This window comes from Microcebus murinus, chromosome 11 (assembly GCF_040939455.1).
Source record: "Microcebus murinus isolate Inina chromosome 11, M.murinus_Inina_mat1.0, whole genome shotgun sequence".
Taxonomy (NCBI): Eukaryota; Metazoa; Chordata; class Mammalia; order Primates; family Cheirogaleidae; genus Microcebus; species Microcebus murinus.
The window spans coordinates 53,258,692-53,330,780 of NC_134114.1; positions in this window are offsets into that span (position 1 = coordinate 53,258,692).

The window sequence follows — 72,089 nt, forward strand, 5'->3', positions numbered from 1 at the left end:
ACAATTTAATTCTAAAAATGTGGATTGTGTTCCATATAACTTGTGCATAGAAAACAATTTAAAAAAATAACAAATTAGGCCGGGCGCTGTGGCTCACGCCTGTAATCCTAGCTCTTGGGAGGCCGAGGCGGGCGGATTGCTCAAGGTCAGGAGTTCAAAACCAGCCTGAGCAAGAGCGAGACCCCGTCTCTACTATAAATAGAAAGAAATTAATTGGCCAATTGATATATATATATAAAATTAGCCGGGCATGGTGGCGCATGCCTGTAGTCCCAGCTACTCGGGAGGCTGAGGCAGAAGGATCGCTCGAGCCCAGGAGTTTGAGGTTGCTGTGAGCTAGGCTGACGCCACGGCACTCACTCTAGCCTGGACAACAAAGGGAGACTCTGTCTCAAAAAAAAAAAATAAATAAAAATAACAAATTAGAAAGGACAATTTTGTTTCAATAAAACCCCATGGCTCCAGAGGAAAAAAATTTTTTTCTAGTGTGGCACTCAATGTGTTAAACATAGACTTGTCATATGACTTGTCTATGCGTTGCAGCAGCAGGGACCCAGAGTCTTTGCACCTTTCCATTCTGCTGTTCTCGGAGGGCTGGCCAGCCTCCCCTTGTGGCTGTTAGATGGCTGTGGCACAAGGCCTCCCTGTCAGTATCAAAATAAAGACAGGAGGAAGAGAGGAGTTTCTGCTCATGAGACCCTCTTTTCATCAGGAAGCAACCGTTTCACAGAAGCTCTCGGCAGTGTCTCCTCAGATCACTTGGGTCTGAAGCCACTTTCCTGCCCACGCCTTGCTGCACAGGAGGCTGGGAAGGTGAGTGGCCAACATTATCCACCATGGAAGGTGGCTCTGCCAGCATGGAACCCAGGGGACACACTATGTCCTTGCATAGATGCCTACTCACGTTATGGAGAGAAATCTGTCCATCAATGCAAATGTAAATCTCATCCAAAAACACCTTCACAGAAACATCCAGAAAAATATCTGGCCAAAAATCTAGACATCATGGCCCAGCCAAGTTGACATGTAAAACTAACCATCACAGGTGGCTTTTAATCCTAGTTTATAGAAGAGGAAACTGAGGCTCAGAGAAATTAAGTAACTTGCCAAAGGAGGTAGAACAGCTGAGGTGGGAATGAAACTAAGGGCTGTCTGAAGTCACAGTCATGTGTTTTCATGATCTGTTGTTCTGGGGCTACAGAGAAATTCATTTGCGTGGGACATTTTGAAATAAAAGGAGGACTTGGAATAGCATGTGCTTGTGTGTCTTCCATGGTTATCACAGTGCCTTGCCATAGAAATGCTAAATGTCCACTGCAGAGATGAGTGGATAGGTAGATGGGTGGATCAAATAAAATATCATCCCCTTGGGTAACTATCAGTGCAAAAAAGGAACCAATTCCTGTTATTTCTTCACATCTGACTTGGCTTTATAGTTAAGCTGTTCAAAACAGTAGCTAATAGCCACATATGCCTATTAAAATTTTTAACTAATTAATATTAAATAAAAATTCAGTTCCTCCATTGCACTAGCCATATTTCAAATGCCATATATGGTTAGTGGCTCCATATTGGACAGCACAGATATAGAACAGTCTATCAACACAGAAAGTTCTATTGCACAGCGCTACTCCAGAGAGACTGTGCTGGTCCCTCCACTGTAGAATCTCTCATGCATGTCTCAGTGAGCATATTCCTTGTGCCTTGGGGATGAATTATGAGAAAACATGTAACTATACTCCCAACCAATCTCCCACTAGCCAAGGCCTTTCTTACTCAGTGCAAATCAGTGGGGACTTGGCCCTCTGGTGCCTGCTCCTCACTCATAGAGGCAGAGTAACTGTTCGTTCCACTGGGTCTCTCCACAGACTAAAGGTGCCATTGACATTTGGCTTTGTTCAAACTATACACACCTAACAAGCTCCAGATGCACAAGTAGTAGATTTAAAGTCCTGTCAATGTGGACACTAGGGCCTGAAATGAAACACTTGGCATTCGATTTGACTAAAATGCTAAACTCACAATTTATTGGTTCAATAAAATGCGAATGCTAAGAGCCAATTTTTTTAAGGATGGAGCCTCCACACATGTGTATGTGTGTGAATGTGTAAATGCAAGTTTTCAAGGCCAACCTAACAGCAGTGTTAACACCCAGCCTTCAAAACACAGCGTTGGTGATAATAATCATTTTTAACGGGCTTAAAATGTTATTCGTGATAAACATGTTGCCAAGCAAAATTCTTTCCTGTGTTGAGTGATAAAACGACATTGCCGATAAAGCAAACTGTCTAGGAAGAGTGAAGACACACCCAGGAGAAGAAATTGGAGCTCTCAGAAAATACAAGCCTTCCCATAGGCTGCGACATTATCTTCCAGTGTTTTCCTCTGGAAGGGCTAACTGAAATGTATGAAGCTATAAATGACAAACTTTGGTGAAAAATGAAACATGGCAAGCTTTGTAGTTGTGGAGGGAGTTTAGGAGGCAGTAACAGTTATATTGAATGTTTGACTCATGAATGACAGTTAAAACAAAACTTATCTTTCCCAATCAATAGGAATCAAAAAATACATTTTTCCCTGACATTTATTTCATCTCTCCCCTTATGTTTAAAATGTAAACATGGGACAGTGGAATAGATGTCCTTTTCTCTATTCCTCCCAATAAGTACAATTTAAAAAAAGGCTGAACATCATGTATAAAACAAACACAGAAGACTTGGAAGGTTGGAAAGAAGGCAGAAGTGTGAGGAACTGTCAGGAGATTCAAAGAACAAAAAGGTAGCAAGTTTCCTGGGTTGCCTTTTGATTCATATATCCAAGACTTGGAGCTGAAGGAGCAGGCAACCCATAAATGCCATTTGTCATCAGAAATAAAAGCTTGCTTTCTTTAGCCAAACAACCAGGAATCATGCAGCCTAGTAAAAAAGAATACTTGTAGATAGAAAATGCCCTAATCCAACCAAACACCACAGAAAAATTATGGCCCTACCACTACCCAGGCCAACACAGACTGAGTGATAAACCTAGACCTTTTCCCTCTGGAGGTTATTATGAGGTCCTGCTGTAGTTTGAATGTGTCCCCCAAAAGCATGCATTGGAAATTTAATCTCCAGTGCAGTAGTGTTGGAAGTGGACCCAATGGGTATTTAGGTCATGAGGACTCCACCCTCACAAATAGATTGATACCAGTTATAAAAGTGCTCGAGGCTGTGAGTTTGATCTCTTGCTCTCCTTCACCCTCTCTTTGCCCTTCTGCCATGGGATGACTCAGCAAGAAGGCCCTCACCAGATGCTGGCCCCTCAAGGACCCCTGGAGTTCCCCTCTGAGTACTTGCCCCCCTACAGAACTGTGAGAAATAAATTTCTTTTCTTTATAAACTACCCAGTCTGTGGTATTCTGTTACAGCAACACAAAACAGACTAAGACGGGCACCAAATAGGGAGCCAGGACTTTCATCCCTGCTGACTGTTAACAAGTCCCACCCCCTCTCTTACATATAGAGACCACGTGGGAAGCCTGAGCCACCACCCACGCTCAGTAGTAATAAGGCATCCTCCTTCCCCTGCTAGACTAGTGTCATAGGAGACCTGGTGGAGAGTCAGCATGCTCATCACCACCATTGTCACTAGTGGTAACAAAGCCACCTCCCCTCTTGTGCTGTCCATGGAAGCCACATAGGAAGCAAAAACAAGGCATTCCCACTACCCCTCCCAGCCAGGGGGGTTATCAGTGAAGCCAGGTGGGTGCCAGAGCTCCGGGGCCTTCCCAGCAGTTATGAGGAGACCCCTCAAATACCAACAAAAGCCTAGTGAGGAATGTGGACTTCTGTCTTAGTCCCTTTAGTGTTGCTATAAAGGAACCCCTGGGGCTGGGTAATTTATTTAAAAAAAAAAAAAAAGAGGTTTATTTGGTATAGACTGCAATGGTTCTGCAATCTGTGCAAGAATCATGGCACCAGCATCTGCTTCTGGTGAAAGCTTCAGGCTCCTTCCACTGATTTCAGAAGCCAGCATATGTAGAGATCACACGAGGAGAGAGAAAGCATGAGAAATGGGGGAGAGGTGCCAGGCTTTTTTTAACAACCAGCTTTCACAGAAACTAATAGAGGAAAAACTCACTCACCTGGCCTCAGAGCATTAATCTATTCATGAGGGATCCACCCCTCAGGATCCAAACACCTCCCACTCTGCCCCACCTCCAATGCTAGGAAATTTCAACATGAGGTTTGGGGGACAAACATCCAAACTACAGCAACTTCTATTCCCACCTGCTAGTAATGAGGAGCTGCTTCTCCTCTCCCTGCTGGAGCTGGGCAGAGGAAGCCAGTCAAAACAGAAGGTTTAAATACGATTCACTGTCTCATAATCCTAAGGCACAAAATGTCCAGGTTTCCATCAAAAATCACTCATCATACCAAGAATCAGGAAGTTCTCAAATTAAATGGGAAAAGACAAAGAAAAGATGACAGAAATGTTAGAATTACCTGACAAATTACAGGAAGTGGATAATTGGGAAAGAAAAAAATAATAATAATAATAATAAAAAAAAAAAAGAATTACCTGACAAAGATTTTAAGGCAGCCATAATAAAATGCTTTAACAAGAAATGACAAATGTACTTGAAACAAAAAAAAAAATAGAAAGTCTTGGCAAGGAACTAGAAAGACACAGTAAAGACATAGATGATATTAAGATGAACCCAATGGTTATTTAGAACTGAAAAATATAATAATTGAAATTTAAAACTCAATGAATGGGCTGAACAGCAGAATGAAAGAGACAGAGGAACAAATCAGTGAACTGGGAGATAGGACAATGGAAATTACCCAAATACGAACAACAAAGAATAAATAAACTGAAAAGAAAATAATAAAGAGAGCCCCAGGAAACTGGGGAACTATAACAAAAGATCTAACACCAAAGAGGGAAATCAAAGAATGTCTAAGTAAATAGAGAGATATATCATGATCATAGATTGAAGACTCAACACGGCAAAGATGTGAATTTTCCTCAAACTGATATACAGATTTAATGGAATTCTTACTGCAAGCTGAAAAAGATTTTTTGAGATATAGATAATATTATTCTAAAATTTATGTAGAAAGGCAAAGGAACTAGAAGAGCAAAAGCAATTTTGAAAAAGAGGAATAAAGTAGAAGAAATCAGCCTACCTGATTTCACAAACTTTTATATAGCTATAGGAATCAAGACTGTGTGTTACTAGTGGAAAGATAAATATATAGATCAATAAAACAGAATAGAGAACCCAAAATAGACTAACACAACTATGTCCAACTGATTTTTGACCCAGGTGCAAAAGCAATTCAATGGAGGAAGAATAGCCTTGCAACAAATGTTGCTGGAGCAATTGGACATCCACAGGCAAATCAAATGAACCCTGCCCTGAGTCTCACATCTTCTACAAAAATTAGCTCAAAATGAATCATGTACAGGTACTTAAATGTAAAATATAAAACTTTTACCAAAACTGTAGAACAAAACCTTTAAGATCTAAAGCTAAGCAGATGGTTCTTAGACTTGAGCCTGCAAGGGCTGTGGGGCTCTCTGTAGCTAGGATTGCAGGTGTCCATCGTGGGGATGTGGGTGGCTCTGGGTCCCTCACTTACCTTTTCCCCACAGGGGGAAGTCCCTCTTGGCTCTGAGCCGATCCCAGCAGGGTGCTTCACTTCCGTCCCAAGCCTCCATGACTCAGAAGGTGTTTGTTGCTCCTTTGCTGAATTTCAGTGTTCTCCGCTAGACACTCTATTCAATGTGTGGTTATCTATTTGTTGTTTGATCTTTCTTTTTGGAGGAGATAAGTGCTAGGTGCCTCTGGTCAGCCATCTTGATAACTTCCTTTCTTTCTGTATCATTTCTTGCAACTGCATGTAAATCTATAATTATTTCAAAATAAAAAGTTCAATTAAAAATGCAAACAGTGCACCTTCTAACATAAATAACTTCATAAATTATGACAAAATACCTAGAGATTTTGGATCTCTTCTTCACCCTCCAATCTAATGTCCAATAGTTGCTGTTTAAAATTGTAGTAACTGACAATGGAGAACAAAATTCATTCTCAATTCAAAGAAACACAGCAGGAGAGAAAAATGTAAGAATAAACAACTGAACTCTTTTTCTGGATATTCAATTTAATTTAATACTTGTAATTTTTTTGACATAAAAAGCTTTATCTTTAATTTTAATCAATTCAAAAGAATTTATTACATAGCTGCCATGGGCCCAGGTTTATATTTGTATCATCTACTATTTCAAACCCTTTGGTAACAAGAGAGTTTGACTGAACAATCACTAAATCTCCTCCCCTCCCACCCCCAGCTCTCACATTTTTAACTCCAGGTCCCATTCCAGCTGTCATCTCAGAACAAGCTGTTAGGAATAGATAGTACCTTGTGAGCATAAAAGTAACACCATTATTTTGTCATTAACAAAATAATGCCTTTTATTAAAATCAATATTGCTGGTGCAGTACCAAGCCTAAGACAGACAGGTTACTGGGCAAAGGGAAGGTAAGAATTACTTGGAATTACCTTTCCTTGCTCATCTCCTACTTCCCAGAATCAACCTGTGTGCTGTACTTGGAAAAAAATGATGGCCCACAGAAATTGTTTTTCCATGGCTCTGGCAACTGTATGCAAGTTCTAGAGATGGATAATGTTTTCTGAAAAAGCATGTGCTTTCTCAGAAATCCGTTTGAGGGGTTTACCAAAATGACTGACTCAAAGTGAATTGCAATTAACACAGTGAGAACTCACTTTGCGTTGTTCAAACCCTGCCATGAGCATCACAGCTTTGGAATTGGGATTCCATCCTAACCATCCCCAAACCCAAATTCCTTTGTGGGGAGAGAAGGGGTAAAATTGGCGTGACATCTTATACAGGGAAATTCTTATAATCTTCAAAGACTTCTTATAAGATATAACAGTCCTTACTCAACACAGCTTTTGGATGAATTAAGTGTAAATAAATATAAAAATGGCTATTAAATTTCTATTCAAATTCATACACATGGGTTTAATACTAATAATTAAGGAAGGAAAGCTGGCAAAAGGCATGTGAAATGCAGCCAAACCCAAAATGCCTGAAAAATAAGTCAAGACTTTCTGAAAACATAGAGCACTACTGGGTTTGCCTATCCCTAGTGACAAGAAACTGAGAAATTGAAACTAACTCCATTGAAATATTCTCTCTGCCCCAACACATGCTACAGTTCCTTCCTGCCAAGGAGCCCAGTACACTGGCTCTTTCATGCCAAGAAGAAAGCATGGGTCTCCACATGTCCCCAACTCTGTCAGGGCTCCACACTCAGATGCCACAAGGGCGGAATTTTCTCTCTTCCCCCTCCAACCTGACAACATGTTCAAGCAGAAGCCTTACTTGCTTTTGATTTTAACTTTCTCACCTCTGGTTCTCAGAGTGTGTTATCCCACACTTTGGAGTCACAATAATTATCACACAATCCTCTAGAACTCTAAATTTGCACCTATCCTGCCTTGGAGTCCCTTGTATGGTAAGATCGATGCCCCATAACTGCCATCAAATCAACATCCCAGGGCAGAAAAGGAGGGGTGGGACAGACATGCCACCCATCCTTGGGTAAGAATGTAGAGGATAGGAATATAAATAGTCAACTCCAATCAATTCTAATCAATTCTTTGCCACACCTGCTTGCAACAGGGCTAACACAACTATAATGCATGATATTGGATAGAATTCCACAATTTATAAAATATTTTTGTCCACATTATGTTATTTAATCTCAACACTAACCCTTTGAGTAAAGTATAGCCATTCTCCAGATGAGGAGACCACAACTCAGAGACTCACACTCCCAAGTCAGAGACTCACACTCCCAAGTCAGTGGCTAGTAATGGGCCGTCAGGACTTGACCCCAAGGATTCCACCTTCAGTGCTCTGTGCACTATCCCACTGCTGAGGGAGGGCAGAGCCATTCAGAAGACACAGGAGCTGGTAGGACACCCTGAGGCACACTCAAGGCTCTAAAAACATGACTTAAGTAAGCTGTAAAGACCACATGTTCTCCTGAAACTCCGCTGCTCAGATTCAAATTGTTAAGCCAGGAACTCAGCATTACCATAAAGTTGTTGGTATTTTAGCTCTTAGACAGTATGAACCACAGTGTCTCTATGTGAACAACTTAGAATCTCCTTGATGTTTTACTCTATTTTCCACCACAGAAGATCCTAAATACTCCATAGATATCAAAGCCATCTATGAAAAAAATGTAGGTCCAAAAGTTTTAAGAACTAATGGGACCTGATTAACTAAGACTTTTTTGCATTTTTGTAGACAGAACAAAAGAAATAACTATCTGAAGTTTTAAAGAATTTGTATTGTATTCTCTCTCATTAGTCAAAAGATATCTAATCCTCTAATTCATATTTGTGCAAATAAATTGAGATGCCACTATTCAGCTGCTATACTTTGTGTTTTATAATGATTAGAATATTATACCATAACTCATTAAAGAAAAGTGTTTAGTTTATATTAACATAATAAAACAATTACCTAGAAGTCATTTGAATGACTGAACAAATCATTCTGATTTTATGGGTATCAAAGACAGGTTTATTTCCATAACTTATAAAAATATTTTTAGTTGCCCTTCATTTTTGCATACTTTGGAAATATTTTATTGAAACTGGAAAGCCAAATGTTGAAAAACAACCAAACCTACAGTTGCTATAAATTCTGGCCCAAGCAAAAGCAATCAGATTGGCAAAACTCACGAGAAAATAAGCTCTGTGACATTTTCAGCTCATTAGTCTATTTCTATGACAGAGTAATAGGCCCAGTAGATAGAAGAGAAGCAAATAACATAATATATCTTGATTTAAGAAAGATTTTTTAATTTAGTCACATGCAACAGAAAAGCAACTAATTACAAAGATATTCAGAACACAAAACTACTTGGTAGGTGCCTAACTAGTTGGAGGATTATATCCAAGCAGTAGCTATGAATAGGTTAATGTCAGCAAAACGAAGATATTTTACATCTTAATCTATTGCATGAGTATTTCCTACCAAGGCACACTCACTAAGTTAAAGAATACCACCCAGTAGATAGCGGAACCAGCCCAGAGTGATGAGACACAGCCTTTCTGCCCTTGGGCGACTTCCTCGGAACCACTAGAGAATAGGAAAAGAGTAAGAACAAGTGGGACCAGGTGGGAGAGGTGGGAAGGCAGGAAGGGGGGGAGGGGCATAAGTTACATACAAGCCAAGCCAATGCTGTATCTGGAAGAGACTTTAAAAGTTCATTTAACTCAGTAGTTGTCAAATGCCAGTTTTTGATCAATCTTTTGTGAAACGAAAAATAATAAGAACACCATATTAAGTTTTTCATAGTTTTTTTAATTGAATGTAGGGGCTGTCCTTTATTGTTAAACTCTCTCATATACGAGTGGTGGTCATAGTAGATGGTACTTTGGTACTTTTTGAATGGTCTTACTTGGCAAATAAAAAAATGTTAATAACCTATGTTGGTCTCTAAAATAATTTTAGAAATTTTTTTGGTTATTGAAATCCAAACATCCAGAAATCACTGGCCATGTCCATTCTTTGGGCATTTTCATCTAAGTAAATCAGCATGTTAAGTATCCAAGTCCACTCAATTTGAAAGTTCGGGCAACTTAGACAAAAAATGTAGTCAGTCTCCAAATGTCTAGCTAGTCCAAGGTTTACTCAGTGCCAAGTGAGCCTCTTGCCTAATTGTTTTCTGAATTGAGAAGGGAGGCAGTGTGATGTGGACACATTCTAGTTGTATCAGAGAACCAGGGTCTCACACAAGATTGTGAAGGGAAGACATGAGCTCACATCCCTCTATCAGAAACTAACAAATTAAAACAAGGAGAGTCCTGGCCCAAAGAGGAAACAGCAGGAAATGATTATTTAGAGTTAAGGTTCTTGTTTCTAGACATGTGTGGTAAAATTTTGTCTGGATCAATTTTACTTGCCTCCTTTGATGAAGCCAAATTAACTTAAACCAACTGTAGAAGAACTGCTGGTTATGGACACTCATATCACATATTCTAAAATATTCACCCTGGAGGCTTCCTGGTGAAAACATTTTAAAACCCCTTTGATAATTAAAAATCCTTTCAATAATTAAATTCCTTAGGAATTACACCTTTGCAGGTCCTAAACTAATTATTATAGAAACTTCAAACAGAAAGTCCTACGAAATTCTCTCCCTCCGGTTTCCCCAAAAAATCTGCCTCCACTTCCAGACCCATTGTTCAAATCAGACAGTAAAGAAAAGTGCTAATCAGGGGTGGGGGACTCACCCAGGTGTGCCTGTCCAGGAGCACACATCACCTGTATTTCCCCAGCACTACAGGAGAAAGGGGAGAGAGGGTCTTATAATGGTGAATTTTATGTGTCAATTGGACTAGGCTAAAGGATGCCCAGATAGCTAGTAAAACACTATTTCTGGATGTGTCTGTGAGGGTGTTTCCAGAAGAGATTGACATTTGAATCTGTAGACTGAATAAAGAGGATTGTTCTCACCCAGGTGGGCTGGCATCATCCAATCTGCTGAGGGCTTGAATGGAACAAAAAGGCAGAGGAAAAGCAAATTTGCGCTCTCTCTCTTGAGCTGGGTCATCCATCTTCTCCTGAGCTCAGACATGCACACTCCTGGTTCTTGGGCCTTTGGACTTGGACTACAAGTTACACCATTGGCGCCCTTCATTCTCAGGCCTTTGGGTTTGTACTGGAACAACACCACGGGCTTTCTGGAGCTTCCAACCTGCAGACAGCAGGTCTTCTCAGCCCCCATGACTGCATGAGCCAATCCTGCATAATAAATCCAACTAACGTACTTTCTTTCTTTCTTTCTTTCTTTCTTTCTTTCTTTCTTTCTTTCTTTCTTTCTTTCTTTCTTTCTTTCTTTCTTTTTCTTTCTTTCTTTCTTTCTTTCTCTCTCTCTCTCTCTCTCTCTCTCTCTCTCTCTCTTTCTCTCTCTCTCTCTCTCCCCCCTCTATGTATGTGTCTGTGTATATATATCCTATATATATATATAATATCCTATATATATAAAATATAACTCTTGCTGACTTAGGTCACATTCAGGCAGAATCAGAATATAGCAGGCTTAGAACCCTGCTAAACCCCTTAATATGTACATGTGTGTAGACACACACACAAGTGCTTTTAATTATATTCTTTTTGTATTCTCATTTCCCTTATAAAAGCCCCTAGACTGAAAAACACATTGGACTACATGTACACATATATAGCTGTCAGTCACCCACACCAACTCCGGTGGTCGGCAGGTGTGTACAATATGTCGCTACACTATACTATCTAGTAACAAGGTCCCATTAGGAAGTAAAGAGCCTCGCCTGGACAGAAGGGACTCTTTACTGTTCAGCTCTGCCACTTGGTAGCTGTGTGACCTCAGCCAGTTATTTACCTCCCCAGGCCTCTGTTTTCTTGTCTATAAAAAGACAGAAGTAGAATACTGGCACTGTTAAATTCCCTTACGTCCTCAACATTCGAGGTTCTGTACAACTACAAATGACTTTAATAACCACCACCAGCAAAACTGAGCATGCATATCCCAGCCTGAGGGTTAGCAGAATCTGTGGCTGACCATAGCCAAACTTAGACCTTAATGTGGGGTTCTTTTTACAGTTAGTTTTGGAATACACTCAAAAACCAAAAGGAAGTTGGATTCCAATCCCTAAGTCAGTCCAGCTATTATTTTCCAAGGGCGTAAGGCAGACCCACAAGCCCTAAGGAGAGAAGGGGAGGTATGGCTGCCATGTACCCGCAGTCAGACGGCGCGAGAGCCATAAGGACGGGAGCCTTCATGCCAGGCTCCCCACTGACGCTGGCCAGTTACCCAGCTCAGTCTCTGAAAAAAGACAGGACCGGGCACTGCTTCCTTCTGGGCACCAGGGGCTCCCACGTTCCCTGCCATTCAGCATGAAGGCACACAAGCCTGTGCCATCCATCCTCACTTATATGCTATGAAAACCCAGTCGCCCCGCAGACCAAGTGAAAAACATCAGCATTTATCAGAATGCTGATGGGTTTTCAGAAACAGAGAGACTTGCTCCCTGAATGGAAGAAAGCAGGTCTTTGAATAATACGGCACAGCTTGAGGGCCTGCCTGGGGTGAGTGGGAATTAAAATAATCAAAATCAATGGTAATAATGTGCTCAAGAAGCAGTTCTGAAATGCAGATTACCCACTCAGTAGTCGACTCACTAATGACATTAGATAATACGAAATACAAACAGCAGAAAAAACAATCTAAGCCAATTACACTGATTATGCTTCTGACATCAAAGGTATGGCAGATGAAGCTAAATTTCCATATATTAATATTTAAGCCAGTACAAAATAGAAAGTACTGCACATAATGAAGACCCACTAGATTTCAGTACACATAGCTAAAATCTCTAATCAAGCAAAAAACAATTTTCTAAATGATAATTAGAAGTAATCATGTTCTTTAAGTGCAGGATATTAGGAAGTACAAACTGCAATATTAAAAAAAGATGCAAAAAAGCAGAATTCCATGTACTAGCTATAGTGCATCAAATATAATAAACAGAGCACACACCAGAGTAGCCCTTTCCAGATCTTATTAATAAATGCACCTCCAATTAAGGAAACAGTTACATGTGTGATTGGTGTGATCAAAAAGTAGATTGATATTCACCAAAGAAAGATAATATTGACTAGGTAGTATGTTCTACAACAGAGAAAGGAGGGAAGAAGGCAGAGAGCAAAGGGGAAAGTAATAGGAATAGGAGAAGGAAAGTGAAATCTACAGCTCCCAAAAATACTTTGCTGAAACAATATACAACTCTATTCAGGGCTTTAGTGAGCTCTTCTTCTTATTTCTCAATTTGTAAGATTGCTTTGCAAATAATCATGCACATGGGGTAAGGCAAAATTCCTGCCAAGTGAGCAGTGAAGAACGTGAACTTCATGTGTTTTACTACCCTGTGTTCCTGCTAGGGGTTGAGCAAACAGGAGGAAAATGGCTAATTAAAGCAACAACATACATTCACAAGGACCTTACACACACACACACACACACACACACACACACATGCAGACACATACACGCCCCATTCAGAAAGTATTGACTTTTGATGTACAGGAAGATTTGGAACAAAGCAGGGTTAGCACATATGACATCTTAAAAATTCCAATGTGCTAGTCACATAAATCTCATTACTCCTTCCAGCTCTTTGGTAATGTGAAAAATGCCGCTATTATCTGCAGGAGGAGTCCTGGCACAGAACAGAGCAGTGACTTCCCTAAAATCCTGTGGCTGGTCCCCAGGACAAACATACAAGGTACGCAAGGACAGCATGTTTTCACTGGCTGTCTTTAGGAGACACTTCCGATGAACTAGAAATTGAACCCAGATCAGGAATGAGAACTAATTTGGAAAAACAGCTCTGGTGTGTGATTAAGACTTGATTCCTGAGGTTCCAAAGACTTCTTTTTAAACTGAATTATCATGCCAACAAAGTCCCCTTAACATCATGTTTGATAACAAAGGCAGGGTTTATTTTCAGTCTTACAACCACCATCACCACCACCAGCAACAACAATATCCTTTAAAGATAAAATCCAAATTAAGTTAGTCTAAATTTTTTAAATGCAAATAAATATTTCAGGCTAATTCATACTGATAGGGTAAAACCCCCACCCCGGGGCCCCATGGCTGAACTCACTGCGGATTGGATAACATGCCCATAGTTGATTGGTTATGTAAAGCTTGCTGCTGATTGGATGCTTTTTGAATCCCACTGCTGACTGGATAATTCCTCATGCTCATAGATGATTGGTTGTGTGTAACCCCAAGAAGTGTATAAAACTGGAGGGGAATAAGGAAACGGTGCTCAGAATTTGGTGGCATGCCCCTCTGAGCCGGCCAGCGGAATAAAGGCTAATTCTCCGACTCTCTGTATGCCCCTTGGTTCTTTCCCCGGTCAGTCGCTGTTAACACTTGCTGTAACACTTGCTGTACACTTGCCGAACAATACAACACCAAGTGCCAATCTGTCTGCCCTCCAGTTGCCTCACCGCCCTGAGGCAGAAAATCTGAAAGAGAAAATTTTGGTGTCAAAAATCCAGCAAAACCATGAATGTATTTGCGACGGTTCATTTTAGGTGTCACCTTGACTGGATTGGGGGATGCCCAGATGGCTGTCAAAGCGTTGTTTCTGGGTGTGTCCGTGAGAGTGTTTGCAGAGGACGTGGGCGTGAGTCAGACTGGGAGAGGAAGACATGCCCTGGATGTGTGCGGCCACCATCCCTCGGCTGGGGCCCAGCTGGGAGAATCTGGCAGAAGAAGAGGGATTCTCGCTCTCTCCTTCCTCTCCCCCTTCGGGAGCAGGAGGTTTTTTCTCCTCCTGCCCTTGGGCACCAGACTCCAGTTCTCGGCTTTTGGACTCTGGGACTTGCACCAGCGGCCTCTCAGGGGCACTGGGGCCTGACTGGGGGCTGCACTGTCGGCCTCCCTGGTTCTGAGGCTTGGGACTTGGGCTGAGCCAAGCTGCCAGCTTCTCTGGTCCCCAGCTTGCAGCCTATGGTGGGACTTACGTGCTCCTGTGATCATGTGATCCAATTCCCTTTAATAATTCCCCTTCCATACATGCTGCTGGTTCTGTCTCTCTGGAGAAGCCTGACTAATACAATATAGCAGGTCCTTGAATAAGGTCACTTCGTTATAATGTTGATGAGAAGAAAAATGGCTTCCCAACCAGGACCACTGTCTGCATGGAGTATGCATGTTCTCCCCGTGTCTGCGTGGGTTTCCTCTCACATCCCAAAGCTGTGTCCATTAGGTGAACTGGCCTGTCTACATGGTCCCCACGTGAGTGAGTGTGGGTGGGTGTGTGTGAGTGTGCCCCACCAGGGCATGGCATCCTGTCCAGGGCTGGATCTAACCTTGCATCCTGAACCTCTGGGATAGGCTGCTTCCATCTGCACCCCTGACCTGCAATAAGTGGGTTGGAAAATGAATGAATGAATGAATACAAATTATTGGAAAATAAAAATGCTTATAAGATAATCGTACAAATGCACAACAATAAACGATGTTGGACAAAAGCACTCAGCCAGCCTGCCCTATTTGTTCTTGTTTGGTCTTGAACTACGTGGTAGAAGGAGATGATCCTGACAATTTTCATTTTGTAAACATTTATTCCTTGATTGAACTCACCAACACTATGATGGCCATCACTCACTGATCCACCAAATACTGGGTAAATAATTACTTTATTTGTTTTTAATCCTTCTTAAATGTATGTATTGCTAATATTTATTTCAATGTTTAATATTAGAAATGTTTAGGGTATTTATAAGTTTGGTGATTTTTTCTGATCATAAAAATGCTGTAGAAATGTAACTCTTATTTATATCAATTAGACTATGGTAAAAGTGATTTCCTTATACATCTAACTGTGCACCTAAAAATGGTTACAATAGTAAATTTTCTCTCATGTGTATTTTACCACAATAAAAAACAAGTGGGAAAAAAATCATGAAAAGCTATACCTGAGGCTGAAAATAGAAATGGCAAAAAAACAACAGTGGTTGGGGAAAGTAAATGACTGCACAGGATGTGAATGAGTAATAATGTATCAGTGGTCTCCACTGGGACCTCATGTTCTAGCATATAACCTTCTATCTTGCTTTTTTCATATAAGCAGCCAACAAAGCCAGTTGTTGATTTCACAGTAAAACCTGCTTTTCAAACAACTATATTGTGCTGTCCGGAAGTTTTTCTGACTTGTGTGACTCAGGCCTCTTTCGTACTATACCCAGTCACTCAACCGACCACAGAGCTTCCCTTTTAATTTTATTTCACATTGCCCAGTCGCTTTACTCACACTGTGTTGCCTAATTTTTCTAGTCTGTTGTAGATGTTCTGCTATCTGCCTCCAGCCTGGAGCAGAAAAAGATAGCAAGATGCAGTACTTATCTAAACAAGTCGTTTTACAGATTTAAGGGAAAAACAGAGCAGTGTTTCAATGGAAGAAGAATCTTCTGAACAGCTCCTATCTGATTGTAACACAAAATAGCAAGGTAACCCCTAGCGAGAATTCACATCTGCCTCTTCCTCCCATCTCTTCCATCAAAGGTCCAGGGGCCCCCCAAGGGCCACCTGCGAACACATTCAGTGTCATTGTGGGGAAGCCAGAGGGCCTTTAATTGTAACAATGTTTATGGCTGTGAATTTTTAAAAATAAAATTCCAAATGTTTATAAACAGCAAAAAAAAAAAAAAAGACGATAAAATAAGTATTCAAAATGAGGCTTTAAAATAGCCTGTATATTCCATTCAGGTTTAACATTAGATTTAGAATATTTATTCTCAACATGGATATAAAAAAGCATTAAGTTAAAAACAAAAATGTTGAAAGGGTTTTTTTAAGTCCTTCTATTTTACACAAAATTGCTAAGAATACCAATCTGCGAAAGAAAAGAACATGATGATCCTAGTCTTTACTGAGCAACAACAATGCACTCAGCAACTTGCTGGCCACTATAGGTAAGTGGGTGAAATTAACATGGCCAGATTCCTTAAGGAATTCACCCTCTTTTCAGAAGACAGAACTAACCCCGTAAGATTTTACTTATGCACAATTGTATGTCATGCCACATAACTAGCTTCCACTCTTAAGTGATGCAGGAGTTTGGCAACGGGAGTGCCCAGTAGGATGTGCCCTTCCTCACTGTTGATTTGTCATCAGCAAAGGAGGTGCACCCTCTGTTTAAACACTGGGAAAGGGGATGCATTTTAAAAAGGGGTTGGTATATATTCACTGTGGGGTCTCAAATACTCTGACTGATTCAGTGAGTCTGTACCATAAAATCTTTTTTTGTTGTTGTTTGTTGTGTTTTTTTTTTTTTTTTTTGAGACAGTCTCACTCTGTTACCTGGGCTAGCTAGAGTGCTGTGGCATCAGTCTAGTTCACAGCAACTTCAAACTCCTGGACTCAAGCGATCCTTCTGCCTCAGCCTCCCGAGTAGCTGGGAATACAGGCATGTGCCACCATGCCCGGCTAATTTTTTCTATGTATACTTTTAATTGTCCAGCTAATTTCTTTCAATTTTTTTAGTAGACATGGGTCTTGCTCTTGCTCAGGCAGGTCTGGAACTCCTGAGCTCAAACAATCCACCCACCTCAGCCTCCCAGAATGCTAGGATTACAGGCGTGAGCCACCACGCCCGGCCAATAAAATCTATGTCAAGTCATGCCTGGTGAGAAGTTCCTACTTTTAAAATGTGTTGTTCCTGAAGCTTCAGGATGAAGATGTAGCCACAACTCATGTTACAACCCCCTATCTCCTTTTCATGGTCCTTCCTCCCCAAAAGATTGTTTTTTCCTCATTCAACAAACATTTCGTGAGACCTAATGTTCATCATGGACTCAGAGATACAAGGTTCTAGTTCACAGTCCAGTAGGAAAATAGATATGCTAATTGCAGAACTATATGAAGCAAACTGAGAGAGGAGAAATAAATTCTACATGAGATAGTGCTAGTTAAAATGGAAAAGCTTTCTAAGCATAAATAAAAATGGAAGAAATCTTTAATGAGCAAGTATGACTTTAAATTAGTTTTACTTATGAAAAAATTATAGAATAGCACCTACATATCCACCACCATCCATATTTAATAAATAGATACTTGTATTTCACCACATAAAATGATTTAAACATCTGTCTACCATAAAATTCTTGAATAAAATTAAAATCAAATGATAGAAAGGAAAACCTGTTTTGAAGAACATAATAAAGGCTTAATATTCTTAATACATAAAGAGTTGCTATAAATTAATGAGAAAAATAATAAAGTCTAATATTACACAAAGATAGACATATGCATTTAGACAATTCAACTGGTTAATAAACACATTAGAAAGTGTTTAGCCTTACTAATTACTAATAATCATAGGTATACAAATTAAGACAACAATGAGCTACCACTCTTTTTTTTTTTTTTTTTTGAAAAGGATACTTACTCTTGCCTGGGCTAGAGTGCCAAGGCCTCAGCCTAGCTCACAGCAACGTCAATCTCCTGGGCTCAAGCAGTCCTCCTGCCTCAGCCTCCCAGGTAGCTGAGACTACAGGCATGCGCCACCATGCCCGGCTAATTTTTTATATATATTTTTGACCAATTAATTTCTTTCTATTTTTAGTAGCGATGGGGTCTTGCTCTTGCTCAGGCTGGTCTCGAACTCCTGAGCTCAAACAATCCACCCACGTCGGCCTCCCAGAGTGCTAGGATTACAGGCATGAGCCAGCAGCGCCCTGCCAGAGATACCACTCTTAAGTATTGGCGAGTGTGGAGATATGTTTGTTCTCATAAGCTCCTGCTGAGGAAGGTTATCTTTCAGGAAAACAACTTTGAAATACAAGCTTAAAAAATTCAAGTACATATACTTTGACTCCGTAATTTTACTTCCAGGCATCTTCTGTAATGAAATAATCATAAATTTAGGAGGATTTACATACAAAAAAGTTCACTGTAGTATTATTTATAATTGCAAACATTGGAAACAATTTAAACACTCAAAATAGAGAAATGGTTTAATAAAGTTTAGAATAGCAGTAAGATAGGAATGTGTGAGTATGTATAGATGTAAGAAATTTCTCTCTCCTCTGGAAAGAGAAAATATTGTACAATGTTACATAGTGGCCAATTCTGGGTGATGAGATTATGGGTGACTTTTTTTAATTTTATAATTTTCTATATTTTCCAACTTAATACTATGAAAATGAATCTTTTATAAGGTAAAAATACATTTTAATTTTTAAAAAATTATATATCCTCTGGTGTCGGGAGGAGGTGCTGAACTAATAGAGTACTTAGGAAAGACTTCCTGGGAAGGTCATTTCTGAACGGAATTTCAAGAATGAAATGTTTGCAAGATGGAGAGCAAATGAGATGCCAGGTAGAACTGCAAGTGCCTCTTTCCCATAATTATAACTTTGTCATAGCTTGTATATCTCAGCATGGAAATATTTTTGTTTCAATTTTTCCCTCTAGTTGTGGATTAAAATATGTCAAACACAAAACGAGGCATTTTCTCATATTATTTCCTTCTACAGCTCTGTAACATGGAATTTATACAGGCCATTGCTGCCCTGAAGGTCACTGCCCAGTCCACACCACCATCTGCCCCGGCAGCCACATTCACAGCCTGTGGTCTCACCCACCTAACCAGTCACAACTCACGGGATGGGGGCTGGGCTCCTGCAAAAGGCTCAGCTCCAGGACCTGTCGGCAGTTTGTATGTCCTGGGGGTAAAAGATAAGCTGGGCCCCACAGACTTCCTCTTTTGGAAATTTGAGCTAAAAGTTAAAAAAGAATGTTTTAGTTGCTTTGGGAAGAGAAACAACACATCAACATAACTGGACCCTGGTGTCCACACTGGCAGTACCCCAGTGTGAAAAGCCAAGCACCAATGCCGCTGAAGTCCCTAAAGAAGAATGAACTATAGTCTTCAACCTTCAACTCAAGTCCCGTGGAGCCCCTCTCGTGTTGCTTGTTCTTGGTTTCCATTAGTTCCAACATCTTCCTCCCCCATCCCCAGACCCCTACGTCCAACCATCCGCACACAGTCTCCAGGTGGATGGCGATAGGCATCTCTATGTGTCCAAAATCAAACTCTTCATCTTCCCCTGACACCTTCTCCTCCTGATGTCTTCCTCATTCAGTAAGTGGCCACCCTCCCTTCCGAGCACTCAGATGAAAAACATGGGTGCCTTTCCAAGTGCTTCTCTCACATGTAGTCCCATTTAATTTGTTAGCAAACCGTAGGGTTTTAATAAAACAGATACAGAGCCCTGCTACCTGTTTATCACCTGCACTATTTTTCCTCTTGTCCAACCCATACCCGCCATGACCTGTTTCTCACCTGGATTATGTCCACAGTCTCCTAACTGGCCTCCCTGCTGTGATCCTTGCCTAGAGCAAATCAGATAGTGTCATTCCTGCTCAAAACCCTCTAATTGCCTCAATCTTTCTCAGAATACCAGGTTCTTATCATGGCCCACAAGGCCCTACAGAGTATGCCCCCTTTCCCATCCCTCTTCTACTCCCCATTCCACCCTCAGCTCTCTGTTGCCATTTTATACCAGTCTCCCTGCGGTTCACTCACATGCAGCCACACCGGGTGTCCTCAACCATTCCTTGAATATGCCAATCACACACCCACCTCAGAGTCCCTGCACTTATTCTTTCTTCCACCTGGGATGCTTGTCTCCTAAATATCTGCAAAGCTCCTTCCCTCACTTTATGCAGATCTGTATTCAAATGTCACCATGTAAGAGTCGCCTTCCCTGACTGCTTTATCCAAAATAACACTTCGCTTCCATCATTCTGTCACTTGGAAGGCTGCCATGTCTTTCTGGATGTGCACTGCACAACTCCAGGGGGCACCATTCACATCACAGGCATCAAAGACTTGTATATTAATTAAGACATTTTCCAGGAGTAAAGTGCCTAATTTGCACAAAGATGCTATGCAGGGTAGCAGCTGCCCTGCCCTTACCCCGTCTCATTATCTTTGCAGTGCTTGTCACCACCTGGCAGATGCCATCCATCTCCCCTCCACTAAGCTTCAAGAGAGCAGGCACTTTGCTTGTTTTTGCTCACGACTCTCTTTCCAGTGTCCAGAACAGTGCTTGGGATATATTGGGTGCTCAAGATTTTTGAATGAATGAATAAATCAGTCTGTCAAATGAATAACCAATTGATACTAGGTTCTCAGAGAAAATTCCCCTTTTACAACTCCCTTGAATAAGTTTTTCATCCCTGAAACCATACAAATCCAAAAACACACAATAATAAAATAAATGATACTCCTAGATGTTCAATAAACCACCCAAGGTCCAACAGCCAATAAGTGGCTTCTACAACTCCAAAGACCACATTTCTGAAACACATTTCTGAATTATCCTATCTCTAGAGAATGGTGTTCCTAAATACTACCACCAAATAATAATGAAGCTTCACATTTGTTAAATAACAAAGCTTAACAGAGGAGAAAATTATATGCTTTAATGCTTCGTAGCAATGAATCACAATATTTATTAATAATAATTCCTTAATGATGGGGAATTAGAGCAATTTGCCTTTTAACATTACATCAGAAAGATAATGCAATAAAGTTTTATTTTAAATGAACTGACAAAAAAAAAGTCAAGAAGGGTGGTATTTATGGGTAAAGAATAGCCACAGGCAAATTAAAATCTGAAAGCTTTATTTATACATTAAAAAGAAGAAGAAATGGAGGAAATAAGCAATTACAGAAAGTTCAAATGAGATAATGGTAGATGCTTTTTCCAGCTATTTAATTAGAAGAATCTGCCGGCTAGGACTGTTGTTTTGAAGCTCTGCATGAATACAAATGAGCACATCACATTACAGCAATGTCAATCTAAGAGCATAATATTTTAGTATTACCATTTTTTTCAGGGAGAGAGAGAACTGCTTTCTAAATACAATGACTTATTAATATTTAGATGTCGTTCGCCCTCAGCTTTCCAGGGAAACCGTGAAAGGGTGTCAGAGCAGGAGTAGCAGCCAAAATAACCAAGATGACAGAAGATAGGCTGTGATCAACAAGCTTGTTATCGCAAAGACAGCAGCCATCTCACTGGCCTAGGTAGGGATGGTTATAAAAACCAGCATCAAAGCCAATAAGAAAAGGTGGGAACAAACTGGCATATTTTGTAAAGGAACCAACAATCCTGCCTGTCCCTGCTTTCTCTGCATACACACCAAAGCACACAGACAGGATTAGCAGAACAGCTTAGAGTAGTTTTTCCCAAATCCATAAGTGATTCTCTTAAAAATTAAGATGGGGTTCTGGATGCCATGGCTCATGGCCTTAATCCCAGCACTTTGTGAGGCCGAGGCAGGAGGATCACTTGAGGCCAGAGGTTTAAGACCAGCCTGGGCAGCACAGTAAAACCCTATCTATACAAACAAATGAGAAAAATTATCTGGGCGTGGTGGCACGCATCTGTTGTCCTAGCTACTTAGGAAGTGGAGGCAGAAGCATCGCTTGAGCCCAGGAGTTCTAGATTGCAGTGACCTATGATACCACCACTGCACTCCAGCCTGGGCAACTGAGCAAAATACTGTCTCTCTAAAAAAAAAAAAAAATTAAAATGGAATCTCATAGAAAAATAAGTTTGGGAAACACTGTGTATGTCCTCTTGGAGATGATGCAGAAAACTTCAGGCACCGGGACATGGTCGCTTGCCCCCCACCCCCCCAGACCCGGCTGGAAGCCTTGGCGGGTATGTGCTGCTGGGGCTGGGCTTCCCATAAGCCCAGAGCTCTGGCTCCACCACCTGCTCCCGTCTTACAGCTGTGCTGCTCGCGAGATCCTGATTGGGTACTTTTTGAATCCCACTGTTGCTGATTGGATGTTAAAGCTTGTTGCTGATTGGATGTTAAAGCTTATTGCTGATTGGATACTTTTTGAGTCCTACCAAGGGTATAAAAGCAGGAGGAGAACAAGGAAGGGGGGGTCAGAAGTCAGCAGAGCCTGCTGGAAGAATAAAGATTGCTCTCTGACTCTTCGTGTGCCACCAGGTTCTTTCCCTGGTCAAGAGCTGTAACACTAGCTGCAACACTTGCTGCAACAGAGAGTTTCTTTAGTATAATAAAGTCATATAACAAAGAAATATATTTATCTTTGTTTCATACTCAGTTGTTAAGGACTGACTTGCATCTTCCCAGAATTTTTGCGTGGAAGCCCCAACCAGCATTATGACTATTTGGAGATGGGATCTTTAAGGAGGTAATAAAGGTTAAAGGTTATAAGGGTAGGGCTCTAATCCAATGGGACTGGCATCCATATCAGAAAACAGAGAGACACCAGGAATCTGCACACACAGAGGAAAGGAGACAGCAGAATGTGTCTGTCTGCAAGACAGGGAGAAAGGCCTCACTAGAAACCAACCCTACCTGCACCTTGATCTTGGATTTTCAGCCTCAAGAACTGTGAGAAAATCATTTTCTGCTGTGTAAGTCACCTACTCTGTGATTCTGTTATGGCAGCCGAAGCAGATGAACACACTGGTATTTCCCAAACTTATTTGAACACAGAACACTCAGGTCCCCCAAATCATAGGAACAACTCTCAAAATGGCTCAGAAAATGTTGCCCGGGATAATTCAAAGAATTAGCTTACAGCTATCTCTGAGCACCTTAATGATAAACACCTGGGCTTTCACTGTTTAGCAACCTAGGATAATATTGTTTGCTCAATATTCACTCTTTTTATTAAGAAGACAAGTAAGAAATATATCTATCAAAACTGCTGTTTGAAACAATGCTTAAAAGATTAAACTTCATTTATCTGAAAGCCTCCATTATACAGAACCGCTCATTAACCGCTCATTAAATAATAGTAATATTTATTAGCACTTACTCTGTACACTTACGTAGGCACTGTGCTAAGCGTGTCACAGGCTTTAGCCCATGTGATCTTCCCAACAGTCCCTGGCAACAGATGCATACAATCAATCCCCCATATCTGTAAGTTCCACATCTGCAGATTCAACCAACTACAGATCAAAATATTTGAAAAAATAATACAATAATAAAATACAATACATATAAAAAGCAATACAGTATAGTAACTACTTACATAGCATTTACATTGCATTAGGTATTGTAAGCAACCCAGAGATAATCTGAAGTACATGGGAGAATGTGTGTAGGTGATGAGAAAACACCGTGCCATTTTATTTCAGGGACTTGAGCATCTGCAGATTTTGGTGTCCACAGAGGTCCTGCAACCAATCCTCTGCAGATACTGAGGGACCACTTGTATTTGATAAAGGAACTGTGAGAAGGAAGAGTGTGTTGACTGAGGCCACACAACCAGCAACGGGCACATCTGAGACTCAAATCCAGGTCCTCCGAAGCCACCATCCATATTCTGCCCATCCTGCTCCACATTGCCTCAATTCCTTTCTCGGGGAACTGATCTAAGTCAAACCAGTCACTCGACAATGGTCTGTTCTTTTGGTAAGACAGTGACAGCCTCCAGAGATTCAAGGTGAGAAAGGCTATGGGGGTTGAGTCATCCTGGGATGTCACCCACCTTCCAGGAACAGGCGGTACGGCTATTTTTTATGTGTTTACCCATTGATATTGTACAGGGAGCTCAATTTGATGTAAGACTTGCTTTCATTCGAACCTAAAATGTGCATATCCAAGCATGCTCTGGCCACTGAAGCCCGTGGGTCTGAAGAGCTTGGAGAAGGGTGTAGGGAGAGGTCCTATTGGCCAGGCTGGGAAATGACACACATCACCGCAAGAGCAACTGCGTAATGCCACCAGCTGTGGGCCCAGGAAGAAGGATGGGAGGGCTAGTGGTCTTGCCATTGACATATTAACTCCACTTTAGTATGTCCCAAGGCCCTATCTCACAGGACTATGGGGTTAGAGGAGATGGGCCTTGGAAAGCACTCAGAACAGAGCACAGCACAACATGGGCACCCAATGAATATTTGCTGAATTTAAGGAAGGAATCATGCTTTGTCCATTTTGTATATAAAAACCATAAAACAAGAGAGGTTAAGAGAATATCCATAACTGCATAAACTTATCTATGTCTAAATTACATTGGGAAAAAAAATTTAAAAGAAAGTAGGCAAAGTTCTTTGTACTATTTTAATGTCCTTTTTTTGTTTTTTTTTGTTGTTTTTTTTTTTTGAGACAGAGTCTTGCTCTGTCACCTGGGCTGGAGTGCTGTGGCGTCAGCCTAGCTCACAGCAACCTCGAACTCCGGGGCTCAAGCGATTCTCCTGCCTCAGCCTCCCAAGTAGCTGGGACTGCAGGCACATGCCACGATGCCCAACTAATTTTTCTATTTTTAGTAGAGACGGGATCTCACTCTTGCTCAAGCTGATCTTGAACTCCTGAGCTCAAGTGATCCTTCCACCTCAGCCTCCCAGAGTGCTAGGATTACAGACATGAGCCACCATGTCAGGCTTTCAATGTCATTTCTTTTTATAACCAGAAAAACTCTTCATCAGGTATTATTCTATCTGCAAACTGTGTAAAAAGGAAACCTGTGAAATCAAGAGCCATGTATTATTGAAAACTTTTATTTTACCCTAATTTTAGATAAATTATTTTATTCTTCATGGCAAGTACTGAGATGGGAGCGACAGGAAATTTCATCACCCTATATCTTTCTTGAAAACCTACAAGCTGTGTTTTATTCCTCACATTTTCCCCTCAATTCTGCTTCTTGCCACAGACTTGGTAAACATATAAAATTTCTTACATGTCCACAACCTTGCTGGAACTGATGTGACAGACACACAAATATCAGTGATGCACATTGCATTTTCCTGCCTCTAAGGCTATTTCTATTTATATCACCAAACAACCTGGCTTCTTCCTGAGAGCCCTGCCTTTGCTTTCAATCCTGTTCACCTTGGGAATCTATATACCCCAATGTTGTTACATATTCTGAATATGAAGATGATATTAAATTAATTCTGTAGACTACTCAAAGCAACTTAAAAACAAAAATAAAAAACACTAAAAGAGGTCACCTGCCAACTTCCAGGTGCCGAGAGCCCTCTGCAAACGCCTTTGCATTCATTCCCCTCCCATGCAAACATGCACACAGCCCACAGGGAAGGAGGTACAATTACCAGCCTTAACCAGATCCATCTCCTTAAATTGGATGTCAAAGAAACATCCCAGGATGTCGTAATTTACATGTAGCCAACTCATCGCCCCTTTTAAGATGGACTACATTAATTCACACAGGAGAATAACCTTCTCAGAAACACACATTTACATTTACATAAAGCAGAGTGAAAAATAATCATGCTTCTCCAGGAACAAATGACAGTTACATCAAGGATATTCTTCTACCTTTTGTGTGTCACTCATACATAACCCGGCTTTGAAAATTACATCTGTGGGGAAGATTCTTAGAAAGGCAGAGCTGTTTGCTACAAGCACTGTTTGAAACCACTCACAAATGCCTTCACCATTTTTCTTCTTCCAAGCATACCCTGCTTAACTTTAGTGTGTGTTAGCCTCTCAAATATTTAAAAATGTATTATGTGGAAAACTTTTACACTAAAGAGATTTTCTCAGAACATTTCCCCTCCTCTGAGAGCCTTAAGATTGTACATTAAATGGTTTTATGAAAAACCCTGAATAAAGGCTATTATCCACATGTAACAATTACTTGCACTATATCTCATGATCTATTGACACAAAGCAGTTTATTGGTCAATATCACTGGCCAAAGGTGGAGACAGAGGTAGGAGTCCAGCCATCTGGAAATCTATTATCACAGGGCTAATGCATATGCTCTTCATTTCCACAGATCTAGTTTCAGCTTCATCAGTTAAAAGTGAGTTGGGCGGTCTTGTCTTACCCACATTAAAGACCCATTATGCAGTTTAGCCTAACAAAACACCATTGGTCATGGACATCCATTTAGCAGAAGTCAACCTAGGTGAAAAGTCCAGTCTGGTAAATACACCTCCTTCTCTGATCACACTCATCCTTTTCTCAGAGTAACCCTGGGCAAAATTCTGAAGTAGGCAGAGTTAGTTTGGAGTTACTCTCAGCCTATTAGTCAAGAGTGTAAAGTGGGAGAAATAGACATAAGAATGGAACAAGAGGAAAAAGACCTACTCCTAGTCCCAGCTGGGCTTGAGCAAGTGACTACATCTGTGGGGCTCAGTGTCTTCATCTGTAAATGGGGAACCACCACCTTCACTGCTTGAGGTTCTTGGAATGATCAAAAGAGCTCAGGCCTGTGAAAAGCAATAAGTCATTTGCAGGTGAAAGGATGACCACCATCTTTTCTCACCCTCATCTTTACTTCCCACGTTTTCCACATGCCCTTCCCCATCCGCAGAAGCCCAGTGCCTGCCTTCTACCCTTCCCCCTACACAGATCAGGCTGTTGTCAGCCCTACACCCTGGGCCTTGCCTGCCCCGTGCACCAGTGGTATTTCCCTGCTACTTTCCCTTCTCACAAGGAGATATCTCTGCTAGGTGTCAACCAGTCAAGCTGGTTGACAGCTTGACTTACTCCCTACACTGTCAGGGAAAGTGTTGCCTTGCCAAGCACTTATTAGAGACCCTGAACTCTCCAGAGCAATTTCAATTCTGGCACACGACAGCTAGGAACTCATGGGGATGAAGGTACAACTTGTATCAATTTTCAAATCTAAGGGTGTGGGGTAGTGACTTAATGGATATCACTGTAGGCACCAGGCCTAGGAATTTAGGGCCAGCCCAGGCCTGGAGAAAACAAATATGACTCCCGTACATCCATATCCCAAACTCATGCAACTTTCTACGTCCCCAAACCACAGAAACTCTGTAAACAACATGTGTCACCTGTGAAGCTAAGAGACCGGCCTCACTTTGGAACTCCCACCAGTGGCAAGTGGATTGTTTTCCTTTCCTTTTACTTCTCTCATATTACCTCAGGCACCTCAGTTAGTTAAATTGAAATCAGACCTTTAAGCCAGCTCAAAATTATCCACTTGTGGATTGTTGGTGAATTTTTTTTAACCCAAATAAGTTTCTCCATATATCCATCAGTGCTTCTGGGCCACTTTCCTTTAGCCACAATTTGGTTTATTCTCAGGAAATGCAAGCTAGGACTTATATGGACCTATTAGAGAGAGAACCATGCTGCCCTGAAATCATGCCAAGGAAAGTGTCTGTATCACTACATGGAAATGTTTTCGTATAAATCCCTGTGTGGAATATCCCAGACTACCGCACTCCCACCTCCCCCACCCCACAGCCCAGGAAGAACCAGTGTGATCAAGGTTATCCTATGAGGGCAGAGCTCTTGAGACAAAAGCACAAAACTTTCCAACTCCCTTATCTCAGCTTACCCATCCACTACACACACCCATTCCTAAACCATGTTTTACAAATGAGATCATTTCTCAAAAGACTTTTACAAGGAGCAACCTGAAGGTGTGAAGGCCTGCTGAGGAGACAGACGATGGGTTCAGGTGTCTGGAAAGGAGTTGGTGCATTGAATAGGAGAAGAACAGAAGGGCAGGTGTCACAGCTGCTTGCTCATATAGGGACCTGAAGGCTTTTTTTTAGCTCCAGGGACAGCCCCCACCTTCAACATTCCTTAGCTGAGAGTTAGGAATGAGTGTTAGAAATAACAATTGAAGAGCCTACTAAAAATTCAGATTATCATGTCTCCCCTCCAGAAATGGATGAATAGGTCTGTGCATATTTAACAGGTACCCTGGATTATGGTGATGCAGTGGCCACAGAATCTCACCTTGAAGCCTTATGAATGGGATTCCCATATGCAGGCGTGATCCCAGGGGAAGGTGTGCGTGAAAATACTCGAAGAAAACTGTGTTACTCGAGAGATTGCAGCTGGCATGTGATAGCTACAATATATGCATGCATAAAAGGAGGTGTTACGGTGTTTAATCATTACTTTGGGTATTCTATGATCCTTGATCTCTTGAAATTTTGAAAACCTGGGGAAAGAATGTCTAAGAACAATACCCATAAGTAACAGCAATAAACAGGTGTGAAGAATGACTATATGTGGCCCCAAAGTGAGATGATGCAGGCATTGCCCCAAACTTTACAGGAACATTATTTCTGTATTTGTTTTACTCCCATAAGATATAAACACTGTTTACATTGTGCTGTACAAAGTTGGTCCTACAACTTTTTAAATATAAAATAAATATGTATATATATACAAATATGTATGTTGTCCATTCTATTTTGTTGACCATCTCAAAACAGAATATTTCAGCAATGATTTCCTTTTTAGGGAACTCAATTTTGAAGTACCCAAAAACAGTAATATGGATCTAAAAAGATGCACATTTTTTCTAATATTCCATAAAGGAAATCTTACATTTCTCTGAGGTAAGACCATATAGACCAATAGCAAATCCTTTTAAGTATTTGAATACATTAAAAAATAGTTGAGCAAGATATAAGGAAAAAATAAGAATTCCTCAATAGCAAAAGATGAGGAAATTTTATTTCAGAGGAATATCTCACTCTTCAGCTATATCCCAGTAATGAACATTTATTTAGTTGAGTCAAATCATTTCACAATTAAAAGCCTTTATAAATGTTCTGCTCAAGAACTATCTCTGGAAGCACAAATCACTACATCTGCCACTGAGTCACATGCAATGTCAGGTTGAATTTTTGTTTTTTAATGACTTTATTTTGGTCTCAAAAAAAAATAAGGCAAGAAAGATAGCACAAGATAGAGAAGCTGTCATAAAAATGAGCACATTCCAAAAACCAAATAAACTGTCTCCCAAAAAAGCATTAGTTTCTTTGTTGTTTATCATATGCTAAAGTGATTTGCATATTGTCTTTGAAGGTGGAACTTTCTGCTGCATTTCCATCATCTCAAGAGCTGGTGGCTACCCCCTCTGCATTCTGCCTTGTTGCTATGGAAATGGTGATGTACGGCAGGACAAGGAGAAAAGGTAACAGGCTTGAAACAGAAATATTAATAAGGGAGTCGTCTGGAAAGAACATGGAAATTGCTCTCCATCGGGCAAAATATTTTGCAAAAAATATATATATTAACTACATTTATAATCTACCAAAAACATGATATCTAACAATAAAGACACTTTAACCATCTTTGTTCCAACTGATTTGATTTTTAAAGCCCAAATAACAATCATTGAGTACGTGTTACACAGCTTGAATTGTATTTTCTTGCTTGCCTTCTCAAGTGTTAAGTGATCTTTAGTTTTTCTGATATAGAAAAAGACTGGTTTAAAATTTGCCATGCTAAATTGGTCAAAATCATTTCAGATTCCTCTCACTCACAGAGAAGTTTCTATGACTCAAGTCATCAGAAGTAGTGGTCATTATACCCTGCTTTGAAATGTGTGTGTGACCTTAGACAAGCATCAGGAACTCTCTAAATCTTCGTTCGCTCCTCCAGAAAATAACATGATACCATTATGTCACAAAGTTGCATCCAGATCTAACCTAACAAAGTCAGACACGTAAGAGGCATCTTAATGCTGCTGGTACAGTGTCGTGAAAACCAATTTCCTTAGTACACACCAACTGAGAGAAGGAGACAGTTTAGAGAATCGCAGTGGGTGGCAGGACAGTTGGGAGAAAAGGATCTGAGCTTGACCTAAAAATTGCTGTGAATAATCCACAAAGTAAGTTATCCACACAAGCAGATAATCAGGCGTTGGCTATACATGGAAAAGAGCTTTCTCCACCCATCCAAGATAAAGGCCCCAGTGGGCATGATAATTCCAGGTTGTGGTTTCACGCTGAGCACTGGCAACGTTGGCTTTCCCCACAAGCTCAACTATTCAGAGCACAGAAATATCGCATTATAGTATCCGCCCTGTGGCAAAGCCCCTTCGAGAGCAGTGCAACTCCTCCCTTCGTCTCTCCACCAGTATCCAGACTGCTATATATGTGGTGCCAGTGGTTACGCTTGATTCCATTTCCAGAAATGCAACGCAGCTGGAAAATATTTTTCCGCATAGTGGAAAAAGGCTGCACTGTTACGTATCTCTTGAGCAAACCGTTATGATACATACAGAAGTCAACTTTAATGCAATGTAAAGCACACAATTCACCCATTCCAAAATGGGCAATACAGTCCATGTTGGTACAGCACACCCCTGCCCCTAATCCGCGGTTTTGCTTTTCGCGGTTTCAGTTACCCGCGGTCAGCCACAGTCCAAAAATATTAAATGGAAAATTCCAGAAATAAATAATACGTAAGTTTTAAATTTCGTGTCATTCTGAGTAGTGTGATGAAATCTCAGCACTGTCCTGCTCCATCCCCTCCCAGATGGGTATCCTCCCATTGTCCAGCAGAGCCACACTGTAGGCACTGCCAGCCACCAGGCACTTAGTGGCCATGTCCATTTTTAGATAGACTGTGGAGGTATCCCAGTGCTTCTATTCAAGGAACCCTTATTTTACTTAACAGTGGCCCCAAACCTCAAGAATAGTGATGTTGGCCATTCAAATATGCCAAACAGAAGCAATAAAGTGCTTCCTTTAAGTGAATAGGTGAAAATTCTCCACTTAATAAGGGAAGAAAAAAATCATATGCTGAGGTTGCTAAGATTTACAGGACAATAAGATGTTTTGAGAGAGAGAGAGGCCACATTCACATAACTTTTATTGGAATATATTATTATAATTGTTCTATTTCATTATTAGTTATTGTTGTTAATTTCTTATTGTGCCTAACTTATAAATTAAACTTTATTGTAAGTATGTCTGTGTCGGAAAATACAGAGATATATAGGGCTCGATACTATCTGTGGTTTCAGGCATCCACTGGGGATCTTGGGATGTATTCCCCACAGATAAAGTGGGACTATCATACTATTATATAAATTTGTCCACATTTCATATTATCATTTGTGATTACTGGCTATAGGGGAAACTGGTCGTTTTTTTCTACAACTGTAGCTGGGTGAATTTAAAATTTTTTTTATACATAAACTACATTGTTAGTATAAGTTCTTTCTGCTCAATTCCTTTAATTGTTTTATGAAAAAATAAGCTGACACTGACCCTTAAATTAATATTAATACTTTTGTTGCTTCTGTTTTTACCAGGTAGGTGAGCTAGAGACCCAAACATTTGAAATTTGTTCAAAAGGCTTAAATAAACCACACTTAGCTCCACTGTTTTTCTTCTAGGCCCAAGAAATCTACTTTCAATTTAATTTATCTTTGGAAGAAAACCTCCACTTATAGGTACCTAAAATGTGTCATGAAATGTGCTAGGCATTATATTACATTATCTTGTTTATTCCTCACAACAACCTTGTGAAATAGGTACATTGCTATTTTACAAAGGGAAGAAATCCAGGCTGGGAGAGGCTAAATTACTTGCCTAAGACCATAAAAACTAGAAATTGCTGGAGCCAAGATAAATCTTTTGATTCCAAGCCAAGTTCTTTTTCTTCTAGCACTAGGACACCTAACTGAACTTCCCTAAAAGTCAGAAGCCATAACGATTGAGTCACCCTTACTTGGCCTTTGATTGCTATGATGATACTATTACTTTTTCTTTCACAAAAGTCTATAACAACAGTTCCAACTCCAGGGAGCTTTTTTAACACAGTGCATAGTCTCCCATCCCAACCAATTTAATAGACTGTCTGGAGTGAGGAAATAAGCATGTGATTTTTTAAAATGCTCCAGATGATTCCAATGTTGAAAACATTAGCCAGGGTTGGAAACGACAGCTTTAAGATACCATATTTTATTGACCCTAAGAAGTCATTGACTATAAGTCACATCCCAATTTCAGAGATGTTAAAATGCAAATATTTGTTAAAGGGGATTACAAAATAACAGGCATTATATTTTCATGGCAATATAGTTACTTGCACGAGTTCAACAAGAAGCTATTCTCCTTGTAACAGGACACAATTGGAAACACTGGTCATGTTACCAAGGTGTTGACTGGGATGTCATACTTTCAGATATGACCAGACAGACAACTTTAAGAAATTAAAAACTGACCTGATTAAATTAATTAAATTAAAAACTGACCTGATCCCTGCATACATGGTTGCCTTACAGGTGAAGAAGGGTGTCACTTCCTGGCCGGCTCAGGAACATCAAATTTGGGAGACCTTGAGATGAGAGGAATTCACCCAGGTCTATAGCTATCGCAGAATTCTGATGGCCAAGTCCTTGGCTTGGCTTCCTACCCTCAAGAGGCTTTTCAATATCTAATCTGAGATTTCTTATGAAAAATTCCAGTGAAGCAAACTTAAAAAGAATTTACATGGTCAGTCACTACTCTTCCTACTATACTTACATAAATAATCACACTAATGAGACTAAATGTATTGGCAAACAAATTAGTCCTACTTTGATTATCTTTGGTAAAAATGGGGATGACTGTAGAAAAATAAATCATGTTTCAGAAGTCAACTATAGTGCACCTGTTATTAATATTAGATTCTAGCCTCGTTCCTTTTTTTTTTTTTTTTGAAGCTTTGTTATTTACCTAGAAACTGGATTGGATCCTAAATTCTTATAATTTCCTGCAATATCTGACTACAACCCTCCAGACTAATATTTCCCCACCCTTCTGACTTAGAATTAACTGAAATTAAAACTGCCCTTTTCCTGAAGTGCTATAAGCTGACCCTAGATGGCTTGATATAGACTTCAAAGAGATAACAACAACAACCTTCATGACGTTCAGTCTACAAAACCAGGAAATCCTGTCAGATTGCCACTGCCTGCTCTCACACCAACTGAAGAATCTTCAAGATCAAATCTAGACATCTTCTCAACTGGCTGCCTCTGGACTCAAAAACTGAGCTTGTAGTTTGCCCTATTAGCCTTTGTTCTTTCTTTTGTTTCCTTAGAAGTGCCTCTTTTTAAATACCTGATTGATCAGACCATATAGAGATCAAACTTTGGTGGAAGCCCACCTACGACACTGCCTCCTGAAATGAGACATAACTGTTCACTGTTTAACTGAAACTGGCCTAGTCCCAGGATTAAGAGACAGGTTCAGTGACATGTGGGACAATCCACTTCCCAGTTTCTGGACTGTGAAACTTCTTGGGGAGGTTTCAGATAAGGGAATGACAAGGTTTAAGACACATTAACCCCAAAGTATGACAGATTGGTATTTGAGAAAACAGCAAAAGCAAGTCCTCTCTGACTTCCTTCAGCCATTTTTCGTGAAGCAGGCCATAAAAGAATTCTCTGACCTTCCTCCAACATAGGTCCTAAGACCCTCATTACAGACGAGTTCTCCCTATACCCAGAGGAAAGGAGTGAAGAAGACACAGAGACACAGAGAAGAAGCTGAATAAACAGGCCTTGCTAAGTTCCTCTCAGTCTATTAACATCACATTATACCAATTTGTCCTCCAATCATACTTCTGCACAACTGTACATAAAAATACACAGATTTCTCTGCTTCTTTAGGTCTTCATTTCTGAAGGCACCCTTGTCACATAAAACTTATGTTTAATAAATGTATATGCTTTCCTCTTGTTAATCTTTCGTTATAAGGATCTCAGCCACAAACCTAGTGATGGGTGAGAAAAGAAATCTTTTCTCCCCAGCAGTTAATGGCTTGTCTCCTTAATGTGGAAGGTGAGAACAATGTAGTATGTTGCCCCAAAAAATTTACCCTGCAAGTCAACCAGTCCCATGCCTGAAGTCAGGAAGAACGTGGAGGTAGAAGAAGATAAGCGGCCACTTTCAGCTCACATGGGGCCCCTTTTAGGCAGCACCCCTCCCGCCCACTCCTCAAAGCATGGGAGTCTTTCCTTCAACATTCCTCAGGACTCACTGCTTCCTTCCTGGGCCCTCAGAGGTTGACAGTGAATCATTCGGTTTTCTATTTCATGCTAACTGGCTTGGACACAGTGAACATGAACAGTCACATTAATATAATACATTAAATGAGCATTTACATTTCTTGGTCTATAGATGATAGGATAATATAGAGCCATTTAAAGTCATGTTTTAGAACACTAAGAATGGGGAAACTCCACGATACATTATTAAGTAAAAAAAAAAATCAAAGATGCAAAACAACAATCAAAACTACAGAGAGGTATATGTAAAACATTATTTCATCAAAGTACTACAATGACATAATTTTAATTTTAATTTTCTTTATACTTTACAAAATGTTATAGCAAATGTATCTTTAAAATCAGAAGAAGTGCTATACATATATGAAGTATATGTAGTTATTATAAAAACTGGAATAACTACATAGAAAAATTTTAAGAGCAAATATTAAAAAGAATATGAGATTGTAAATATTGTGTAATTAAAAGTATTTAATGCTGTAATTTAAAGTATTTTTTTCCTATGCTTAGGGAAAAAATGACTAGAAGGAAAAATACCAAAATATTATTAGTAATTATCTTCAGGTGGTGGGATTTTAGATCACTTTTAATATTTAAATAATTAACTTTTTGACCAGGCGAGGTGGCTGTAATCCTAGCACTCTGGGAGTCCAAGGCAGGAGGATCACTCAAGGTCAGGAGTTTGAAACCAGCCTGAGCAAGAGCGGGACCCCGTCTCTACTAAAAATAGAAAGAAATTAATTGGCCAACTAAAATAAATAAATAAATAAAAATAAAAATAAATAAATATTTAATTTTTTAATATTATTCTTTATATCCATATTTTCTCAATGCAAAGATATAGCTTTCAATATTTTTATAAAATTATCACATTCACATACCCACTACTCATATTTAATAGATATTAACATTTTATCATATTTAATTCTGGTCCCTTTATCTATAAGGAACAAAACATAACTATAGCTAAAATCTAACCTGCCCTTCATTTTTCCCCCTTCCTCCTTTTTTAGAGGTAACTACTATTCTGTAATTAGAATTATTGTTCATATGCATGTTTTAGAGTTTTTGCTATTTATACATGTATCTTTAAACTACATACACTATTTTTTAATGTTCAAAGTAGTATCACACTACACATATCCTTTCACACTTTAAGATTTAATCATGTAGATCTAATTCATCTATTTTATATGTAGATCTAATTCATCTATTTTAACTACTCTAGCATGCATCAAAATTGAGGTTTTCACAGTAAAATACTTATATGAATGAATGTGGTTATAGTCCAATAAAACTTTACTGTGGACGCTAAACTTTGAATTTCATATAATTTTTTACATGACATAAAACATTATTTGTCTTTGATATTTTAGACACTTAAAAATGTAAAATTTTAGGCACTTAAAAATGTAAAAATTATTCACAAGCTACACAAAAGGAGGCAGTTGGCTGGATTTGACCCTCGGTGCTATAATTTGCCAAGCCCCTGCTCTAGTCAGTAAAGGGTTGGGTCATTTCCACTGTTTTGCTGTTACAAACATTGCTCCTTTACCATTTGTGATAGATTCTTAGAGTAAGTACAACCTTGTGCCACATAATGACAACATTTTAGTCAATGACAAACCACGTATACCATGGTGGTCCCATGATATTATAATACCATATTTCTACTGTAGCTTTTCTATGTTTAGATACACAAATACTTAGCATTGTGCTACAATTATCTACAGTATTCAATAAAGTAACATGCTGCACAGTTTTGTAGATTAGGAGCAATAGGCCTTGCTATACAGCCTAAGTGTGTAGTAGCTATACCATCCACATTTGTGTAAATATACTTGATGTTTGCACAACAACAAAATAGCCTAACAATGCATTTCTCAGGAGGTCTCCCCATCATTAAATGACACATGACTGTACTTAGAAGTAAAATAACTAGGTTACAGAGAAGATACATCTCCAGCTTACTGGCTGTTATTAATCTGGTCTACAAAGTAATAGTACAAAATCTGCCCTCCACCAACAACGGATATGAGTTTCTATTTTCCCAGATGCTAAGACCATTTGGTGTTAGCAGGTCTTTGAAGTTTGTCTACCTGGAGCATGTGAAATGGTATCTCACTGCTGTTTTAATTTGCATTTTCTTGGCCATCCATGAGATTGAGGATCTTTTCAGCCGTTGTTGACCATTTGCCTTTCCTGTCCTTAGAACTGCCTCTTTGTACTTTTTCCCATTTTTAACATATTTGGTGTGAAATTGCTTTTATATATTCTGGATACCTATTGTTTGTTGAATTTTAGGAATGGAGAAAAATTCCCAGTCTGAGATTTACTTTTAGTTCTGTTTATTTATAGCACTCTGTCCTGCAGAAGTTTACTAATTTTAGTGTAGTCAAATGTATAAATCTTTTCCTTTATAACATATTTCTTATATTTAAGAAATTGCTTCCTATTCCTATGCCTTAAAATTTTTGTCTCCCCCTTTTTTTCTCTAAAAGTTTCTAAGTTGTGATTTTCATATTCAGCTCTTTAATCCACTTGGACTTTATTTTTATACTGGTGAAATGTATACAGTTTGGTGGGGAGGGAACCAACATGGTTAGACAATTGTCTATGTTAATTTGTAATGCCTCCTCTGTTACATACAAAGTTTACTGTAAATGCAGGATTTTTTTAAATGGAAAAGGCCTCTACCTGAGGTTTGTCCTACAGGCACAGATATGGAAACAAAGTCCATGGGCTACAGGATAAGTAATAAATAATATGAGTTGCAGCAATAGGACATCCAAGATACATACCAGTAATGCCAGAAACTATCTGTTGGAAAGCAAAAAATTTAGCCACCTCAGTTTTCTGCGTGTAACTTTTTGATGATGCTGAGATAAAATATGAGCAAAAGCTTTGTAAAGGAAATCCCTCCTCTGCCCCAAAAAAGATGCAGAAAATCAGGGTGATCTCTTGCAAACCAAGAGGGTAATGGCAGGACAGCTCTCTGTGTTAACAATAGTAGACACAGACATGCTGCAAATGCATAATTTATGAACCTCAAACTGGCCACCCAAACAGAGAGGCAGAAAATCAAATACAGCAGACCTGGGCCATGACAGTCACTGTCAGTCACTGCCCATCTGACAGCAGGAAAGATGAACTAATATGAATCTAGAGCCCAGGTTTGGTAGGAAACAGTTGGAAGAGCCAGGCTGAAGAACACTGTTTTAGAAGGTGGCCTCACTGGATGTCATGGGAGGGAACAGTGTGCTCTGCTGATTTCTTCTGAAAAACCCAACAGATGCTTTTACTTAATTGCAGTAGTTTTATCTCATTTCCTGGGTCTAACTGCAGAGTGTAAGTCAGAGCAGGATGCCATCACTGAGAAAAGCACTATTCATGAAGACTGACCGTGCTACCCAAGTGGGCAGAGCCGGTGCCCCATCCCTGTGAAATCCAGGGGAAGCAGGCACAGTCAGCTTCACTTGGGCTTATTGCAGAGAGCTCTGCTCAGTGGGAAGTGAAAATAACAGATAGTATATGGATTCACAGAGAATAAAGCACCCATATATCTCACACCACTATATGAAATTTTCATTTCTAAAGTTAAAAAAAGAGAGATTGAGCCGGGCGCGGTGGCTCACGCCTGTAATCCTAGCACTCTGGGAGGCTGAGGCGGGCGGATTGCTCGAGGTCAGGAGTTCGAAACCAGCCTGAGCAAGACCCCGTCTCTACTATAAAGAGAAGGAAATTAATTGGCCAACTAATATATATATAAAATTAGCCGGGCATGGTGGCACATGCCTGTAGTCCCAGCTACTCGGGAGGCTGAGGCAGAAGGATTGCTTGAGCCCAGGAGTTTGAGGTTGCTGTGAGCTAGGCTGACACCACGGCACTCATTCTAGCCTGGTCAACAAGCGAGACTCTGTCTCAAAAAAAAAAAAAAAAAAAAAAAAGAGAGATTGACTATCTTCACTTTCATATAACTCAACATAACAGAAAAAAAAAAAAAAAGGATAGTGCCAAAGTAGCAAATATTTAGGCATCACTTGCTCAAAAGCTAGTCAATATAATGGAATTTCCTACTCAGATCCAAAGAAACTCACGGGTGCTGGAATTACCCATTCTTCTCCCATGTCGTTAGCATACTGGCAACACTGAAAGCCAAGTTTTCTCAGACTAAACAAGAGAAGTCCCCTGACTTAGAGGATGAGTTCCTTCTCCAACACATGATGATTATGGTCTCAAGAATGTGGTTCTAGGTGTTCCTTTCCCTGAAGCTCTCCTCTCCAAAGACATGAATAATGCTTTTCTCAGCAATGGCATCCTGCTCTGACTTACACTCTGCAGTTAGACCCAGGAAATGAGATAAAACTACGAAAATGAATTAAAAGCATCTGTTATACTAAACAAAGCGTCTTGGGTCTTTCAGAAGGAATCAGCAGAGCATACTGTTCCCTCCCCTGACATCCAGTGAGGCCACCTTCTAAAACAGTGTTCTTCAGCCTGGCTCTTCCAACTGTTTCCTACCAAACCTGGGCTCATCTTAGTTCATCCTTCCTGCTGTCAGATGGGCAGTCAGATTACACTTGGTCACATTCCAGCTTCTCTAAACATTTGTGTTTCTGATACTACACTGGACTTCTCACTCTGAAACAAGGAAATCAGATTACATTAGTGTTCCAGTGAAATGTGAGGGAACCCAATGAGCTGTGAATCTCTTTGACTAGAATCACAAAGTACATGCGTTAGGTTAGTCAGATTGGACTGACTCAGATTGTCTTGTTTCCTTTTGTTTCCCATATTTTCAACACTGTCTCAGGCTGCTCCCTTAGGGTCATAACTAATTAAATAAGAATATCCTAGATGAAGGAAATTGAATTGGAAGCATTTAGAATTCTCTTCTCATCATCTAATTACATGAATAGCATTTATGGGCAGCCTAACTCTCAGCTAATTCCCTCTCTGAATCTTTAGCTATCATACAATTTGAACATCAAACCCTAAAACCACAGGGTGGGTATTTTCCATGGATCTAGTGACATGCTTTTTTTCAAATTTTCCTAAAATGCATTTTGCCAGAAGACGGATTTAAGGCTAACTCTGGTAGCCAGAGAGTCTTCAAAAACCACATTTAAGCAATTGCTGTTGTCCCCACTACTTTGAACATTCCAAGATTTTCATCACTCTATGGCTCCAGAGAGAGCCACTCAAACATGATTGAGAAGAGAAAGTTCAAACAGGAAATTATGGAGCTTCTTCAGTCCTCCCTGAAAGCTGACTACCTGCCACCCTTCCCCAGCATTCCCCAGCACACTAGGCAGTGACACCTCACCAGCAATTGTCCTGCCGGCCACCAATCATCTATCAGCATAAGAAAGATACTCTAATCAGTCCAGAGACTCCAAGGATTTTAGGGACTAAATGTCAGGAAACTGGATGAAGACCAAATACATATTTCAGAATATCACAGTCCACCCCCTGTTCTTTGAGCACAGATGCCTTATATCAAAACAATATTCACTAGAAAAGATACTGTCACATTACTAGAGTCCCATTCAATCATTAATAACTAGTCTAGTCCATCATCATAGCATATGAAAATGCCTCCCAGGGTGAGGCCACCCAAATGTGCAGGCTTCCAGATCCCACATGGGTAGAACTGCTGCAGACAGAGCTGGATTCAAAGGTCAAATGATGTCATCAGGATTTCACCTCTCAACCCATCATGTCTCAACTCTCCACAGTGCAGGCTTCATTCTCAGCTTCATCTAAAAGAGCCCCAGGAGGCAGGTCTTTTGCATAGTAAGCCAGGCCCCAACCTCAAGGTTTGTCATCAGGAAACCCCAGAGGCACTCCCTGTGTGTCCACCTTTCCCTGCTCCCCTGAGGTTCCTCACCTTCCCTGGGCAGACACATAGCTACCAGCAAAACAGCCTAGAAGGAATGATAGCCCTGGGGCAGAGGGCTTGGGATGTGATCTCGGCTCTGTTACTCCCTGTTGTGTGTTTTCAGACAATTTATTTCACCTCTCTGGGCTTCCGTAGATGGTCACTTCCTCTGTAAAGCTTTACCCAAGTGCCTGTGCCCCCAGCTGCTCTTCAGTTCCTCTGACACTCACAGCACGCTCTAGTGGATTCCCCTGACACCCAGGTCCTGGATCCGGAGCCCTGGAGAGCAGGAATCGCTGTATTTCTCTTTGTAGCCCAGGACAGGGCAAAACGGATGCAGAACATTTCATTCATTGGTAGGAGCAGATCTCCAAGGCTCTTCTAATCTTTGAAATCACATGGCTTATCTGATCATTCCATCCAAATCTGGATTTGTCTGTAACTGGTTGGACCAACTCCCTCCGAGTCCTTCCTTTCTCTGGAGACGCTCCCCAAATCCAATCACCACCTTTGGGGTTTTTCCAGCCTAACTAACCTCCATCCATCTCCACAGCCAATACTCATTCCTCTGAATTACTCAGTATGTTCCATATGATCCCAGGTGTTCCTTCCTTTTGATGGTGTGCAAATGATAATGCCTTAACTGTGACCTGACCTTGCCAGTTTATCTGGCAGCTTTTAAATCTCTGTGCCTCACTATTGTAGAACCATCTCGTCTTGCAAGGTGTTAGAAATCAAGGGCTGTGAATCCATCTAGACACTGCCCCAAGCATACAGCTGTCTTGAGAATGCTTTTAAATCTAATGAATGGCAGCAACATTCAGACTGATCACATCACCATATTCTGCAGTACATACTCCCACTCCAGACAAGCACTGTCGGGGCCACTTTATGTCCAATTCAGTGATTCTCCATGGGAGGGGCAAAGGGGCAACTCACAGAGGCATGAGGAGCTTGTAGTTTGAAACAATATATTCAATATGACCACACAATTTCACACATTTGGAAAAGTTTTTAACTATCATTGTTTTAAACACACTATACAAACAGCAGAGAGAAGATCTGAACTTGGGGTCACTTTTTCTACCAAATTGTTTCTCAATTAAAGAGGCAGCAAGTACGCAGTGGGCCAGGCCTGATTTTGTACTGTGTCATTCTGCCTCCATGCTCGTGCTAAATGGTGGAGGGGCCTGTGTCCTTTGCCAGAAAAGCTTTGTCCCACATGCTGAGGTGAGCAAGGCTTTCTCTCCAGTAGTGTCCCCAAAATTCTTTAGGCTCTAGGGTTTGGCTAATACCGGTCCCACAGAATAAGAACCAATGTCCCATTTCCTTCCTCATGTCAACGTGCCTCCTGGGCTCTTTCCCAAACAACCAGGTGATTGGATGATCCTTGCCAGGTGCTCACAGCCCCAGTAGCTCTGGGCTTGTGAGAAGCCATGGGACAGTCAATATACACTTCTGAACATCCCCTGTGTGCCAGGCATGTCCCAAGAAGGGTTGCTATTTGGTTTTTCTTCATAGTAGAGTTATTAGAAAGCTGACTGGAGCGCCCAGTGGCTTGAAATACAGTAGGGATAACAGGTTATTGGACCCCCAGTGGTAATCTGGTAATGGTTATTTTGTTTGAATCAACAAAATCTCATTTTTATGAATCCTGGCATTCTGTTCTTCCTTTGATAGCTGACAGTTTATGTCTCCTATCACACTACATTTTGTGTAATGGTTTTTGAAGACTGACTTACATCATCACCTCCTCAAAATTAGGAATCGCTTTCAAGAAAAAGGCTTTGGGGTGAGATTTCACACTTGGCAAACTTAAAAACCACCACGGAAGCAGAGGAAGCAGAAACAAAAATAGTTTTCAGGACAAATTAGGTCATAAATTTTGGTCAGATAGAGGACTGGCCTCAATAAAGACCTTGCTGAGAAAGTTGTAAACAAAAATAAACTAGCACATCACAGTGGTGTTGAAGAGTATGTCATGCCCTGAATAAATGAAAAATAAAGTTATATTAGGTAGCTCCACTTCTAAGTACAGCAAAGGTAGTAGTTTTGAAGCATCTACTGATGAGTTTTTGTTCTTAGTAAATTTTTCTAATCAGCACCCCATTCCCTTTTCTTCCCTTACAACCTTCCCTACCATTCCCCATTTTTCTGCCATTAAAACCATATTTCGTGGCTGAGGTTTATGGCCAAGATGAGGGCAAAGTACATGAGCACAAAGAAAGCAATCACATTTCCAAAAAAAATAATGTTTTAAACTCATAGTAGAGACAACAGTCTTAAAAACCAAGACTCAATGATTTGCAAAAGTCAGACTTTTTAACAGATAAAAGGATTTCTGAGGCCCAAAAGCTTGGCTTTGAATGGCAAGAGCCAAAGCCTTGAAGATATCTATATATATATAAAGCTTATCCATTGATACTGGTTCTGAAAAATATTTTCTCTCCACTGGAGAGGGAGGAGCTCAAAAATCTTTCCGAGTGGGAGTGGAGCGTCAAGGAATGAGAGAGGGCACCCTGGAAGTCCCAGTGCAGCGAGCAGTTCATCCACCATGGCCCTGGGGTAGCGGGCAGCAGAAGGAGCCGGTGAGGTGTCTGTGGGGAGTCCTGCCCCCACAACCAAGGTGGAGAAGGGTGGAGAAAGTGCCACAGATCTGAAAGGGATTCCTGATTGAAACAAGGAGGATAGAGTGTCCGGAGCTGGTAAGGAGAGGCACACGTGCTATGGTCTGAAAGTTCCTGTCGCCCCAAAATTTATGTGTTGGAATCCTAACCCCCAAGCTGATGGAATTAGGACACTGGTCCCTTCAGAGGTAATTAAGTCATAAGGATGGAGCCCATGTGAGTGGGATTAATGCCCTGACAAAGAGACCCAACAGAGACTCCTCACCGCTCTGCCAGGTGAGGACTCAGCAAGAAGTCACTGTCTAGGAGCCAAGAAGAGAGCCCTCCCCAGGTATGGAATTGGCACATTCCAGGTGTAGAGCCCTGTACAGGACTGGATCTAGGCAAGAAGTGACTGGGTCATTGCTGTACTGTTTCCCTTGAGTTTGCAAGATTAAATTTTCAGCTACAAAGGAGAATGGTGTCTTAAGGTAAAAATTAAGTTCAACTGCTTATGAATTCTTACCCATTATGTAACTATTAATTAAGCCACCAAAATTTTTAGCTTCACCAGAGCAATATATAAGTCTAGAAAAAGAACAGGGTGGAGGGGGAAGTATCAATGGTATCATTCTTTTTTAATTTCTATTTTACAATACACAAAAATAATATAAACCATAGTGGTATTAGAAACCTTCTTGGAAATTTAACCTATAGTCCCATCACCAAATACATGTCACCTTTTACATTTTCCTAGTATTAAAAAGTTCTACTCCAGAAGTTTACTTGGATTCTATAATTATCACTAAAACTTTCAAAGTAAATGAGGGTGAGGTTTTCAAAACACAAATCTGATCACATCAATTTTCCTCAACATCCACCCCTGGAGAGATGGATGTAAGGTAATGCTAGCACTGAGCAGGGAGGCTGGCAGGGAGTAGGTCTCCATTTGTTGAATGAATACAAAAATGAATGAATGAATGTGATCAGACTAGTGAATTCTAAGTTTCCTCTGCCTTGACAGTCTGCAACTACATGAGTTGCATTTACTTCCCCACATGAAGAATGATCAAAAAAATTGAATTTCAAAGAGTGTAAACTGATAAATCTTTGCAGTAACTGAGAAATAGTTTTAATGTTTTTATTTCATTAACTGCAGTTCTAGTATCACAGGTACATTTATACATCTATATTAATTGAGTTTATTCAATACAGTCCTTGACCCCTAAAACCTAATTAACAAAGGCACTAAGTTATTCAAAACATGAAGGTTTTCACCTCTGGGTAAATTAGAGTAGGAACCCATATAATTATTTCATGTTGCAATTAAAATTTAAATTAATGTATAGAATTGGTCATGTTTTATTCTTTAAAATATATATATATATATATATATATATGAAAATAACATCCTGTTAAAATAGGGTGATGCAAATGAACACACTTTCTTCTTCCCAGAAAAAGAAATCTGTAGAAGAATTAATTTAGGTCTATGACAAAACTTTTTCTCTGAAAAGAGTAGCAAAAACATAGGCTTTTGGTTTTTATCACCTGATCCTTTGTTAATCTCTGCACTTTTTGCACACATAAACATTTTCATAGATTTATGGCTGTCTACATAGACATCTTTTACTCTAGCAGTTTCCACATTTTCAGCAATTATAGAAATGTAAGATTCTTAATTCTCCACAAAATATGAGCAAAAACACTACAAATTCCTCTTCCCCATTCACCAATATCTCTGACACAGTAATTAAGGTCTTTATCAGCAGCACCGTGTGCTACACAACAATCTAGTCTTCCTAAAAGTAAATTCACAAGGGGGAAATTCCTCTCAATGATAAGCAAACAGCAATTATTATTCCCTGTTATTAAAATGCTCTCAGTTAATTGCACAGATACCAGCAGAGAGATTACCTTAAAAGGCTAGATAGCAAAAGGGAGAGAGTTAGAGTTTTGAACCTTCTGGTCTAATTTAGAAGACAGTTTACATAGAGATTTAGTAAATATTTTTGAGGAACCATTAACATTGAATAAACAATTCAATGCCTGCAAAGAAAAATGTATTAGAATAATTGTAAAAGAACCTCCCTTGATACGTGCTGAAAATGAATTATTTCAAAATGAAAACAGCCTGAATACATTCACAGAAAAATACTACCAACCACATTTTCTAAGCATTCTTTGTTGTATACACAGTTTATCATCCTGGACTGTATTTATAAGAAGCACATGTTTAAAAAGAAAAAAAAAGAAAAAGAAAAAGAAAAAAAAAAAAAGCTGCTGTTTTCACTCAGGGGATTATTTTACAGGGAACTCAGTGGGCTCAGCCTTTCCTTAGCATTTTTCCTGATTTAGTCCCAACAGAAATGGGATTTCACTGTTTGTCCTCCATACTGACACCATCGACTGTGTTTGATACTGTACTTGCATTGACAGAGTGGAAAAGGAAAGAGAGTATCGAGGAAGTTCTGCACTTTCTATAAACATGAAATATCCTGGAAGGTGTCCTGACTCAATTAAAATACAACTCTGATAAAATATTTTGTTTAAAAAGAAAAATGCTGTCTCCCCCATGAAAACTGTTTAGGACAGCTGCTAATGGGGGAAGCAGGTGGTAGCGTCTACCCTGCGGGCTTCAGAAATATTAATATTTAAACCTCTCACATTTCACTAAAGTTCACAGCAGCTTCCTAATGCCTGGAGGAAGACAGAGCAGGAAACTCACAAGCCACCATGCGGGGGATGCCTTCTAATTTGGCCAGCGGCAGGGTCTGTTTGTCTGAATGCCCAACCCAGCCTCTCTTATTTGCTGCTGCTAGCGCACAAAGGCAGTGTGTTAGAATTTCAAAGCTGGCTCCTTCCTCTGCGCGTTCTAAAGACATAACATGTCATCAGAACACAGGGTTTGCCAGGGCCGTGATTTGTTTGTCTAGACTCTGGTCATTGAACTCTGTTTATTACTAAACATCGCGTGGATTGGGCAGCAAATCAAAGGGGTTTCTGAGAGCCTGCAAGGCCCATCTTCCCTGAACGCAGCCTGGATTGCACACGGACATTCTTCCTTCTCAGTTTCCAGCGTGTTTAGAGGTCTATCTTTCCCAGGACCCGGGGCCTGACCACTAGACTAACGTTCCATCTTTTTCTGACCCAGGACATGACCCTAGGCCATTTGTAACCCTCAGATCCCCCTCCCCACCATTGTTTGAGTGGGCAGCTCTTCATAATTATATTCTGGCTACTGCATGGAGAGGTCATGAGGAATGACTAATGATTAACATTTGAAAATGGAACCTGATAGGGACAAACCACCAATCACAGCAAAACAGCCTGCCAAAAGAGCAGAGGACCAAAAAAAAAAAAAAAAAAAAAAACATTTAAACAATACCCTCTTTTCAAGATAAAAATGTGGCATTTAAAAGAACTCTTATGGTTTGATTTTAGAAAGACAATTAGCAGTTACATCATTATTGTTTTTGTTAGCCCAATTTTTAATGAATATATGTTTCCTACTTTGAAAGACTGATCTAGAGGCTAAAACAAATGGAGACTCATGGCTCTTTAAAGAAAATAATGTGTAACTTGACTCTTTTAAAGAAAAGCACCTCTGTTGTCTATAAAAGTAGAATTGCTTTAGACAACAATCAACTCCCCCATGCTGTGTTTCTGAAAACCGTTGATTATGTTAAGAAAGGTGTAGGAGAGGAGAGAGGTACAGTAAGCTGCAGGGGCTAAGGATGAAGGTCTCTACCTGGAGAGGCCTAGGCACCAAATCCATATGGACTTTGCATATTATCTAAATGGGCATATGTTATCTAATCTGCATTTCACTTCTCCTGCCAGAAATTGAAAGCTATCACCCCAAAGGGATGTTAAGCAAAACAAAATAATACTTCCAAAGGAGGTCTAGCTTCTGTCCTGTCACAATTTAGTGATCTTTCATCAGACAGACCAAGAAGTCAAAAGAATCAAACTCACTCAGAACTTACAATGATGATCAGGAACTCCTGGCCCATCCCTCATGGCAGCTTCAAGGAGCCCAGCAGAAGATCTGGCCCCGGCCAGCTCACTGTCATCTCTGTATGTGCACTCACAGGCTAGGACCAGAGACCCGTCTAATCCCACAGAGTCAACCATGGGCCTCCATGTTCTCTGCATAGTTCTAGGGAAATCCAGGGGAGGAGCGTGGGGCAGGAAACCAGCCTAGATGTTCTGGGGACCCATCCTGACCAAGGTCCTTGGGATGGCTTCCAAACCCCCCAAGTGACAAAGAGTACCTAATGGTGCTACTGCAAAAGCCTGGGGTGATGCTGAAATACACTTAGGTCTGTTCATAGGGTCCTCTGGTTCTGTTTCAGCCCTTAGAGAAAACAGTTAGTGAGGTCAGATGCCCTAATATTATTATCATCTGTGTCAAATGTTCCTCAGTTAAGGAAATTTTAAGCAAATGAATCATTTATGTCTTGAATTAGGTTGCAGTGACCCAGCTAGATAGGGTCCACTCCTCTAGGTCAGGCAGCGTGTGCCTTCTGCCTCCCTTCCTCTCCTCCAGGCCACCAGGTGGGTGTCTAGAAATGCTGAAACAACAGATGAATTAAGTTGAATACACTTGAGAACTCCAAAACAGAACAACAACAAGAAAATAGTCATTTTCATCCAAGTTCACACACCAAATCATTTTCTTTAAAGGTGGAAGGGTTGTTAATAAAAGTAGAAAGAACAGATGTTACGGGAAAGGGCCCCTCACCCACCCAACTTGGGCATTGATTTTTCTGCTTTTTTTTTTAAAGGAGTCTTTATCTTTACACAGAAGGTATAAGTTATAATTTAACTCTCAAGTTAACTATAGGTCCCCTTGTCTTTCAAGTCATACAAACACAAAAGGCTTTAATGATTTTTTTTTTAACTAAAGAAAAAGCATGCCATATGAAAGTCACTTCTCCCCCTAACACGGATGCAATGGCCACTGAAAGATAGGTCAGCGAGATCTTTATCCACAAGGTCCATTAGTAAGAACAGTACAGGAAACTCTTCACAATTCAGACGAATTGAAGTTTGCAAACACAGGAAGGCTACTAGCTTAAGAGGTTCTGCTTATGCAGTTAAAACTTCATTTGAACACTTGAATAATAATTTCCCTCCTAAAAAGAAGAGTGGATTTTTAGTTAAGTCAGTTCTCCATTTCAATTAAACCAAACCTAATGCATAAACATCTTCTACCACAATGAAGAAAAAAAAAACCGAAATTCCATGAACTCCCATAACAATCTGGTTTGAAGAGACATAAAATAATTTTCACAAGACACTCTCAGAAAGACATTCATCTGTTGAGGACTATTCACATTCACAGGAGAGGACATTCTACAGGCTAATGTGACATGAAATTTGTCTATAAAATTATCCCTTAACCACCCAAGGACTTACTCCTTTACCAAAAAAAAAAAAAGTCCTTTAAAACAAGAAGGCAGTGATCATCCCTGAATTATAGGATTTTTCATCATTCTTGTTCTTTTTCCTCTCTTTTTAAGTTTTTACAAAAAGACCAATTTTTGCTTTTAAAATCAGAAATATACATATATAAAATCAGAAATATATATATATAAATATATATATTTAGTTAAAAAGAAATCCTATGGCAGAATTCCAGTTTATGAATCTCTCTGAGGGCTGTCAGATAGCCCATCCCTTGCCATTGTGTGAATTTTTTTTTTTTTTTTTTTTTGTTTTTGATACAGAGTCTCGCTTTGTTGCCCAGGCTAGAGTGAGTGCCATGGCGTCAGCCTAGCTCACAGCAACCTCAAACTCCTGGGCTCAAGCAATCCTGCTGCCTCAGCCTCCAGAGTAGCTGGGACTACAGGCATGCGTCACCATGCCTGGCTAATTTTTTCTATATATATTAGTTGACCAATTAATTTCTTTCTATTTATAGTAGAGATGGGGTCTTGCTCTTGCTCAGGCTGGTTTCAAACTCCTGACCTCAAGCAATCCACCCGCCTCGGCCTCCCAGAGTGCTAGGATTACAGGCGTGAGCCACCGCTCCCAGCCTACTGTGTGAATTTTTAAAAGGCAACCCCTCTGGGCAGACACATCTCTGAGCGCAGGCTGGATTCTGCCTCGGTCACCTCTCCTGACCAGCACCACACACTGCACAATCCTAGACTCCACCCTGGTGGCCCCATCTTTCTGTCACCCAGATTGCTATTGCATCAAGTTGCACTTACATGTGCATTTGCACCTGCGTGTGACATATGACCATGATCCTCCATCTTCTCACACAGACCAAGAAATGGATTCCTGGCATGGTGGCATCTAAACAGGCCCTGACATCTTACTCAAAAATTGTGTCTAAAGAAGGAACCTCAGACAGTTATATCTTGAGACACAGAACAATTTTATTTATGTGCCTGGATGAAGAAACAACAGCAAGGGTTTCACTGAAGAAATCAAGGCTGTGCCAACATGGATAAATAAAAAGGAGAAAATGCTTGGTTTCCTGTCCCTTGTCTGTGTGGGCAACTTAGTAGAGACAGATCTTTACTCGCCACAGTGTGGGGTCCTCATCAACCTCACATCCAGTCCTATTTCTTCTTACTTTCAAAATAATGCCTCTAACCACGCCCCACAACAATGCTGACACCTTCCTAAGTGGTTGTACAAATCCTCGTGGCTGTGGGTGACGTGGTCACTTCCAGTGTCCACTCTAAGGTACACAACGGTATACCCACTGGTGCCATGTGTTCCTGGAGCCTGATATCAGAGCATTGTGCCTCCCGGTCAAGTCTGGATGGTGCACTCACAGCCCTCCCCCTCCCCAAGTTGTCTAAACTTCCGAGAGAGCAGAGAGAGGCTGTGGGGAGTGAAAATGTCCTCCACATCATCAGAGGGGCACCAAAGAGGCATATATGCATCACGGAGGGAAGGAACTGCTACCCACCCAGGCAAATGAACAGGTGTAAGCCTGGCCATCAGGACTTGCTACAGAATTTTCAGGATCCAGTGCAAAATGAGAATGCAACTTTTTCAAAAAGTGTTTAGGAATGTCAAGACAGCCCCAGCAGAGCATTAAACCAGGTGTGGGTTTCTCAAGTGTGGGACCCTGTGGGACTGCACAGGTCACACAGCCATGAAGCTGGCCCTGCTGGCTGTCAGGGGTAAAGTCACTGGCTTCTGTGTCCAAATAAGCAGCAAATAGGCTAGAGAGAGGAAAGTAGTGAAACAAATAAAATAGCAAACAAACCATCATGAGTTCAAAAGCTCTAAGTCCTAGGTCACCCTCTCATTTGTAGGTAGCCCTAGGCATTTTTCAGAATATTTTTCTATTTTTTTAATCTGGAAAATAGAGCATTAATAGTTACATCACATCACAGTGATGTGACTCAAATTTGGCAGCTCCTGCTTCTGCACGTAATGAGAGTGTTAAATATACTACCTATCCAATCTAGGAGAGCAGCTTTCATTGTAACAGAATTGCATGGAATCAAAATCACTTTGGAAAAAAATACAAAGCCATAATTTTCTCTCCTGGAGTATTCAGGTTCAGATAGAAGTTAGTTGTGAATGAGATTTACCTTTACGTGGGCTGCCAAAGATAGCAGCAAGAGCCTTCACTTCCTGGAAACCCCAAACCAAACTGGGTCCAAGCTCCAGCCACGACCAGCTCTCCCTTGGGGCCCCTGGACTCCCCATCCTAGCCTTCCTGGGAATTCTGCAGGTTCTGATATTCCCCTGCAATTCTCGCCTCCCCCCTCGCTCCCCAGCCCTCCGCAGGATCCCAACATGTAGATTTATGTACATATTTTAAAACCAGTTTTTTATATACTCAAAAAGTGGTTGGAGCTGAATTTTTTTAACAAAATTCAGAGAATTCAGGATCTCTCCAAGCTAAATTCTCCAACCTTAATAAACAGTTAAAGAAAAAAATGTCCGGGCACCAACTCCACGGGCTCCCAAGGCTAGAAACGGCTCTGCAATGTAAATGAAATCATCAAAATTCTAAAGCTGGCACTAAAAAAAGTCATGCTTAGGTGGATAATGGTTTGTGGGGCTGTAAAAACATACTCAGGTCTTGTATGAACATATCTTTGGCTTTTAAACATCCAAGCCACGCCGTTATTAATGGCCTGGTGTATACACTGCCCAGTTCTATCCGCTCACACATTGAACCCACATACACCCGCAGTTCCTCCTCTGGGAGACTAGGCAAATACATGAAATTCCTAGGAACTGTGGCTAAAATAGGCACTTCTTTATTTTGAGTAGCTGTATTTCACATGGAAAAGGCAGGGAACCAGAGCTAAGATTTATTGACAGCCTACTGTGCACTAAGTACTATGTCAAGTGCTTTCCTAAAGGTTAGCTCGTCTTTTCTTCCAAGGGAAGCCTCAGTTGAAACATGAGTGACCTTCTGAAGGTCACATGGCTGATCTGCAGGGGAGATGACATTCAAACCCACTTCATCAGACCCCAAAGCCTTCTTCTCTCTTCTCCAGCACAGCACGGTTCTGACTCCGTGGGCCAGAGGAGGTTGGGTAGCTCAGCCGAGGACAGGCAGGGCAGCACCCAGCTACCTGTAGGAGAAGGGCCCACCATGGAGCCCAGGAGCTCATAACTTGTCCTCCCTCCTCACTGGAAGGAGTCCAGCCCTGCAAACAGAATACAGGACCTGGAGGCTGTGATAATAGGAATATTCCAGTAAAGCAGCTGGACGGAGCATGAGGCGTCCGGACTGACAAGCAGAGCCCCGCCTAAAGGACATCGCAGTGATGCCATGCAGACATCTGTGTTCCGTCAGCAAAGATGCAACTGGGCCGTCTCTGCAGAGCAGAGGGTCCCCACCCGCCACCGCAGCCTGTCAGTCAGAGACGAACAGTTGAGCACACCACATGGGAAGGGGCATATCCCAGGCCAAAAACTCCCTGCCTGGTCCAAAGACTAATTCTACCTCCACTAGCAGGTGACCTTGAGCAAGTTATTCAAATTCTCTGCCTCGGTGTCCAAACCAAATGGAGAGGTTTGGGAGATTCAGATGAACTAAAGCACTTGGAACAGTAGCTGGGACATAGAAAGTAGGTGATAATTGTTAGATATTATTACGAACCAAGAATGTTCTGAAGCAGGGCTGGGACCCCATAAAGTTCTTTTGACTCCTTTGTGAGAAGCCTTGGACCCCCAGTACTAGCCCCATATCCAGCAGACGCTCACACAGGGAGTCTCAGCTCTGAGAAGGGAGGCAGTCTGCTCTAAGACCCAGGCAGAGAGTGTGATTTCCCACATTTCCTGGGACAGGACTCCCAATCCCTTCCCCAGGGCTCAACACAAAGAACTGGCACCATCAGGGCAGAAGTGCATCTCTCTTCCTCATCAGTGCAAGAAAAGCCATCAAATTGCTGAAGCTGAAACCATTTGCAAATTCCAGGGGAGTGTTTCCAAGAGGGCACCATTCATTCCCCTTTGTGATTGTAATAAAGTGCTTGGGTGTTGCCAAGGGACTTGCCATCCCCCAAACCAATCCCCTGGAGCTCCCACGGGAGGGCCACCCTTCTCACCGGAAGAACTTTCCCAGCATGGAGCCTATCAGCATTTCATCTGCTAGAGAACTGGTTTTCCTTTAAACCATAGCACAGAGATTAATGGTTCAATTTGCAGCTGCTTAATGGTGTTCAGCTGAGCCTCACCCTTCTGCTGTTTGCCCCCGGGTTGGCCCGAGGATTTGCAGTTAATGGTGCAGGTAGAGAAGTCAGCTGTTTCCCCTCGACTGGGTGTGTTAACACTGATCTCTTACTCTATCAGGGCTCTATGTCTTAATCTCAGTCTTGCCCTGATGGAATATTCCTCTCCATGTGTCTGTCAATGCCAGGTATGGAATATCTAGAAACTGATAGCTTCAGCGAATGCCCAGCTTGTTCCTTTTAAGGAACCAGTCCCTAAGGAGGTAGATATCTCAAGTAAGCTTAAAACAACTCCAACATGAAACAACACCCTGCTGACCAATACGGCTGCTCTCTTTCCCAGAACTAATAGCTCCCTTTGCACCTCTGCTAGGGACATGAGAATTCATAAGATTAGACAAGAAGCAGTTTTGTTTTGCTTGCTGGTTTCTCTGAAGCCTCTTTCCCCGCCTTCCCTGCATCTCTTTACACTTCTGTTCACTCTCTGTGCACTATATTTTCTAAGACCCCTTTCAATCTTTTTGTCCCTTTCAGTAAAACATTTTTTCAGTGACGTGATCGTACGTTTGCATGTGAGTCTACCAAACAGAATCCAGAAAATTCCATAGAGAGATCCTGGAAGTCTGATCCCTAGTGGCTGGCCTTCTTGCCCAGGGGTATAGCCCATGGGACAGAGGCAGCTTTGCTCAGGGCCTGCCCTTGGCCCTGAAGCTTCCTCAGATGAAGGACAGCTGACTGGCTCTGGGGTCCCCTCACAGCCATTTGCTGCTTTGGAGTGGGGGCTTCTCCAACTGGGCAGGGGGATAAAGCAGAAAGTTCCCTGACAGGAACTTCTACCACTTCTACTGAGAGATTTCAGCTGGGTTTGCTCAGAGAGCACAGAGGGGCTCAATTTTGCTGCTTACAATTTTCATGTTCTTTTTGGTGAATATTGGTTGCCTCCAGTGTTTGAGATGGTGAAGACAATAGGCCTCCTTGCCCATACCTCATTCCCAGGGTCTATGTGTCAGGAGACTGCCATGGTTTGACTGTTTGTCCCTTCCAATTTAATCCCCAATGTGACAGTATTGAGAAGTGGGACCTTTAAGAGGTGATTGGGTCATAACAGCTCTACCCTCATGAATGGATTAATTGGTTATCATGGGGGACTTTATTAAAAGTCACTTTATAAAAAGAGGAGGAGAGACCTGAGCTAGCACACTCAAACCTCTCACCCTGTGATAGATACCCTGTGCTACCTCAAGACTCTGCAGAGAGGCCCCACCAGCAAGAAGGCTCTCACCAGATGCTCCTCCTCCTCTACCTTGGACTTCCCGGCCTCCAGAACTGTAAGAAATAAATTTCACTTCTTATAAATCACCCAGTTTCAGGTATTCTGTTATAAGCAACAGAAAATGCACTAAGACAGAGACAATTCTCCATGGTTCTCTGACATTCTGTGCATCTTGTTAGCAAGGCATTAACTGCCTTTGTGTAGAACTACCTTTTTGAGGATGTCTGTATAGTAAATAGTCTTGGAAGACAGACAGAGTGTCTCTCCCCAGAGTCACTTCCAATTATAAAAGATTCAGCTTCCCTAAACAAAGGAGTCATCTCCTATAACACAGTCACTCCACATGTAGGTATCACCTGGCCCTCTCATCACCCTACATGAATTGAGGCTCAGAACTGATGCAGAAATGCTGATGCTCTGGCTGCTGCCTTTGCTGTCCATCACCTCTAACTCAAGAGTTTTGTGTCTTCTACCAACAGCCATGAAACTGTGGCAGACTAACTTGTTAGCCTGCATGTAGGGTTAAGTCTCGGCCTTCACAGTTCTTGACAATACCTCATAATGACAGCAAGTATCATGCTACATTTAGCACACATGGAAACACAATGAGGGTGCAGGGAAACTGCCTCTTCACCCCAGAAGGTTTGCTGAAAGATCAACTCACAATAAGGCAGATTAATAAGACAATGAGATTTACTTACCATGCTCACAGGGAGAATCAAAAGTGATTATCCAATTTCCCACTGGGGTCCAGAAGTTTATAGACCCTTATTTGAGAGAGGAGGGGGGATGAGGAATATAGGTAATTCTGTTGAGTAGCAATAAATGGTTACTAGGGAAGATGAATAGATACTTGGGAAAATAAATGGATAGGGGAAACAGATTGACTTACAAATGACTGTTTTTGGAAACTAAATTAACCTGAAAGACAGGTATTATCTTAAAATGGTCTGAGCCAGGTCTGGTTGCATTCTTGATCTTCTTTCCTGCAATATATTGAGATAACAGGGAGGGGAACGGAAGTCAGTTGTTCTTTTTTGATGGGTCTGATTTTATGAAGATAGAGGGAAAGCCCCTTCCAATGTCTGTTGATCCCTAAGGGCCTTTAATTCAAAACACTCTTTATACCAAGGAGTCATATTTTGGGGTGAAATTCCCTGAGCTCCTTCATTCCCCTTGTCTGGAACCTCCCTAGAAATTTCACACATTAAAAGCTGAGTTGGTGGCTGTGGAGTGACAGAATATGTTTATAGTTAAGTAACAAGAGATCTGAAAAGGGAGACAAGAACATAGATTAGAATGAGAATGAATAAGCAGAAAAGAACAGATCTAAGCACATTTCCCCACACCCCATTAAACCAGTCTCCCACTCCTGGGAATAGGTCAGACCAATAGAATGGTTTTGCTTCATTAATCTGATAGAGAATATTTATCTTGTCTTTGAAGAGGTGTAGATCAGTCTCTACTTGCCCTAAGCAGTTTACTTAGAAACGGCATTTTTCACCAATAATCTCCTCCCTATTGGACTGTCAGGGCATCCAGAAAGCAACAGTTTTGAAATACAACAGAGGCTAGGCTGTTGGCTTCCAACTGAAGTGCTCCCAATGCTTGCATAGTGATATTGAACTCTTGTTCTATCACCATGGAGAGACTTAAAATTGTCTTTTCAATCTCTTAAGTTTCAAATGTTGGGAAAAGAGTCCTGAGCACCAAAAAGAACTTAGAATTATGATATACAAGTGGGTTTTCTATAACATCACATCTAGTACGTTTGTATGATACCACTTTATAAATGAAAGAGTCCAAGTTTGTAATTTGGCTGGCATTTACAGTGGAGTACCTGGTAACAGAGAGTGTCAGATAACCAAGTCCACAGCATTCTGACCATCTAGGTGGGACCCACTTGTATATTTTATAACCACACAAGAGAAAAAGACCAGTGTTATTTATAGATGGGATCACGTTGGAACCTGTGACCTCCCAGCCTGAAGTTGGCTGTGCCTTTTCTTCCTCATTGGCACTTCCACATCTCCAGTTTCCATGTGTCCCTGCCAGTCCATGGGAACAGAACAGGTTGCAAAATATTTTATATAAAAGGCCTTTGGTCCAGTTCTGGCAGTTATAGGGCTTGGTTTTGTTACCTAGCCAAGTCAGTACAGACTTTTGGTCTACTCATATATAATCTTTAGTGCCTGGCAACTTAACAAGGGGAGCGAGTAAGCTACCCCAAGTCGCACAGGCCTGGCTTGTGAGCCATTCATAACATTTGGTGATTTGACAAGCATTGACATCATGGGGGTTAGTGTCAGCACCACCTATGGTCTTTGTAAGGGGTGCAAGAATGCCACCTATGAAATTAAACTGTAAGGTCTAATCACAATATTGCCCTAATATGTCACCCAGAAAAAATCCAGCATAATCCCTGTTTTTAATGCAAAGGGAAAAATTTCTTTCTAGTGACTTTACCTGAGCAAAAGACAGTTCTTGAGATTCCACAAAGGTTTTCCTACGTCCAGTTCACTCACCAACAGGAGAAGTAGCATGATGCTTTTTCCTCTGATTGTGGATGCCACATCTTGTCATACATCCACCTTCCTGACTGGTCCTACCAGGCACTCACATTGGCAGAAACAAAAATGAGTTCAGGTTCCTTTGCGTGCTCTAGATGTTGGCATGATCAACAATTACATTGATTAGTCAGTGTGGCCAGGGTTTGAAAGATGACACCAGGTCTGTGCCTGACCTGCTGGAGAAACAGTAAGGGTTAGTAAGAGTAAGGTTTAGTTTAAAAGAAGAGTCATAATGGAAGATTAGAGGGAGAATGGGACAAGTTGAGCATCTCCAATCAGCTTCCAAGTACGGTCCTCAAAGGGAGAGGCTTAAAAGAAGAAGTGTTTAAAAGGGACCCTTTTTCAGGGCGGTGGGGTTTAAGGTGAGAGCAGATTTTAACTTTATAGGTGGCCATATTCTAGTGGCCAAATCTATGACTTAATCTTTCCATTCCTTCCTTATCTGAAAGTGACCATCTTGTTTGTCCCATTATATATTCCGTTCTATTTTATCATGTCTTTCAAATTACTCACTACCTGTATTTAACGTATCTTATGAATCCTGCCTATGTCTGCTTGCTTCCCTCATCATCTGCATGCCTAACACATCCAGTGAGTTTTACCTGTATCTCATGAGCCACTAGTTCACTCACAGGGTAATGTGTGCTTAACATGTTTTATGAATTGCAAACATTCCTGCTTGTTTTTCTTGTATTATTTGAATATTCTCAATAATATAGCCAGTACCCATTACAGATACCCTAAATGAAAAAGTAAACTAAACTCCTGGATTGTAAAATGGTACATATAATGATTGTAAGTAGATAAGGGTATGCATGTACATGGACAATAATTGGAAGGTAAGACATAAAAATGGAAAAAATATGCTGGGATAGGAGAATCATCAGTAACTTTTGTTTCAAAACTTTGATATTATTTATAAAATATTTTCAGTAAAATTTATTATTTGTAAGTAGACTGACATTCCATATATACCATAAAATGCTCTTTTCTAATTAAAAATTCAAATGAGGAATATATATATATATAGTTTGTTTTTTGTTTTGGGGGTGTTTTTTTGAGATAGTGTCTTGCTCTGTCACCCAGGCCTGGGCTAGAGTACAGTGGCATCAGCCTAGCTCACAGCAACCTCAAACTCCTGGGCTCAAGTGATCCTCCTGCCTCAGCTGCCTGAGTAGCTGGGACTATAGGCATGCGCTACCATGCCCGGCTAATTTTTCTATTTTTAGTAGAGACAGGGTCTCATTCTTGTTCAGGCTGGTCTCAAACTCCTGACCTCAATCAATCCTCCCTTCTCAGCCTTCCAGAGACCTAGGATTATAGGTGGGAGCCACTGCACCTGGCCTCAAGCATGGAATATTAAACTGCAAAACCTATTTTAAGTTTAAGGGATTTAATGAAGTAAACTAAACTCCTGGAGAAGCACAGGGACCCTAAACCATTTATATCTCTAAGAAACGGCTTTAACAATAAAGGTTCTTGACATATGTTGTAGCACAATTTTTAGCCAATACACTTAGCTATGCTTTTTGCTTTTACTTAAAAATAACTACTGAATACCAACTGCCTAGCAATACTTTCCCCTCCTATTTATTATAAATCCTTTTGAAATTTCAAGGAAATACAGAGAAAATCAAAATAATGTGATTTGGAGTATAATTTTCCCTTACTTCACTGACTAGAGCAAAAACTAATACTATCACTCTGTCTCTATGTTGGTTATCTTCTGAGCAATTTTCCAGAAGGCCAATAGCCCTTAGTTATTCTGGTACAGGTTGATCTCTTACATGCATATTTATACTATGAATCAATCTCTCAAGAGACACAGAGATTTAAAGGGGTCTAGGAGCTGCTAATCTCTTAGAATTTTTAAAAACATAACTGGATTGCAAATTGAAGAAATGCTTAGTCAGTTTCAGACGTAGTATTCAGAAATGAGAGGTCCTCAATGATTTCCATGTAAGGATCTGCCAAGCCCACTGTCAGTTCAGTGAGAACTGAGCTGTCCTTTCATCAAATAGCCTGGCAATTTAGCGAAGTGTGATGACATGAATAGATAGACCCATTCACATCTTATCTTTTGAATTTTGCTGAACTGCCCAAGTTGAAGAGTGTGTAACTTGAGCAAGGACAGACATCCTTGGCTTGAAATTTTCAGATGCTAAGGAAAATAATTAGAATGTTCTTGATATGTATGAGGGGTATAATTTTTTTTTCTTTTTTTTTTTTTTAATGCAACAGACTGGCTTAATAAAGGGGTATAATTTTTAAAAAGCACTCAATTGCTTAGGCAACTAAAAGTTCCATTAAATGCAGAAATAATTTTTCAAGTTAAGTTTTCACCAGGTCAAGTAGAGCCTCTCTCCTAGTGTTTGTCATTAATAGTGTCCCAACTAATGTGGATTGTGCTTGCTTTAAATCTTCTCACTCTATTTACATGTTGTGAACAAAAGCTGTTAGTCCATTAAAACTTGTGCAGACAAAAGCATTAATTCTGGCGAAATCATAACACATTTCTATTTGCTCAAAGCTGATCTTTTGTGTATAAAGGTCTTTTGTGTTCTTTATGTATATAAAGAATCTCATAAATAGGGAAAGAGCTTTGTTTTAGAAGAACAAAAATTCTCACCAAGAACTATAAATTTGGTGTTAGTGAATGATAGCAGGCTTACGTGACATAGTGATGACACATCTATTTTTTAAACCAATGGGCCTTATACACTGTCATGAGAGTATTACCCTTAGAGGATGATTCTAATTGGGCTGCCATTACTTGGTATCATTTTGGAATTTGTATTATAATTGTTTTTAGGGCCATCTTTTTTTTTTGAAACACAGCCTCACTTTGTTGCCCAGGCTAGAGTGAGTGCCGTGGTATCAGCTTAGCTCACGGCAACCTCAAACTCCTGGGCTCAAGCAATCCTCCTGCCTCAGCCTCCCAAGTAGCTGGGACTACAGGCATGTGCCACCATGCCCGGCTAATTTTTTCTATATATATTAGTTGGCCAATTAATTTCTTTCTATTTATAGTAGAGACAGGTCTCGCTCTTGCTCAGGCTAGTCTCGAACTCCTGAGCTCAAACGATCCGTGCGCCCCGGCCTCCTAGAGAACTAGGATTACAGGCGTGAGCCACCTCGCCCGGCCTAGGGCCATCTTACATGAAGAAAAGAATATCAGGGTATTATAATTGTCTTGTTTGATAACCTACTTTATTCACTGACCCTGACTCCTAAGGACTTTGGATGGCCTATGAGAATCAATTCACCTTCCAAGCATAAAGATTTGCCACCACTGAACACAGAGAAATTGTCAGAGGGCCAAGAGGACTTTTACTATGCTTTGAAGCTACTTTGAAAAGGCTAACACTCAGTTAGATGAGTATGTGCTGGTGTGTTGTGCTTGTTGGAAAATAAATGAGGTCCCTTACCTCATAGTTTCCCCCTCTCCATGCTGAGAACAAGGGAGATCTCCTAGCAGATGGGAGTCTCCCACGGAGCACCGTTTCACAGGACCTCAAAGGAGGGTGTTTGTTGGAAAGGACCAGAGGGCCTCCTGCAGGAGATGCCGCCACTGCGGAGCTAAGGCACAGCTTTCTGGGCACCAGGCCTGCTTAAAACAGCCTTGTGGGGTGTCCCCTGCAAAGGGCTCTTCTATAATAGCCCTTCTCTGAGTATTTCCCCACCATGCAAAGTCGAGCCCCCAGCATGATGGAGCCTGACATCCTCTCACCACTCGCCGGGGGTCAGAGAGAAACCCAGGGCCAAGAGGATGACGTTATCCAGTGCCCTGAAGATGGGTCAAGAATTAGAGAAGGTTAGAGAAGATGCTCCTCATTCTTGTTAGTTATCACAGTAACAAAAAGAAAAGCCTGGAGAAGCTATTGAAAAATATCAGCATGGTCCTCCTTGAGCCAAAGTGTCAATCAGGGACCAGGAAAGGAGCAAAATAGGTTTCCTTTGTTTTCCAGCCATGATAGCACTCAGTATACAACTGTCCCAGGAGCTGAGTGAGCAGGTACATTCACCAGATCAACCACGCCTTCACACAAATCTGCTCCTTTATCTCAGGATAAAGGAATCCCAAAGGCAGAATCCCAAAGACAAACCAAAGTCTTCTCCTACCAGTTCTTGCAGTTGACTCCTTTACTCATGGCTTATTATTACCTAGGGCATAAGAAAGGATTTGTCCAAAGACTTCCACCCCAGTCTATCCCTCTCCTATTCTAGAACCCTATTTCTCCTTTATCCCATTGCTAGTCATGTTAAAAAAGCTCCCCCTTTTGTGGGAGAGTATCTCAGGATTCAAGGTCACTAGCTAAGCTAAGGGACACTGCATTCTGCAATTCAGTTAACTGGACTCAGGCTTTCAGCATGAACCAGTTTCCTTCCATGTCCTCCCATTTCCACTCTGCCCCACCCCTCCCAGAGGATCATGCTCCTTTCCAGCAAGCTCATCTACTTCCACTCCAGCCTTAAATTGAGCTCTCTCTGAGCTTCCCTGGCCAAGGAGAGCTGCACCTTGCTGCTGGTGCACAGGTCCGCTTCTAGGCCCTCACAGCCCACAGCTCCAGCACAGCCTCTTCATTCCAGGCTGGACAATGTGCCCTGGACTCTGTCACAGAAATGCCCCCAGGGAGATTGCCAGGGAATAGAACAACTTCCCTGAGCTGCCTCCTGCTCCCAACACATTCATCCCTCTATCTATTCAGAGCCCCTCTATAAATTCTTTCCAAGTTTCAGGCTTTTTCACAGTTTCTTCTCCCAGGAATAAGCCCAACATCCCAAACAGGAGTACTCCAAACTAATCAGGGGTCACTATCTATTCTAGCCAATAAGTATCCAATCTACCCAACCCACCCACAAAAAAAACAGGCACATGCGCAAATTACACCTATTTCCTGGTATGTTTTAATTCCCTGGTATGTTATAATTCCATTGATAAATATTTGTGCGATCCCTGGATTTCTCTCCTGACCTGACAGCGTGCTAAACAGCATTAAGACTAAACCCTAATGACGGATACATCAACAACTCAACAAGGTATTCCATAAACATTGGGATTATGTTCATTTATTCCCCAAAGGTCATGCTATTCTTTATCTCCCAATGTTGATTCCTCCACTTTACAAACACACCTGCCACATATTCCTCATCTTGAAGCCTGTAGGCTGCACACTTCTTTGAAACTCTCCTACAAAATGTGGCTACACTGGTTGTATAACACAGAAGCGAAGCTTTTATAACCCAGGCTTGGAGCCTACATTTACTCCAGACCAATGCTACTCAAACCTCAGTGTATATCAGAATTACTTGAAGGGCTTATTTTAAATGCAGATTCCTGCTTCCTGTCTGCTTTGGATCCTGAGAATCTTCTCTCATAACAAATCTGTGATTCTGGGAACTGCTTATTGAGAAACACGCCTACATGTGCCACAGGTGTGTTAGTGTATTGCAAATCCCTTGAGGTCAGGGGTCACTCCTTGATCTTCTTTGCATTTCCCATAGGCTTCAGTACAGTTTCCAACACACAACAGGCCTTCAGTAGATTGAATGATATTGGAAAATGTCATTGCATTGACATTTAGTAGTTATTATCACCGAGTACATTGCATTGACCATCTAATATTATTGTGCCTGTTGTAAGAATGACAAACAAGGAGCTGTTTAAGAAAAAAACTGGTATATATAGAGTGGCTATATGTGCAGGGATGATAAATTCATTTTCCCCCACTTGCTACTGTCTCTTCTCTTAACTAAAACACTGTGTGTATGGCCTGGTCATTAGCTTCTCTGCCGGAGGTAGTGAAATGTTAACTTTTAGCAGCCATCAGTTGAAAGAAGGCAGATCACTTATCTACTTTCCCACTATTTAATCTCTGTCCCCAAAGATGCACTTCTCACATTCTTTTAGCATGACCTGATTCTTTAAAGCACAGTCACCCTGCCCTAAACCCGGCTATCCAGCCGAGGGATTTTTAAGTGCCACCACAACAATCCTCCTCCTGCCCTTCCTCCTCCTCGACCTCCTGCTCAGAAAGAGTGAAAGAGCCAGTGTGAATTCTCACGCCAGGGTTTCCTGGCTATTCCTGGCCATAGAATGTGAGGTCAATGTAGGTGGGTTACCCCAGGAACACCAGTGTCCATCCCAGGTGACAGATGACAAGAGACAACCCAGTCCCAAAGGCATTATTCAAGCCTGGCGACATGCTCACAGGTATATTTGTTTTTTATTTGATCTGGTTGTAACTCTTCAACTTCTACTAGAATTCTTATTTTCCAGTAGCAACTGGGCATTTTAAGAATATTTAAATGTTTTGTTTGGTTTACTTTAAATTTAAGTGAACAATAGGACCATTGGGGAGTTTCAAAGTTTTCGTACACATAGTCGAGCATTTTGCAAAGGAAACCTAATGCTTCTCTGTATGATGCATTACATTATATGTACGATTAAAGGTAACATCCATTGAATTGTACTAAACACTGTCGTAAGCACTCCACATATACTGACTTATTAAAACAATGTAACATCCCTATAAGGTAGGGGCTATAATGATCCCCATTTTACAAATAAAGGAAATAAAGCCTAGGGAACGTAGTAGTGGGACAGCTCCTTTTCCCGGGGGCGGCTTCTTACCTGTTCCTAAGAGGGAAGCCCTAAGCATGCAGAGCGGAGTGACCCACAGTCACTCCGGATCCCTGGCGCAGCCCTCGGACAGACAGGCTCGCGTCCTAAATACTGAAGCTGCCGAAGCGTGCCCACAACCTGAATCGCAGACACTGGTGCCCTGCTCACCTTGAGGAAGTTTCCAGTCAGGAGATACTTAATGATGCAAATTCCCAGGCTGTCCAAACTGCAAGGAGGCCTACAGATCAATTAGCCCAAACGCTGAGGCCCAGGAGGTGAATGGCGTGCCCAGCACTGCAGTTAGGACGGGAACTGGGCTCCTGAAGAATTCCCCTGTCACAGGTAGGCTAACCTGGTCACAGCTGGGCTAACCTGGTCACAGCTAGGCTAACCTGGTCGCTGCTAGGCTAACCTGGTCACTGCTAGGCTAACCTGGTCACAGCTGGGCTAACCTGGTCACAGCTAGGCTAACCTGGTCGCTGCTAGGCTAACCTGGTCACAGCTAGGCTAATCTGGTCACTGCTAGGCTAACCTGGTCACAGCTGGGCTAACCTGGTCACAGCTAGGCTAACCTGGTCACTGCTAGGCTAACCTGGTCACAGCTAGGCTAACCTGGTTGCTGCTAGGCTAACCTGGTCACAGCTAGGCTAACCTGGTCACAGCTAGGCTAACCTGGTCACAGCTGGGCTAACCTGGTCACTGCTAGGCTAACCTGGTCGCTGCTAGGCTAACCTGGTTGCTGCTAGGCTAGCCTGGTCATAGCTGGGCTAACCTGGTCGCTGCTAGGCTAACCTGGTTGCTGCTAGGCTAGCCTGGTCATAGCTGGGCTAACCTGGTCACAGCTGGGCTAACCTGGTCACTGCTAGGCTAACCTAGTCCACAAAAGCCAGGGGAGGGAGCACCAGCCCTTGGGCTCCTGAGACAGGCAGAGGGCCTTTAGAAGTGCAGGCCTAAGGAGGAATGTGACATGTGAGTCCTTTCTCTGTCTTCTTTTGGTTACTCTGTTTTCAAGGGAATTTTTTTCCCTATGGAAAATTATGAGAATATTTGGGGCTGGAAGAGCACAGTGTTCTCAGGGCCTGATGACAAGAATTGCCTAGAGGTGGGGAAGGTGAGGGAGGAGGAGGAGGAGGAAGGGCTAACACACAGCATTGACCATGTTCTTCCATGTGCCACACACTTTACAGCCACTAACTCATTTCATCCTCGCAGCTCCATGACGTGGAGACGTTAGTCTTTATTTCACAGGTGAGGACGCTGGGGCACAGAGGAGTAAACATAGCCTGGCCAAGTCATGTAGCTGGGTAGGTTCGACTGTAAGTGAAAATTTGGGGGACTGCTCAGCACATCAAAGGGTGCTTGTGATTACTTATTTAAACTCATTTCAGAGAGCTTCAATGTTCCCACACCTTCAGTAAAAGGAACCTTCTAGAATTATTTTTATTCCAGAAAATAAAATATAGATGTCAATTTGGCAACCTCTTTAGAAGCCCTTAATTTTCCAATGATTGTCCTAAAACTAGCTATCAGGTACAAGAATTTCTCAGTTGCAGCTGCTCAGAAGGTGCCTCCAAAACATGACCCCTCTCCACCACATACATACCTAAAAAGGAAGAACCTTGCTCTTCAGCCATTGTTTTAGTGAGATAAAGTCTCTTTTTGAGCCCCTGAATTCCTGCTTAGTGTTTTCTGAATTGTTTCTTGACTGTTCATGGAGCGACATGGTGTGGATGTTTGGCCCCTCCAAATCTCATGTTGAAATTTGATCCCCAGTGGTGACTACCGGGCCTGGTGGGAGGTGTTTGGGTCATGGGGTGGATCCCTCATGAGTGGCTTGGTGCCCTCCCCATGATAATCAGTGAGTTCTCCCTTTATTAGTTCACTTAAGAGCCAGTTGTTTAAAGGAGCCTGGCACTTCCTCCTCCCTCTCCTGCGCCTGTTCTCGCCTTGTGCCACACCTGCTCCCCCTTCGCCTTCCGGCTTGGTTGGAAGCTCCCTGAAGCCCTCACCAGAAGCAGATGCTGGTGCCACACTCCTTGCACAGTCTGTAGAAACGTGAGCCAAATAAACCTCTTTTCCTTATAAATTTCCCAGCCTCAGGAATTCTATTATAGCAGCTAAGAACAGACTAATACCTGGAGGATACTAAATTTAAAATAAAAGAGGATAAGTACAGGAAGCCCATGGAAAAAAATGTGTCTCTTTTGCTTTAAAAAAAAAAAAACAACAAACTACCATCAACAAAGTAGGTGATAGGTGCTCAGTCTCTTCTAAAGAGTTGGCAAGTTTATCCCTTAAAAACGACAGACCACAATGAGGAATCTACACTTACTGGACCGCAAACTGCAATATTAAGTGAAATTGTTTCCGGGTAATTATTCTGATAAATATGCTAGTATTTTCAAATGGTCTTAAAAGAGAAGCCCCCTCAGCCTCTCCCCATGGCTGTCCCTCACTCCCCATCAGCGCCGGGCACAACAATCCCTTTGCTCCTTCATCACAGGGAAACTGGAACAATAAGAGCCTTGTTTCTGATAGGAGTATCTGTCACTGACAAAGAAAAGGCAATGTGTTTTTTATTGAGTTGACCCCCTACAATGAGCAATACACAAAAGATCATTAATTATAAGCCATCCTCTGTCCCAAGCCCACACACACTTGCATTTCCAAAAGCTCCATTCTGCCCATTTGAAAATGCTGCACCCAAAGGCCTCGCCAGCACGGACTCTCAGTGCACAAGACGTGTGCTTCAATAGCACCACCCCTGAGCCCAGGCTTCGTGGGGAAGGATGTTTATGAGTAGAGTTGGCCCCATCCTTGATTCTCACCGCTGGAAACACAAATGTCAACTGGGAAGAGAGGAGGCAACATCTGCATTCATGGTGAAGCTCCTGCCCTTTGTGCATTTGTCTCAACAGGAACACCACCCAAACAGGGCTTTGCTGGGTTTTGGGATTGTGCATGAATGAAAAGAAAAAGGAAATGTCCCATTTTAAATAGTTCATTCTCCCTGGGAAATACGTATTAACTTGTCAAACTAAAACAACTCATTGAAGCAGCTTCTTCAGATGTGTTTTTTTGACTCAATACACTGGGACAATCCTGATGTTTATATTTGACATGATGCAAAGTCTTCTAAGAATGACTTGTTTTGAAAGAACGACATGGGCAGGCCCGTTCTCCCCATGGGAGGGATGTGCAGTATGTTCTAAAAGGCTGCAGGACACGCTGCCCAGGACTCCCAAACAAACACATTTGGGATTTGGAAACGAGGAAAGGCAGGGAGGGTGAGGGGTCCCACCTGGTGAGAACCTTCCTAGCCTGAAATAATGAATGAGGTCTTCTGCAAGGCACCTCATTCTTTTTTTTTTTTTTTTTTTTAGACAGTCTTACCCTGGCTAGAGTGCAGTGGCGTCAGCATAGCTCACTACAGCCTCAAACTCCTGGGCTCTAGAGATCATCCTGTCTCAGCTTCTTGAGTAGCTGGCACTACAGGTACACACTACCAGCCCCAGCTAATTTTTCTGTTTTTAGTAGAGATGGTTCTCACTCTTGCTCAGGCTGGTCTCAAACTCCTAAGCTCAAGCGATCCTCCCACTTCAGCCTCCCACAGTGCTGGGATTATAGGCTTGAGCCACCACACTCGCCCAACTCATTCTTAATGTCACCCTTTCACCCCCTAACTTTTAAAAATTCTATGTTATGCACTGTAATTATCAATAAAATTACATGTTCCACAACTATTAGTGGCCCATGTCATAAAGTGGACATGCACCTGTCCTGTACAGCCACGCCATGGCTGCTGGTCTTTTCCGGCTTTAATCGTAAATTAATGGAACAGCCACAATGGACACGCAAGCCCAGGTCCTCTCCAGTCCACTTTCCTCTTTTCCTTAATGAAGATTACATTCCAATACAGAGATGAACTTCTCCCCTTCAAGATCTGATTACTCTATTCATGTTATTTAGGAAGAAAACTCTGAATGTCTTGAACCGTTACGCTGCAGGAGTTTTGATCTGAAATGCACCAATACTGGTCAACATTTGCCTTTACAGAGTGTCTATTTCCCCACAAAGTTGTGAGCAATAAGCAGAGAGATCTGTTGAGGCACCAGGTGGGGTCTGGCATATAGTAGATGCTCAATTAATGGTTATGGAAATGAAGGAGATCAATTTTCCTCTAAAGAGAACAATATCATGATCTTTGCATCATACAAGCACCTAACTCTTTGTGTATACCATTAAGAGAATATTCCCTACAAGGACAAATTTACCCAGAATGTAGAAAAGAATAACAGTTGAAGAGTTCAGAAAGGAGCTTGCTCTGTTAAGAACGTGACATTCACAGGATTGAATGCAGCTGTACATGGTTGTGACAACCAGGTGGACTGGGGGCCACCAAGGCATTCTGCATAATTGGTATGTGTGAAGGAATCTCATCCTTAAATACAACACAACACACAAAATATAAAAGTACTTAGCGAAGGGATTAAGAGCATGGGCCAGAGCTGGATTTGTAGCTGAAGGACCTCAGGGCAAGTTCTGAACTTTGCCAAGTCTCAGGTTCCTCGTCTGTGAAATGAAAATGATACAATCACCCTGTGAGGTTGTTGGCAGGATTAAGTGAAATCATGTGCTAATAAATATTCAGTAAATGTAAGCTATTAATCACCATGATCTTGGTGGAATAAAATAATTCAAGGGGCAACACAAAAATGAGTTCAGAAAGGAATGATTGGGGTTGGAAGGGATGAGGACCCCCAACCAACGTCAGCTTTCACCTGCAGCTCCTCCTCTTGCCAAGATAAGGATTCTTCACTTGGGATGTAGAGCCTTCTAGCTCCCTAAAGTTGAACACAAACTTTTGTGCATAGGTACATTCTTCTAAGAAAGGAGGGCATAGTTTTCATAAGGTTCTCAAAGGGGCATTGGCTTCTTGGCCCAGGGGTATGATTCTCACATTGAGTGCCAGATTCTCAAGGAAGGCTGCCACCCCCCAAAGTTAGGAATCACTGCCCTATATCAAACTCTTACCATGAGTATTGTTTTGAAATCTAATGTACACAAAACTCCTTTTCTTCTTCCTGTTTTGGTTCAGCATCATATGTTGGGCCTTTCAAAAGAATTTTACTTAGATTCTAAGGAGAAATTAGAAAGGTAAATAAAGCACATTAAAAAAAAAAAAAGTGAGTCTTTCTTCACTAATGGAGACTGACCCGTTCCTCTCTGTGGAATGTATTTTCACTTTGTGTTATTTTGTGTAGCTTCCTTCTTCGCTTTCACTTTGTATAGCTTCTTTCTCTCTCCTGTAATAAACTGTTTGTGTAGGGGGAAAAAGGTGAACATCAAACTGCAACGCACATTACTGACTCTAGGAGTACGGTGACAGTCCAGCCACACATCAGCTGGGCCTGCTTATGGCTGTGTGAGTCCACATTTTCCCTCCCTTTTGTCCCTTGGAAAATGCACTGCTTTCTTTTACTTAAATGTATAATTCTTTTAGAGAATTTGCCATCTTCTTAGATTTGTTCTGTATGATACAGACCATTGCTTCTCTCTTAAAATAACACCTAAAGGAGAGTTTACTAATAATAACCAAAGGGGCTGGCAGTTATTCAGTCTCTTGATGACTAAATGGGAAGAGATGCAAAGGTGATTAGAAAAAAAGAGAAATTGGAGAGAATCAGAAAAAGAGAGGGGAAAAAATCAAGTTAGAGCCCCATACTATCAATAAAGGGGTTTGTTTTAATAAGCAAGCATACTGTTATCAGTTGTTAGGTTCTTAATGTTAATGAGTTTCAGAGGCTTTACTGAATAATGAATTCTTTTTCTACGGGAAGAGTCAGAGGTAGGTAAAGAATACCAAGATATTAGATCCCTGAATATGCTTTCCTCCCCTTTGCTGTTATTAAGGTTGAATGAGTAAAAGTGGAGGAAGGGAAGGAAGTAGGCATGAAAAATAGAGTAGTTTCTAAAAATCATTCACATCTAATTCACAAACACTGAGCTTTTTTATTGGGTATCAGGCCCTAGAAAGTAGGAAAATTAATAAAACTGAAGTCATGTCTTTAAGAAGTCCTTAACCTTTAGGGAAAGATATAAATGACAAGCAAATATCATTCAAAATGATAAGCATGTTATTAATTGCATGATGGGAAGCCAAAAGAAATATAAAATTAGAGAAAATACTCCCCACATTGAAGACCAGATTGCCCTACTTTAAAATTATCTTTGGGATCTGCCCTTTCCTGTCTACAACCACCTTATGTTCCTCCTAGATCCATAAGCCAAAGTTGACATGAAAAAATTTCCTGAGATCAAAGCATTTCATGGTAAAGTCCAGATATGAGCCCCTCCGAGTATTTCGGTAACAGAGACAGTACCTGCTTTCTACTTCTAAGGAAATGAGGAAGAAGAAAAGGGAAGTTGTTCTTATTTTTCCCCATAGACTGAGCCCTTGGAACTGTAATTTTTCCTTTTGCTTTCCTTTTGCCATGTTCTGCAAATTTGCCAGAAACTACTTTGCCAGACTGTAAAGAAATCTCAGGCTTTGAGTTCCATAAAGGTAGGCAGAGTGTGGCACTTGGTCTGGTGCCTTAGACTAACTTGGCATCTATCAATTCATTAGACAAGCTCTAACAGGGCGTTACTTCTGTTTCCTAGCCCTACTTCTGTCACCAAGAAAGCCAAACCCTTTTTGTGTGGGCCCCATTCCAATTACAAACCAAAACCGTTCTCTCCACTGTCACAGGAACCTTTCAGAGAGTCATTGAAAGACGGAAACCTGGGGCTGCAACAGAAGTGGGTAGGGGAAAGGGACCAGGACAGGCCAGCCCTGGGGGCCACCAGAGGGATAAAGAAGGGTGACCGGTGGGAGCAGCATTCATTTTGGCAGAGGCCTGGCTTCTTACACCTGAATTTTTTGGAAGGTCCTCAACCCACAGCCCACCACACCCACCCACCTGTGTCTCTACCAGGCTCTGGGCCTGCCTGCCAGACTTGGACCATGCCTGCCCAGCTGGAAGCCCCACCTGGACCAAGTTAGCTAACACCATAGTTGGTGGATGGATGTTTCTTCATTGCTGCTACAGCAGGAGAGCTGTTTCTGGTCCAAAGTTAGCACTTGCTGTTTCTGGTCCAAAGTTAGCACTTAGAACCACAACTGAGCTCTCCAGCTGGCTACCCACCCCACCAACACACACACACACACACACACACACACACACACACACTCTCACACACACCTCCTGTACTCCTTAGCTCTGGGATGGCTCCACTGTCCCTGAAGCCCCTGTACCTGACAGCAAGGGCTCACATCTCTCCCTTCCTCCCACATCCGAAGAGTCCAACTCCTAGAAAATCAAGCCATCATTACTTCTTGTCTAGATTACTGCAATCATCTCTGAGTGCCCTCTCCCCACTTCTAGTCTTGTCCCCTTACCCTTTTCCTAACAGTTTACCACGGAGCTGCCACAAAAACAATACAAATCTGCTCATGCTTAATTATTCAGAGGCTTCCCAGAGCCTAGGGAATAAAGCAGAAAGGCCTCTGTTTATCACGTCAGATGCTTTATCATCTGCCCCCCATCTCTCTAGCTTCTCAACAGCCACCTCCTACCACCCTGCATACTCCTCTCTACCCATACCAACCTCCTTGCTGTCCCCCAAAATGAAATAGTTTAATCATACAAGACAAAATGGAATTGACTGAAAGGGTTGAGGCTTGAGCAGAGGCAGGAACCATGGATATGTGAGAGGAAATAGAAAGTGCGGCAAAAGTGTTGCAATGGGAAGGAGGCAGACCACCACCCCAGTCAATTACCCGCAAGCCCTCTGTCCAGCCTCAGGTCAAGAGCAAAGTTCCAGGAGAAAGCGTCTGAATGGTGCACCTCAGCTTGGTGCCATGGCTGCACCGAGGTCGGCTATCAGAGCATGTGACTCATTCAACTCCCTAGTAGGAGGAAGGGACCTGTATCGCCCATCCTGCCAATAATACAATGGGAGAGGGGTACAAGAAGAGGTCATTCCTGCTCCCCAAAGTTGACATGATGTAAGGAAGGGGGTACAGATGGTCATCTTCAAAGTAACAGTTATGCACATCATGACTCCTCTTTTTCATACTTGAATTACTTACTGCTTCACCTCTCCTCACCTGCCACTACCGCCCATTCTGCCTGATGCGGTCCTCCTTTTCCATGTTGGCTCTGACATGACCTCCTTTAGGAAGTCTTCTTTGGCCTTCAAAGATGGTGTTAGGGGCCCCTCTCCTGCATATCTGTATCATATCTCCTTTCATACAAAACTAAAATTCTTAATTTGTCCTTTCCCACAATGAAGGGTCAAATGGTCCCTTGCACACTGGTTAGGATGAGGGATCCTAACCACCAAGTGTAATGCTGGGGAAAAATGTAGATGAGCTTCAAATAACTCACTGGAAAATAGTGACCTGCCAAAAGTGATGTTACAGACTGCCTTACTAAACCTTTTGTTGTTGTTGTTGTTGTTGAGGCAGAGTAACACTCTGTCACCAGGGTAGAGGACAGTGGCATCATCATAGCTTACTGGAACCTCCGACTCCTGGGCTCAAGTGATTCTTCTGCCTCAACCTCCTGCGTAGCTGGGACTACAGGTGTCTGCCACAATGCTCAGCTGATTTTTTTCTATTTTTAGTAGAGAGATGGGGTCTCACTCTTGCTCAGGCTGCTTTCAAACTCCTGAGCTCAAGCAATCCTCCCACTTCTGCCTCCCAGTGTGCTAGGATTACAGGCGTGAGCCACCACGCCCAGCCACTAACCATTTTTAATTATGGAAATGGAGATTTCTCTGGAAGGCCCTAATATATTCTTGCATAATTCATGTCTTTGTGCTATTGCATGATTTGCATACTGCACTGCTAAAGGGATTCTAGAACTAAATTCCCACATATCCCAGTCTCACCTCTGGTTCCTCACTGACATAATTCAGATTATTCTCCCAAAGCGAAAGCAAATAAACTCATCAAAAGCTTGGTCAGGATGTTTAATCTATAGGAATTTTCTATTGCTTGTTT